The 72,089-nt window shown below is 40.0% G+C and overlaps 4 protein-coding genes across 4 annotated transcripts; 1 reads left to right on the plus strand and 3 right to left on the minus strand.

Annotated features, from left to right (window-relative positions):
• Positions 1-10,176: 10,176 nt before the first annotated feature.
• LOC110926467 lies at positions 10,177-54,601 on the plus strand. The gene is made up of 4 exons (XM_022170229.2): positions 10,177-10,213; positions 50,224-50,285; positions 50,378-53,789; positions 54,311-54,601. Exons 1-3 carry the CDS (start codon positions 10,177-10,179, stop codon positions 53,765-53,767), a joined length of 3,489 nt encoding a protein of 1,162 aa, XP_022025921.2. The 3' UTR covers positions 53,768-53,789; positions 54,311-54,601.
• A 2,927-nt stretch (positions 54,602-57,528) lies between these two features.
• LOC110926164 (WAT1-related protein At3g28050) lies at positions 57,529-58,643 on the minus strand. The gene is made up of 3 exons (XM_022169919.2): positions 58,168-58,643; positions 57,924-58,075; positions 57,529-57,849 (listed from the first exon to the last, which is right to left on the minus strand). Exons 1-3 carry the CDS (start codon positions 58,315-58,317, stop codon positions 57,693-57,695), a joined length of 459 nt encoding a protein of 152 aa, XP_022025611.1. The 5' UTR covers positions 58,318-58,643; the 3' UTR covers positions 57,529-57,692.
• Positions 58,644-61,953: 3,310 nt separating this feature from the next.
• On the minus strand, positions 61,954-62,858 carry LOC110924137 (WAT1-related protein At3g28050-like). Its single transcript, XM_022168174.2, has 3 exons — positions 62,383-62,858; positions 62,139-62,290; positions 61,954-62,065 (listed from the first exon to the last, which is right to left on the minus strand). Exons 1-3 carry the CDS (start codon positions 62,530-62,532, stop codon positions 61,954-61,956), a joined length of 414 nt encoding a protein of 137 aa, XP_022023866.1. The 5' UTR covers positions 62,533-62,858.
• A 2,717-nt stretch (positions 62,859-65,575) lies between these two features.
• Positions 65,576-69,631, minus strand: LOC110926163 (WAT1-related protein At3g28050). Its single transcript, XM_022169918.2, has 7 exons — positions 69,351-69,631; positions 69,064-69,129; positions 68,853-68,966; positions 68,011-68,242; positions 66,197-66,355; positions 65,953-66,104; positions 65,576-65,878 (listed from the first exon to the last, which is right to left on the minus strand). The coding sequence occupies exons 1-7, from the start codon at positions 69,548-69,550 to the stop codon at positions 65,722-65,724; spliced, it is 1,080 nt and encodes a 359-aa protein (XP_022025610.1). The 5' UTR covers positions 69,551-69,631; the 3' UTR covers positions 65,576-65,721.
• Between the last annotated feature and the right edge of the window lie 2,458 nt (positions 69,632-72,089).

The following is a 72,089-nucleotide window of genomic DNA, read 5'->3' on the forward strand; positions in this document are numbered from 1 at the left end:
GATAGTAAAGGAAAGTATTTTCCGTCGGCGGTTAAGCCCTTTTCCGTCAATCACTAACGTCACATCCATGCACACGGATCGTGAGTGTGATCGACAGCTGGGGAGATGCCACGTGGAAAGTGGGTTTGTGTGGATCCTTCTCCAAGTTAGTGCTATCATCGTGACCTAGACGAGCGTCCAGGATTATGTCACGTCACCTTTGAGTTGTAACCGAATGGTTGTGCACGATGAGCGTTTGGAAAGCCTTCTAGAAGGTTTACAGCTGTAACCCTTTATGCCCTTGCCACGTGTCTATTTTGTTGCAACAGAAAAAATACTTTTGTTCAAGTCTTGATTCCAGGCGCGTGGAGATGTTCAGGATCTTATCTTCGAGCCTAACTATACCCTTGCGCGAGCCCGTGCAGGGGTGTTAGTTGAATGTTAGTTTTGCCTTTTCTCCGGCGCATAGCTATCGATGATTGTTTTCTTTCATATCTTTGTTTAGAACCGCTGCGCATCCGCGCAGGGTTCTGTTTAAAGGTGTTCTTGGAATAGGACTATGGTATGGTCTCGTGATCTTGCGCGAGGTTTCCTAAACCATATTCCTCTGTCTTTGAACTGTTTCTTCCCAAATCCTGTTTAGGACTACTGCGCAGCCGCGCAAGGTCTTTATTCAAGGTGTTTATGAGATGAGGTTGTGGTATGGTCTTATGTGCCTGCGCAAGGTTTTTAGGACCATACCCCTTCACATAGCCATATACGTGTGTAAATCAATGGTCAGGATTTGTTCACTCAGTTCACAAATACACTAATGTTCACTGCGAACAATAGTGTATTTGCGAACTGAGTGAATAAATCCTGACCATTGATTTACACACGTGTATGGCTATGATTTCATCATCAAATCATAAATACACTAGTGTATTTCATCATCAAATCCTGTGAACACTAATGTATTTGCGAACTGAGTGAACAAATCCTGACCATTGATTTACACACGTGTATGGCTAGGATTAGTTCGCTCAATTCGCAAATACACTGGTGTTCGCTCTTAAACCTAATTATATATATATATATATATATATATTAATTTTAATATGATAAAAAGATACAATAATAATAAATAACACATAAGATACTTTTATTTATCCGGTAAATGCAATATAATGAGGAAGTCAAATGTGGAACGAATTTCTTAGCGAGAGGATAAAGGTTAATCATCAATTATTAATTATAAGATAATAGTACTTTACTTGTAATTCTAATAAAATCAAATCTAATCTTTATTCTTATTATATAATACTTGATATTAATATTGTTATTATTATTAAACTAAATGATAGAATGTCACATGTCATCAATTGGAACCCTTTATTATAAGTTTGATAAGATTTTGTCAATGCTTATGTATGTTATTTAATTATTATATAAAAAATCATAGATGAAACATAAAAAGGTAAACTGCAATTTTACCCTCTGACATTGGCGAAGCTTGAGGGGTCGATTTTTCCCAATTCTGGGGGGGGGGCGAAAACGTATATACCTAAAAAATTCTATACGAAGGTACTGTACATAACACAACGCATCGAAAAGTTCGGGGGGGGGGGAGGGTGCCCCCTCCCGCCCAAGGAAACTGCGCCCATGCCCCCTGGAGATATTGTCGCAACCCCCGTCCCCTAACTACCCGGGAATGGGCGGCCGTGGCCAGTTTCAGTGGTATCGGTGTTTATCAGTTTGGCAGCGGAATTTACATCAGGACCGTAGTTAGGAAATATTTTATCAGAGTAAAATACCACACTATTATAATATTAAACATATGGGAGGATCCCAAGTTTCCAGTACACAAATTTTCATAGGGATAAACCCTATTTTATTTAAATAAAAACATCTCTTTATTTAGGTAACTTTTATAGCCACTTTTCCAAGCCTTCAGTGCTGTCCAGCTGCTTCTATTTGGCTTTCACATTTTGTTACCTGAAACACGTTTAAAAACATTTTGTTAGTGGGAAATACTGGTGAGTGAATCCCAGTTTAATCAAGACAGGTAAAACCATTTACAGCATTGAGGGCGGTCGCGCAATTACATTTGTTTACCATCCTACCTTAATTACCACCCACGGTACTGTCAACCCGACTTGTGGTCATGTTACTACTCACAGTGTAGTAACAAATTTTGTATACAAAACCCTAACATACCGACGATAATTGTAGAATACAAATACTCAATCACTGTTTAATATAATGTAATTCATTTGAGATTTTGTAAAAACAGTTTGCAAAAAGGAGATTACTCACATTGCTATCTTAGTGTTTTCCTTTGTGATTTCCTGGTGATTATCTATTAATTACACAATGCACACGCGTTAGTATTATAACCCAATATTTACATTAGTAATACCCTCCCCGAGACAGAATTCCAACGACTACGTCGGGCAGAACCTCGACAGCCGTTACGAAATCATAGATCAATCGGGCAGCGTATCTAATACGTAACCTGGGGTTATGATACTTACAACAAGGCAGAACTTCGTTATTTAGGGGGGTATAATGCCCGGAGATTATTCTTATACTACAAAAATTTAGAGAGAGAATTCGTTTCTGAACATCGGAAACTGAAGGCCGATGCTCCTAATTTATAGGAGCTGATTTCAAGTTCCTCGCGGCCCGCGAAGCCGAAGGCTTAGCCTTCGCGGCCCGCGACGTAGAGTATATAAGGTTTAGCTTGGCCCGGTCATTGGACTAGACTCGACACGATCTCGACACGTGGCAGCCCAGGGTGTCGCCCTGACCTTGAGCTGTCGCGCCCCGCGTAGCCAGAAGACATAGTCTTCGCGGCCCGCGAGCGCCTATATTTTCTTGTTTTTATTTTATTTTTAATTATATAAGAGTATTTTTGGGTCATTATTCGTATACGGGGTGTTGGAAATAATTTGTGGAGGATTGCTATATCCTCCCCACCTTGTTTTAGAACTCGTCCTCGAGGTCTACTGAAATAGGTGCGGGTATTTCCTTTGCATCTCTGATTCAAGCTCCCAAGTATATTCTGGTCCTCTCTTTGAATCCCATTTTACTTTGACCAGAACTAATCTCTTGTGTTTGAGATTCTTGACCTTTCTGTTTTCAATCTGTAGAGGCTTCTCTACAAACTTAAGCTTTTCATTTACCTCTATGTCATTAAGAGGCACTACTAGTGATTCATCAGCTAAGCATTTCTTGAGATTAGATACATGAAATACATCATGTATTCCTGCCATCTCTTCTGGTAGTTGTAGCTGATAGGCTACAGGTCCTATTCTTCTAATAATCTCAAAAGGTCCAATGTACCTGGTGTAACACCCGTGTTTCGAAAGTCAAAGTACAAGTCAAAGTCAAAGTCAAAGGAAGAAAATATTGCTAATTGCGATCTGTCACTCCTTGCTTAATTACTGATTTGTACTTCTTGACTTGTAATCGAATCTTTTATTTTTATCGCTTTAGTTGTATTATGTGTAGTAAATGCTAATAATCGAGGTTTAATCGCATGTTTTATCGCTTTATCGCTAATCGCATCGCAATCGCATTCGCAACTCGAATTATGCGTTCTGGATATTGTTTTAAGTGTGTGTGCTATTTATGTGTTACTTGTGCATGTTTACTTATGTTTTGTGGGGATTATTCGAAAATGCAATCGCAACTCTATCACAATCGCAGTCTAATCGCAAACGCTAAACGCAAGGTTATTTAGGATGATTGTATGTTAGATATACTATTTGTGTGGTTATTATTAATCTATCGCATCGCTCAATCAATACTCGCTTAAACGCATCGCAACGCTCAACACGCGAAATGAAACGCCAAAAACCAACTCGCCAGAGCTACTCGATCGAATGACCATTTGATCGAATGGTCATCCGAACGGATGACAATCCGATCGGATGGCCATCCGATCGGAGTGACATCCGATCCGCACACCAACTCCTCTTTCCCTTTTTGGCAACCTATAAATACCCCTTGTCACATCACATCAGTGATGTGATAGCTCTCTCATTCGACCAGCACGCTCAGGCCCTCTTTTCTCTCGATTTCTCGCAATTCTTGTAAATTTCTACCTCAAATCTTGTACTTCTATGATCTATACGCACTTCTTCATCATTTTCACCTTTGAATCTTAGCTTTTAACCGTGAAATCAGCGGATTTGAGGTGTTATAGGGTGATGTCATCATGGAGTTCTTATGAACTTCAAGTTTTGGCCTCATTCCACCAAGAACAACTCAGATCTGAAGGATTTCCACATGATCTAACATGATCTAACATGGTTTTCACATAGATCTAAACATTATCAAAGTTAAAAGGATTGAAAGATGCTTTTCCAACCTTCTTTCAACTCTTTTACACTCAATGCACTCAAAACCGATAGAATCGGAGTTCATCCAGGCCTTCTACTCTTCTCTAGTGATGTGTCGGTTTGAGATCTGATTCCTATCAACGAGACAATCGATTTCGGGTTGAACATGAAACCACCCGTCATGAACAGTTAACTGATCGGATTGGGGTGATTCCCGTTCGTTCGGATAACCTGGGTCTGAATTTAGTTCCCGTTGTTTAACACGATGTCATACTGTCTCATGCAAGCCGCAAAACTATCAAACTTTTCAAAATAATCAAGTTTTAAGACGGTCAAATCGTTGGGACGGATTGCCATCCGATTGGATTGCCATCCGATCAAAAGACAATCCGATCGGATTGCACTTGGACTCCAACACTTAAACTTTTTATAATTTTCAAGGTTCATCAGTTTCTACTGGATTGCCATCCGATCGAAAGACCATCCGAACGAATGACGATCCTGCTGTGAACTTGTTCTCTGCGAAATACCTCGCCGAGACGGATCGCCATCCGATCGAACTGCCGTTCGATCGAATGACTTGAAAGGTAGAGATACTTCTCTGATTTGAAAATGCTACAACGAATTCTTCAAAGCCATCATACACAAACACATCCATCCCAAACGAATGTCAATCCGACCGAATGGCCATCCGATCGGATGACCATCTGAACGGATTGACATCCGATCGAATGACCAGACGATCGGATTGCCATCCGATCGGATTACCATTCGTCACTTAGTTCTTTTCGCACTGTTTAACGCGCCGTTCTTCGCTTATGCTATCGTTAACTGTTCAGGCTAATCTCTTAGCGCTCCCTTCAATCCAAGAGAGTGTTTATTTACTAAACACGATTTGTGAGTATACTCGATCCCTTTTTGCTTTACGCACTTTTTGGTGTTACATACGTTACTTATTCAAATCACAATCGACACACAACGCAAACACTATTTACACGCTGACCGTTAATGCATGCTACGTGTTATTCGATGAATGCTTGTATGTTATGTTTACACAGTGATTGTTGCCTGACACCTTAGCAACGATAGTACTATAGTTTGGACTCAGCACCTGTCGTAGACAGGGGTTGTTAAGGGCTTTACTTCACGTGTCCCAGTGGGGATATGTGGTGCGCATTCTACAACTCACAGTCACGTCTGTGCATATTTCATTGTCGATAACCTACTAGCTTTCAATTTGCTACATGTTACATGCTGGTTATGCCTAAACGATTTCAAACTCTATTATATTATTAAATTTGTATGCTCACCTTTACACTATGTGTATTGACCTCTATTTTAACATATGTGACAGGTGTATGAATGCTTAGGATGCTGTGCTCTTGCTTTTGTGGAATCGAGTAGGAGAGTCTAGAAACAAAGACAATTTATTTATTTTGAGTTGTCGGAACAATGATTTGCCTAGAGAAATCTATGTCTGTGATAATTGTTTTACTTGACGGATTATGGTATGGGACATAATATTAACTATCCGGTAATTTAGTTGTTATGGAATTTCTCTTGGACAATCGCTCAGTGCCACGCCCCGACATTTCCGTCATCGGTTGGGGTGTGATAGATTGGTATCAGAGCCATAACTATAGGGAATTAGGCAAAGACTCGACCTAGTCCGGGTCGATGTCTTAGAAACGAACTAGTCTATAGTCTAAGTACCAACATACCAACTTGTGCATACCCGGTAGGGGTATTGTACGAGCCTACTTCCTATTTCTCGATCGACTCGCAATCATGCTATACTATCACACTGCCTTTCCTAAGGCAATCGCACTGCACTATTTTCGAAAATGAACAGGTGATTAGATCGAGACTAGGTGTGAAAACCGCAAACTCTTGATTAAATCACTTGTTTGACCCGCATTTTTACTATAAACAAGGGAATTTGCGTTGAATCAGGAGTGAAATCCGTACTTCGACGCAGATTTTCCTCTCTATCTCGTGATTCTATCACACAAACAGGAATAGAGTTGCTAAGTCAGAGGTGAAACCCGAACCTTGATGACTTGTTCCGCTCTCTATTTTGGTTTTACAAAACTCTCACAAAGTCTCGATGGATTCCAACGACTCGAGTTGCGTGAATAACCGATGGGATGCGTGCCATTCACCGTATGTCGGTAATAGAGCACAGTCTATTAGGCCAAGACGTATACTTGTAGTCCTTGAGAATAGTCGAATCACTTTGGGTAGTCGACGTCTATCAGCCTAAGACAATATATCTTCGATTTCAAGTTCGCAATTGCTGATTTTATGTGTTTCAATTCTAAGCCCACAACTGAAGACTCTGATATTTGTCGTTTTTATGTGGAATTTTATGTGGTTTATGTGGTTTTACCTGTTTAGATGTTTCGATTTTTGGTGATTTATACGGTTTTCGCTATTCGCTTTGAGCGACACACACGACACGCACTGCGCATCTATCTCAAAACGTTAACAAATCGTTCGCTATGCTACTCGCTGTGTACTCGCTAATCGCAATCGCTATTCTCAAACGCGCGAACTTGAATGATAGGTGAATATGTAAGACAAATGTAGGTGAATACGTGCAAAATATAGTGTGGATTCTGTGGTATACGTGCTTCTGTGCTCTATGTGCGTATATGTTTCTATGGATTATGTGCCTGCGTGAATATGTGCTTGATGTGTTCCTGTGCTTTAGTAGCTTTTGGAGAATTCGCTAGACTATGCTAGGATTAATCGAAATTGTGTTTGAATCCTATGGAGATGTCTGTTGCAAATAATGTCGTCATTTGGATCGTTTCTCGCCACAATCATGAAGACAAACGCATCGCTGCTCTCGTTGCTAAGCAGATGGAGAAAGTCATACCGCAAATTGTTAGCGAGCTGAATAAAAACGCTAGCAAGTCCTCAGAAGAGTCCAGGACAGATTCGCCTAAAGCTAATTTTAGCTTCAAGCTGCGGACCCAAAGAATTCACCGGGGAAGATGGACCTACTGCCATGTTTCAATGGTTTGATTCTATCGAAATCACCCTGTGCCAAAGCGGTTGTCCTGATAATCTCCGCACTGTTAACGCCACCGGCGTTTTCCAGTCCAGGGCTCTGGACTGGTGGACTGCCGAAAGAAACAAGCGTGGAAATGATGCAGCTTACGGGCTCACATGGGACGAGTTGAAGGACCTCATGATGAAAGAGTTTTGCCCTCCCCCACGAGCTTCAAAAGTTGGAGGACGAGTTCTGGCACATCAAACAAAAGGATGGCGATAACGCTGGTTTAACTGCTCGCTTAAAGCAGCTAAGCATAATCTGTCCAGGCCAAGTTACTACCCTCGAAATCACCATCAAGAAGTATATCCGTGCTCTACCGGATTGCGTGGCTAATTTCGTTCAAGCTGCGAAGACGACAACTATTGAGGAAACCTTCTTACTCGCTCCCGAGATCAACGACAAGTGAGTTAAGGCTGGTTACTTTGATAAGGCCTCCAAGAATCTCCACCAAGTTATCGCTGCTCCCACCACTGAAACCGCCGCCGCACTGCAGTCTTCGAAGTCCTCCAACCGCAAGAGAAAGAACAACAACAACAACAGTAGCAAGAATCGCGATGTCACAGCTGCCGCTCCTCTCCAAGCCGTACCTGCTCAACCGCAACCCCAACACCGCCAGGTAGCGGCACCGCTCACCAACGCACCGCTGGCTAAGCGTGTGTATACTGGTCCTCATCCGGCTTGCCCTACCTGTACTTATCATCATCCTGTGGGGATTGCTTGCAGATACTGTGTGCACTGCAATATGTACGGCCACTTCACTGCCAACTGCCATACTGGTCCACGTCAAGCTCCAGCTCCAGCTCAAGGTCAAGCTCCTGCTCAACAAGCTCTACTTCCTGCTCCTCAAGGCCAACAAGCGGATCCTGCACCCGCGATCCACGCTAGAGCTTGCTTTGCGTGTGGTGATCCCAACCACTTCGCAAACATGTGCCCAAATCAAGTGGTGAAGCAAGAGCCACAACAGCAGCAGCCCCAACAACTGCCTCAGCAGCAACAGCAGCCAGCAGCCCGCCGACGTGCTTTCAACATCAACGCCCGCCAGGCTCAAGCAGACAACAATGTGGTTAATGGTATGTTCCTTGTGAATGGTATATATGCTTCGTGTTTATTTGATACTGGAGTCGATAACTGTTTTGTATCGTTTGAATTCGAAAAGCTCCTTAATCGTAAGCGCGCCCATCTCCCCTCGACGTTCGATGTTGAAGTTGCCACTGGAAGAACCGTCGCTGTCAATTCTGTTCTTCGTGATTGTACTCTCGAACTCAACAATCACATCTTCCCTATCGACCTTATTCCAATGAAGCTTGGAAGTTTTGATGTCATAGTAGGCATGGATTTTCTTCGTGAAAATCGTGCTGAAGTATTTGCTTCGATAAGATGATTCGCTTCTCGCTCGCTAATGGTGATCAATTGTGTGTTTACGGTGAAGTCGCATCGAAGAAACTTCAACTCATGTCATATGTCCAGGCTAGCAAGTATCTCCGCAAGGAATACCAAGCTTTCTTGGCGCACATTGTAGTAGCGGAGAAAAAGGAAGTTAAGGAGATAGACAAGGTGCCTGTGGTTCATGATTTTCCTCTTGTCTTTCCTGATGATCTACCTGGTTTACCCCCAAGTCGTGATATTGATTTTCGTAACGACCTCATTCCTGGAGCAAATCCTGTTGCTAATTCTCCTTATCGCCTCGTCCGTCCAAAATGCGCGAACTCTCGAGTCAACTCCAGGAATTACTTAACAAAGGATTCATTCGCCCTAGTGTCTCTCCTTGGGGCGCGCCAGCTCTTTTAGTCAAAAAGGACGGGTCATTCCGGATGTGCATCGACTATAGGGAGTTGAATAAGCTGACTATCAAGAATCGCTATCCTTTGCCCCGAATCGATGATTTCTTTGATCAGTTACAAGGTGCTACGTGTTTCTCAAAGATCGATCTACGCTCAGGCTATCACCAGTTACGTATTCGGTATTCAGGAGGAAGATATACCAAAAACCGCTTTCCGAACCCGATACGGCCATTATGAATTCGTCGTAATGCCCTTTGGTTTAACCAACGCACCCGCGGTTTTCATGGATTTGATGAATCGCGTGTGAAAACCATTTCTTGACCGCTTTGTCATCGTATTTATCGATGATATCCTTATCTACTCGAAGTCGAAAACTGAACACTTGCAGTATCTACGTTTGGTTCTCGAGTAACTCCAAGGGAATCGACTCTATGCCAAGTTCTCTAAGTGTGAATTCTGGCTGGAGGAGGTTCAATTCCTCGGTCACATCATCAATAGTCAAGGTATACACGTTGACCCGCGCGAAGATCGAAGCTGTTAAGAGTTGGGTTACTCCAAAATCACCATCCGATGTTCGTTCGTTCCTCGGATTGGCGGGCTATTACTGTCGATTCATCGATGACTTCTCGAAAATCGTTGTCCCGCTTACTTCTCTGACGCATAAAGACAAGCCTTTTGTTTGGGGAACTGAACAAGAGACTGCCTTTCAAACTCTCAAGCTTATGCTCTGCAATGCTCCCGTCCTCGCTTTACCTGACGGAAACGATGACTTTGTTGTCTATTGCGATGCCTCGAACCTTGGTCTTGGTTATGTTCTCATGCAACGGGACAAGGTTATCGCCTACGCATCCCGTCAGCTCAAGATCCACGAGAAGAACTATACAACCCACGATCTCGAGCTTGGTGCAGTTGTTTTTGCGTTGAAAATTTGGCGACACTACCTTTACGGTACCAAGTATACGGTCTTCACCGACCATAAGAGCTTACAACATATCCTCAGCCAAAAAGAACTGAATATGCGCCAACGTCGATGGGTGGAAGTGTGGAACTTCTCAACGATTACGACTGTGAGATCCGTTATCATCCTGGCAAAGCAAATGTCGTTGTCGACGCTCTAAGCCGACGAAGCTATTTGCATAGCGTTCGTAAGGTTCACGCCCAGCATCATCTCGAAACTCTTATCCGCGACGCTCAGCATGCTTGTTTCACCGAACGCACCTTGAAGAAGGAAAGGATTCTTAATGATGGCGCCCAGCTAGAGAATAAATCAAATGGGATATTCCATTATCTAGACCGAATTTGGATTCCCAAGCGTACCAACCTACGACAAATTCTGCTGGACGAAGCCTACAAGTCTCGATATTCTATTCATCCCGGTGCCGATAAAATGTACCAGGACCTGCGCTACAAGTACTGGTGGTCGGGCATGAAGAAAGATATCGCTCTCTACGTTTCGAAGTGCCTGTCTTGCTCGAAAGTCAAGGCCGAGCACCAAAGACCCTCTGGCTTACTCGTCCAACCCGAGATCCCTATGTGTAAATGGGAGAGTATAGCTATGGACTTTATAACGAAACTCCCGCGCACGCCATCAGGTCACGACAGCATCTGGGTTGTCGTTGACCGTTTGACTAAATCGGCTCATTTTCTGCCGATACGAGAAGATTTTAAGGTAGAAAAATTAGCCCGAATCTACACCGACGAGATCATTTGTCGACATGGGACGCCTCGTGACATCATTTCTAACCGTGCTGGTCGGTTTACCTCGCGTCTTTGGGAAACATTTTAATCTGCTCTCGGCACTACGCTTAATCTAAGTACCGCTTTCCATCCCCCAAACTGACGGTTAGACTGAAAGAACGATTCGTACCCTTGAAGACATGCTTCGCTCGTGTGTCATAGATTTCGGTGGTAATTGGGACGCGCACTTACCTTTAGTCGAATTCTCATACAATAACAGTTATCATTCTAGCATTCAAATGGCACCATTTGAGGCATTATACGGAAGAAAATGTCGATCGCCTATTGTGTGGCATGAGATTGGAGATGCGCAAATAACCGGTCCTGAGCTGCTGCAAGAAACGACTGACAAAATCCTCCAAATTCGAGACAACTCGCTGAAAGCTCAGAGTCGTCAGAAAAGTTACGCCGATAGACGTCGCAAGCCCCTTGAATTTGACGTTGGCGATCATGTACTCCTAAAGGTTTCACCTTGGAAAGGTGTGATCAGATTCGGCAAGAAAGGAAAGCTCGCGCCTAGATATGTTGGACACTTTAAGATTCTGGAAAGGATCGGTAAAGTGGCCTACAGACTCGAACTACCAGAGGAACTTAGCAACGTCCACCCGACTTTCCATGTTTCGAACCTCAGAAAGTGTCTGCCCGAGCAGGATTTACAAGTGCCACTTGAGGATTCACAAGCAGACGAAACATTACACTTCATGGAGAAGCCTGCCGAGATCATGGACCAAGAAACCAAGAAGCTCAGGCGCTCACGCAATCCCATTGTGAAGGTTCGCTGGGAACGCAAACGCGGCGCAGAGTTCACCTGGGAACTCGAAAGTGACATGAAGGCGAAGTACCTGTAGTTGTTTGTTACAGCTAAGGGCTAATTTCGGGACGAAATTCCCTTAAGACGGGGAGGCTGTAACACCCCGTGTTTCGAAAGTCAAAGTACAAGTCAAAGTCAAAGTCAAAGGAAGAAAAGATTGCTAATTGTGATCTGTCACTCCTTGCTTAATTACTGATTTGTACTTCTTGACTTGTAATCGAATCTTTTATTTTATCGCTTTAGTTGTATTATGTGGAGTAAATGCTAATAATCGAGGTTTAATCGCATGTTTTATCGCTTTTCGCTAATCGCATCGCAATTGCATTCGCAACTCGAATTATGCGTTCTGGATATTGTTTTACGTGTGTGTGCTATTTATGTGTTACTTGTGCATGTTTACTTATGTTTTGTGGGGATTATTCGAAAACGCAATCGCAACTCTATCACAATCGCAGTCTAATCGCAAACGCTAAACGCAAGGTTATTTAGGATGATTGTATGTTAGATATAGTATTTGTGTGGTTATTATTAATCTATCGCATCGCTCAATCGATAATCGGTTAAACGCATCGCAACGCTCAACACGCGAAACGAAACGCCAAAAACCAATTCGCTGGAGCCACTCGATCGAATGACCATTCGATCGAATGGTTATCCGAACGGATGACCATCCGATCGGATGGCCATCCGATCGGAGTGACATCCGATCCGCATACCAGCTCCTCTTTCCCTTTTTGGCAACCTATAAATACCACCTGTCACATCACATCAATGATGTGACAGCTCTCTCATTCGACCAGCACGCTCAGGCCCTCTTTTCTCTCGATTTCTCGCGATTCTTGTAAGTTTCTACTTCAAAACTTGTACTTCTATGATCTATACGCACTTCTTCATCATTTTCACCTTTGAATCTTAGCTTTTAACCGTGAAATCAGCGGATTTGAGGTGTTCTAGGGTGATGTCATCATGGAGTTCTTATGAACTTCAAGTTTTGGCCTCATTCCACCAAGAACAACTCAGATCTGAAGGATTTCCACATGATCTAACATGGTTTTCACATAGATCTAAACATTATCAAAGTTAAAAGGATTGAAAGATGCTTTTCCAATCTTCTTTCAACTCTTTTACACTTAATGCACTCAAAACCGATAGAATCGGAGTTCATCCAGGCCTTCTACTCTTCTCTAGTGATGTGTCGGTTTGAGATCTAATTCCTATCAACGAGACAACCGATTTCGGGTTGAACATGAAACAACCCGTCACGAACAGTTAACTGATTAGATTAGGGTGATTCCCGTTCGATCGGATAACCTGGGTCTGAATGGAGTTCCCGTTGTTTAACACGTTGTCATACCATCTCAAGCAAGCCGCAAAACTGTTAAACTTTTCAAAATAATCAAGTTTCAAGATGGTCAAATCGTTGGGACAGATTGCCGTCCAATCGGATTGCCATCCGATCGGATTGCCATCCGATCGAAAGACAATCCGATCGGATTGCATTTGGACTCCAACACTTAAACTTTTTATAATTTTCAAGGTTCATCAGTTTCTAACGGATTGCCATCCGATCGGAAGACCATCCGAACGAATGATAATCCTGCTGTGAACTTGTTCTTTGAGAAATACCTAAGCCGGATGGATCGTCATCCGATCGATCTGTCATTCGAACGAACGACTTGAAAGGTAGAGATACTTCTCCCTTCAATCCAAGAGAGTGTTTATTTACTAAACAAGATCTGTGAGTATACTCGATCTCTTTTTATCTTTACGTACTTTCGGGTGTTACATACGTTACTTATTCAAATCACAATCGACACACAACGCAAACACTATTTACACGCTGACCGTTAATGCATGTTACGTGTTATTCGATGAATGCTTGTATGTTATGTTTACATAGTGATTATTGCCTGACACCTTAGCAACGATAGTACTATAGTTTGGACTCAGCACCTGCCGTGGACAGGGGTTGTTAAGGGCTTTACTTCACGTGTCCCAGTGCGGATATGTGTTGCGCATTCTATAACTCGCAGTCACGTTTGTGCATATTTCATTGTCGATAATCTACTAGCTTTCACTTTTCTACATGTTACATGCTGGTTATGTGTAAACGATTTCGAACTCTATTATATTATTAAACTTGTATGCTCACCTTTACACTATGTGTATAAACTCTATTTTAATGTATGTGATAGGTGTATGAATGCTTAGGATGCTGTGCTCTTGCTTTTGTGGAATCGAGTAGGAGAGTCTAGAAACAAAGACAATTTATTTATTTTGAGTTGTCGGAACAATGATTTGCCTAGAGAAATCTATGTCTGTAATAATTGTTTTACTTGATGGGTTATGGTATGGGACATAATATTAACTATCCGGTAATTTAGTTGTTATGGAATTTCTCTTGGACAATCTGTTTCGCTCAGTGCCACGCCTCGATGTTTCCGTCATCGGTTGGGGTGTGACACCTAGGGCTTAGCTTTCCCCTTTTGATGAATCTTACCACTCCTTTCCAAGGAGAAAATTTTAATAACACCTTGTCTCCTACTTGAAATTCCAACGGTTTTCGCCTGTTATCAGCATAACTCTTTTGTCGATCACATGCTGTTTTTAGTCGTTCCTTGACTTGAACAATCTTGTCGGTTGTTTCTTGCACTATCTCAGGTCCGGATAGTTGCTTTTCTGCAATTTCTGCCCAACAGACTGGAGTTCGGCACTTTCGTCCATAAAGTGCTTTAAATGGTGCAACATTGATACTAGTGTGATAACTGTTATTGTAAGAAAATTCTATTAATGGTAAATGATCGTCCCAGTTACCTCCAAAATCAATTACACAAGCTCTAAGCGTATCTTCCATTGTCTGAATTGTCCTTTCACTTTGTCCGTCCGTTTGAGGATGATAAGCAGTGCTTAGATTTAACTTGGTTCCCATTGCTTTTTGGAAACTTGTCCAAAAATGAGAGGTAAAACGACTATCTCTATCAGAAACAATTGATAAAGGAATTCCATGCAATGAAACAATTTCATTTACATAGAACTTAGCTAATTGTTCCATACTAAAAGTTTCCTCCATACGTAACAGGACGCATTTGGGTCCCACTCTATGGCGACTTACGAGAACTTGTGATGGATGAAGCGCACAAATCTCGCTACTCGGTACACCCTGGTTCGGACAAGATGTACCACGATATTAAAACTACGTATTGGTGGCCTAGCATGAAGGCCCACATAGCAACTTACGTCAGCAAGTGTTTGACTTGTGCGCGAGTCAAGACGGAATATCAGAAACCCTCAGGCCTACTCCAACAACCAGAGATACCACAATGGAAATGGGAGCAAATTTCCATGGATTTCGTTACTGGCCTACCTAGATCACAACGCGGAAACGATACTATCTGGGTGATCGTGGATCGACTCACAAAATCCGCACACTTTTTGACAATTAAGGAGACGGATAAATTCTCCACTTTAGCGGAAATATACCTCAAGGAAGTTGTTTCGAGGCACGGGGTGCCCACCTCTATCATCTCTGATCGAGATGCACGTTTTACTTCGGAACTGTGGCAAGCAATGCACAAGTCTTTTGGCTCACGATTAGATATGAGCACAGCGTATCACCCACAGACGGACGGGCAGTCCGAGCGCACTATTCAGACCCTAGAAGACATGCTTCGTGCTTGTGTGATCGACTTTGGCAACAGCTGGGAAAGGCATCTGCCACTCGTGGAATTCTCGTATAATAACAGCTACCACACCAGCATTAAAGCTGCTCCGTTTGAGGCATTGTACGGACGTAAATGCCGGTCACCTCTCTGTTGGGCAGAGGTGGGGGATAGTCAAATCACTGGTCCGGAACATGTGGTAGACACTACTGAGCGGATTGCTCAAATACGACAACGCATGGCGGCCGCTCGAGACCGTCAGAAGGCCTACGCCGATAAGGGCAGGAAACCACTTGAGCTCCAGGTTGGGGAGCGGGTATTACTCAAAGTTTCACCCTGGAAGGGTGTGGTTCGTTTTGGTAAACGAGGCAAACTCAACCCACGATACGTTGGACCTTTCGAAATCATTGAGAAAATAGGCAAGGTGGCCTACAGACTGAACTTACCAGCAGAACTCGGTGCAGTTCACAATGTTTTCCATGTGTCGAATCTGAAGAAGTGTCTGTCAGATGAGACCCACGTAGTTCCTCTGAAGGAACTCACGATCGACGAACAGTTGAAATTCGTCGAAGAACCAGTCGAAATCACGGACCGGGATGTTAAGGTCCTCAAGAGCACTAGAATACCTCTCGTTCGAGTTCGTTGGAACTCACGTCGCGGCCCAGAGTTCACCTGGGAGCGCGAAGATCGGATGAAACAAAAGTATCCCCAACTGTTTGCAAACGATACAACCACTACTGAGGCTGAAGCTACGGAATTTCGGGACGAAATTCCAGATCAACGGGGGGAGGATGTGACACCCCAGGAAAACCGGGAAAACCATACAACTTGACTAGCTTCCTCAGTGAGTGCCATCAAATTTCGGGACGAAATTTCTTTCAACTTGGGGATGATGTGACAACTCGAAATTTAGAACCTTTCGTTGTGTCTTGATGTAACATGCTTGTACGTTATGTGATTAGTTGACATGTTTGGTGCAATGATATATGTGAACATCTTATGTGAACTACATGTTATATTATGTGTATGCGTGTATGTGTATGAACCGAAACAACAAGGACCCGACTCGAGACCATGTGGTCTCGAGTGAACATAACCGATTTGGGCCTTTGGGCCGTGACCTCCTTAACCGGCTAGTAAGCCCTTTAGGGTGCACCTTGTGGAACTAGTATATATAGCATACTCCTTGCCAACCTTGTCACTCTTTGGGCAACCACACTCACACTCCTACACACACACTCTCACTAGAACCCTAAGAACACAAACACACATCATTTTCGGATCCAATCGGTTAGCACTAGGATTTTCGGCTCAAGCTTGGAAATCGACACTTGGAGTTCACCTTTCCTACCTCTTAACCGGTTAGTGATTCTTATTGTGTTTGTGCTTGGATTGATGATTATGACATTATGGTTGTTTGCTAAGTTGTTGCACATGAAATGATTGTTTATGATAAAAATGTTACTTGAAAGAAAATAGCTACTTGTTGAACAAAGGATGATGATATTATGTGCATGATTGTGATAAATCGGTTAACATATATTATATGGTGAGTTGTGATATTTTGTGTCTAAATGAAGTTTGAACCACTAGTAATCGATGTTCATAAAACCGGTTTGCACTTGGCATGTAATCGGATTAGTATAAAAACCGAGCTTGTGGTGTTATGCTAAATGTTTTGATGCTTGTTCATAATTTTGGTAGAATAAGGGTTGAATGTGTTATGAATATGTTTTGAATGTTTGAAGAACATGAAGAACTACTTGAATATGTTTTGAATGTGGTTTGAATATTTGAAACCTGCATTGTTTGATCCATTTTGGGTAAATATTAGACAACAAAACATGTTTAGTGGATAGTACATAATTCTGCATGAATTCTATTGGATAGTACAATCTGTGCAGAATCAGCAACTGTTGGGGAGTCGAGACCCCTGGTTGCGACTCGAAACCTCCACGTTGCGACACCAGTTGCGAGTCGAGAACACCTGGTTACGACTCGCAACCATAACATGACAAGCCGAGACCACAGGTTGCGACACAGGTTACGAGTCCCGTTGCGACTCGAGACCTTAGCATGATCAGCCGAAACCATGGTTGCGACATAAGTTGTGACTCGCAACCACCTATGATCAGCACAAACAGCATGACTCGAAACCATGCTTGCGAGTCCGGTTGCGACTCGAGACTACGCTTAGTGGGCTTGCTTAGTTATGGGCCTAAGTTAGTGGGGCCGGGCTTATGGACTTCTGTATTACTGTTGACACGTTGTTTTGGGCCTGTAATCACGAGCCCAACTGTTAGGGCCTCACACTTAGACTCTGGATTGTATGTGATTGTTAACTGTGAAAATTGTTGTGAACTATCGATGAACTGCCATACTAGAACTTGTATGCCATGACTACTACTTGTACGTGCACTGCTTGATTTGAATCTGATTATAAGTGGTATCTATGTTAGGACGTAATTGACTACTTGCGACTTGATTGACCTTTCTGTGTTACTACCGAGCAAATCAAGGTGAGTTCACACCCTCTACAAAGCATGGGATTCCCTGGGTTGGGAACGGGGTTAAGGAACGTGGATTCCTCGTCCTCCTTGGGTAGGACAGCTATGGTTCAGGAATGTGATTCCTCGTCCGGATGGACGGATAACTCGTACTAGACTAAAACTCTATCACGAAGTCCCTCCTTTTTGTATCGACTTAATCGCCAGGCCAATGGCGAGCGGGTCATTAGTTAGATAGTGCTATTTAGGTCTGACAAACCTCACACCGTGCCGCAGAGGACGGGCGTGAACTAATGGATCTGGGGCACGTCAATGATGATAGACATTGATGGTTTTCAGGGCACATAAACATGACTACAGTCAGCAGTCGATACGGTAACGAGTCTAGTGTACGCATGGGGTAGCCCCCACGGCCGAAATGCCTGATAACTAACATGGGGTAGCCCCCACGGCTGGAATGCCGGAGTAACTGGGAATGAACAAGTCACGTTTTTAAACTATGGGGTAACCCCCCACGGCAGGATGCCAGTTAAAGGAAACTGTTTTCGAAACAACTAAAACGAACACCCAACTGTGAACTCACTCAACTAGTTGTTGACTCGTTACTACATGCTTTGCAGAACCATAGGTACTCAGCTGGAGCCTGCATGGAGGAGAGTCGTTGTGGGACACAGATTGCTGCGTGCCATGTTCTATTTGAAAACATTTGAACTTATGTTATAACTTTAAACTTATGCTTCCGCTTGCAACTTAAACCTTGTTTGTTTGAAACACCAATCGTATTGGTTAAACTTTTATAACTGTTTATATGCTTGTTCGGTATGATTGGTGGCTGGATCCTGGTCAGTCACGCCTCCAAGCGGTAGTACTCCGCAGGTGGGATTTTGGGGGTGTGACATATGGAATCTCCAAATTCCATATGTTCCTTGTTCTAATTCCTTAATCATTCCTTTCAACTTTTCAGTATCATCCTTGATTACTGATTCTTGTGCTTTCCTGATCTGTTCGTTTAAATCTATCTGTAGATTTAATTTAAGAGAACACACTCTTTTTGGCTTTTCGTGATACTTTCGACTTAAAGCATCAACAACTACATTTGCCTTTCCTGCATGACACTGGATATTAGAATCATAATCACTAAGTATTTCCATCCAGCGTCCTTGTCTCATGTTCAACACCTTTTGCCCGAAAACATATCTTAAACTCTTATGATCGGTGAAAATAGCAAACTTACTACCGTAAAGGTAATGTCTCCAAATTTTAAGGGCAAAAATTATGGCTCGTAATTCCAAATCATGAGTTGAATAATTCTCTTCATGATTTTTAAGTTGTCTAGATGCATAGGCTATAACCTTTTGACGTTGCATCAACACACATCCATAACCTAACTTAGAAGTGTCACAATAGACTACAAAGTCTTCAGTTCCTTCTGGTAACGCTAGTATGGGTGCGTTGGTTAATCTTTGCTTAAGAATTCTAAAGGCTTCTTCTTGTTTTGGTCCCCATTCAAACTTAACAGATTTACAGGTTAACTTAGTTAAGGGAATGGCTATTCTAGAAAAATCTCGAATAAGTCTTCTATAATAACCGGCTAATCCTAGGAAACTTCTAACCTCGGTTGGTGATTCAGGGGTTTTCCATTTGGTAATTGCCTCAATCTTTGTGGGATCCACATGAATTCCTTCATGATTGACTAAATGCCCAAGAAATTGTACTTCCTCTAACCAAAACTCACATTTCGAAAACTTTGCATAAAGCTTTTGTTTTCTCAATAAACTTAGGAGTGCATGCAGATGTGCTGCATGTTCCTCTTTACTCTTAGAGTAAATGAGAATATCATCTATAAAAACAATTATGAATTTATCCAAATATGGCTTACATATTCGGTTCATCATGTCCATAAATGCGGCGGGGGCATTGGTTAAACTAAATGGCATGACAGTGAATTCATAATGGCCATACCTTGTTCTAAAAGCGGTCTTAGGAATGTCCTCTTCCTGTACCTTTAATTGATGATATCCTGAATGTAAATCAATCTTAGAGAAAAATCGAGCTCCTTGCAACTGATCAAACAAATCATCGATTCTCGGTAATGGGTACCAATTTTTAATCGTGACTTTGTTCAATTCACGGTAATCAATGCACATACGCATCGACCCGTCTTTCTTTTTGACGAACAATATCGGTGCTCCCCATGGCGATGAACTTGGCTCTATGAATCCTTTCTCCAACAATTCGTCTAACTGCTTCTTCAGTTCTTGCATTTCTGCGGGTGCCAATCAGTAAGGGGCTTTGGAGATTGGTGTTGTCCCTGGTAGCAGATGGATTCTAAATTCAACTTCCCTGTCTGGCGGTAGTCCAGGTAATTCTTCTGGAAACACATCTGGAAACTGAGATACTACTGGAATATCTTTCAGTTCTTTTCCTTTAGTGTTAATGATTATGGAAATCAGATACACTGATGATCCATTTCTTACATAACTAGCTGTTTTCATTACAGAGATGAATTTTGTGGATCTAGACGGCTTATCTCCTTTAATTGTGATCTTTTCACCTCTTGGTGAATTTACTTGGATTGACTTTTGATCACATAGAATACTAGCTTTATTGGCTATTAACCAATCCATTCCTAATACAACATCAAATCCTGCCAGATTCATTGGATAAAGGTTTGCAATAAACTTTTGATTTAAAAATTCTATTCTTGCTCCCTGCAAGATTTCGGTAATCTTAATGGTTTCCCCATTGTTGTCTCTACTAGACATTCTTGTGGGAGTTTAGTTAATGGTTGATTGAGAAGTTTGCAAAATGAAGTATTAATAAAACTTTGTTTCGCACCAGAGTCAAATAATACTTTAGCAAAAATATCATTAACTAAAAACGTACCGGAAATCACGTCCGGAATCATCTTGGCTTCTTCTGCAGTCAGAACAAATGCTCTAGCATTTTTGGTATTCTTGTTGTTCATGGCTGGAGCTAGTTTCGGACAGTGTGGCTTGATGTGACCTTTTTCTCCACAGTTGAAGCACACTCCATTACTAGGTTTCTTCCTACAATCCTCTTCCTTGTGTCCTGGTATCTTGCAGAAGTTGCAGTATGTGGAGCATTTTCCTGAATTCTTCTTCTTGCAGGCCTTACAGTAAGGTGCAGAGGTAGAACCTATATTTTTCCCACGATTAGAATTTCCATAACGAAATTCCTGGGTAAGCCTTTGAGCTAGGTTCCTCCTCTGGTCCTCTTCTCGTGTACGCACTAATTCATCAGTCAAGGTATTTTCTAATTCTACAACTTCTTCTATAGTTTGAGGTCTAGTTGCCTTGACTACATGCTTGATTTCGCTGATTAATCCCCAGATGTAACGGGAGATTAATACAGGTTCGAGTGATGCAAGGATTGGCACTATTCTAGCATATTTAAAGAAAGTAGTAGTTAACACTTACTATCTACTCCAGTCATTCTAAGGTTTAAGAACTTATTTGCTATCTGTTCTTTTTCATTGGGATGGCAGAATTTTCTTTCCACCATGTTCTTAAATTCCTCCCATTCCATATTGTAAACCCTGTCACTTCCCCTAGACTGGAGGATAGTGTTCCACCATTCTAAAGCTGAGTTCTTAAACAGATTGGAAGCAAACATTATCTTATCCTCTTCCGCACACTTGCTTATTTTTAAGACTGCCTCAGTCTTTTCTATCCAGCGTAAAGCTGCAATGGGTCATTCATTGCCTGAGAATTCTATTGGTTTACAAGACCAGAATCCTTTATAAGAACAACCATAAGACATGGTTCTTCTTCTTTTGGGAATGGGCACTTGAAGTATGGGTCCATTGTTTACGCTGTGTTCTGGTTCGGTAGGTCGTTTACTGCCATTATTACTTTTATTATTATCTGCTTCCTTAACCGTTTTGATGATATATGGCATTGCATCTATAATCCCTTGTGCCACTATGTGTTGGATGGCACTGTTATCCACTTGGTTTCCATTATTATTGTTATTCTGGTTATCGTTATTCTGGTTTTCCTGGTTCACTTCGTTGTCCATTTGAATTTTAAACAATCATATTAATATCACAAGACAATATCCAATACAAACAATCACATCACAAGCATATTGATCCAAAATCGTCGTCATTGCGACCTTTACTCTATTTTATATATTATGCGTCAAGTACAAACTAGAACTGAAATTTAAAATTACAATACTAATATATATCCGTAGCTATAGATATATATATATATATATGTTCAAACATACACACATATTATATATTATTATTATTATTACTACTACTACTACTGATAGGGGTTCATCCAAAAATCCATATTACGCTCGTCATATTTCCAGACGACTCGTTCCCCTATTTGTCTCATCCTCTCACTTCCTTCTAAAATCTCCTCACCAAAGGTTCGGAGTTCTTGCACATTCTCTGTGCTCATGGGTGGTGCAGGTGCTGGTATTGGGTTTGGGAACTGGGGCATGGGTACTTCGTAAGGGTAAGGATTTTCTAGAATTTCCCTGATATATTGATCGTTATCATAATAGGGGTCTAGAGGGTCCAGGTCTAGGTAGGCTGCTAGGTTTGGCATGGGTTCATCTGGTATTGGGTAGCGTTGTTGGTAATCCCTATGGTCGTCAAACCAGGGGTCATAGTCTGGGTCTGAGGGATGGGGTGTTGGTATTCTAGGTATTTCGGCTGGGTCAAAAGCAGGTGCTGGGATTTGGTTTTCTGGGTTGGCTTCAATTTCCATTGGTTGTGTGGGAAACAGTGGTAATGGCTGGGGTGCTATGAGTTGTTCCAGATTTGGATCGGCAGCTGTGGTTGCTAGTATATGGAAATTTGCTAGACTCCTATTGAGCATATCCTGAGTGTGAGCATTCGTTTCTCTATTCACAGCTACTACAACACGCTGCTGCTGAAGTTTTCTCATTCTTTTTCTACGTTCATGGGCTCCTCAGCTGAACCATCCTTTCTTCTTAGGAGGGAATGGGTCTTCAGATTGTGCTTTGAATACGAAAATCCTGTCTTCATTGTCAGCCGAATACCCTGAGAGGGTAGGCCGTGAAGAGGTGGCTTCGTCCCTAGGCAAGCTGGACATCTGACGGTAAGCGTCTGAAGGTCCTTGGTCGCTCGTATTGTAAAATAACAAATTGTCAAATAACACACAATAATAATATACAGATATGCACGTATCCATGTAAATTATTTCCTAACATATTGAATAATATTTTGGTGTCAGCAGAGCACTTCGGTGGCTGAATCAGTTGTTGTAGCTGTCACACCCCAACCGATGGCGGAATCATCAGGGCATGACACTGAGCGAAATAGATTGTCCAGAAGTTTCCATAACAATTATCATCACTATTCAGTTTAAACAACACGTCCCATACCGTGTCCTAAATAACAAACAAATTATTACAGATAACAACTAGTCAAATATTACGTTCCGACAACTCAGATTTAATTAAAACAAATAAATATTGTTCAAATGCTCCTAAAGACCCAGCCTGACAAGATCTAAAGACAACTATGCTCTAGTTGCTTTTCCCTGACAGACAACTATTTGTTGGGGGCCTCTAGAGCTTTATTCTAGCTTCGCTTTCCTAACAAGCAAACATCTTAAACACCTGTCACATATGTTAAAATAAAGTCAATACATATAATGTAAAGGTGAGCATACAAGTTTGATAATAGCATATAGAGTTCGAATAGTTTACGCATAACCAGCACGTACACAGAGGAAAACAAAGCATGTTAATTATCGACATGGACCTATCGATACCAGTGACTGCGGGTTGACCGTCCGAGACGGTTCGCAATACATGATTACCACCGTAATCCATGCAAGTAATTGTCCTTAACAACCCCCGTGTGAAAGGGTGCTGAGTCCAAACTATAGTACTACGTCGTTAAGGCAGGTAGACAACATTCCACGTGTAAACACAATCAACAAGCATTCATTTAGTCACGTAATACATGCATATTGGTTAGCGTTCAAATAGTTTGAGTAGTGTGATCGTTTGTGTTTTGATATAAGTAGCGTACGTAACACCCAAAAGTGCTAAAAGCAAAAAGGGATCGAGTATACTCACAGCGATTGATTGATGGATTGAAGGGAGCGCTTGAGAATAAGGTTAGCCTGAACAGTTCGATAGCATAACGATGAATACACGTAGAATGGAAACAAGTGTAAGTGGGTCGAACAGCAGGTTCGGTCGAACGGGTGGTTCGTTCGGCTGGACAATCCGTTTGGGCAGTCCGTTCGGCTGGACAATCCGATGAGTAATGTTATCAAACAGCTCGTTCGATCGAACATCACCTCGTTCAATACTATACTTCATGAGATTGTCAAAATGTGGGGCTGTATGCTAGCCGATCGGCTGGCCTGGCCGATCGGCTGGCGTGTCCGATCGGTTGGGCTGTTCGTTCGAACAGCCTAACCGTTCGGCCAGCATCCTGACCTGGTCGGCCTGTTCGTCTAACAGTTGGTTGTTCTGATTATTTGACGTTATATTGAGGTAGTTTGACAACGAGCTGAACCATGGAACCTTCGTTCTTACTTGTTTCCTCTACTCGGATAGGAATCACCCAAGTCCGGCCGGTAAACTGTTCGGAACGGTAGTTTAATGTTTAACACGAAATCGGTGAACCTCGTTGATAGAATCCGAATATTGAACCACTCATCCACTAGAATGTTTGGTGAGTTGACTCAAGCTCCGTTTCTACCGGTTTGAAGGCATTGAGTGTAAAAGAGTTGAAAGAAAGTTGGAAATCCTTCTTTCAAGCCTTCACCTCATGTAAATGTTTAGATCTTTGATAGATCTTAGCTTGTTTATGTGGAAATCGGTTAGATCCGAGCTATTCATGGTGGATTGAGGCCAAAACATGATGTTCTTGAAGAACACCATGATGACATCATCCAAGAATGCTTAGATCTTGATGATTTCACGGTTAGAAATCAAGATTTGAAAGATAGAAAGGTGTAGGAGCATGTTTTGATCAAGAAAATATACGATTTAGGATGAAAACTTACCGGAATTGGAAGAAATCTGAGAAAAGGTGAGGAGCACGAGCTGGTCGGTCAGAGAGTTTCCAAAAGTGGAAAGAATGACAATGACAGCTCTATTTATCGGCTCCAAAAGAGGAAAGGGCTGGCCGATCGGCCAGGCATCCCGATCGGACAGCCTGCTCGATCGAACAGTCTGTCCGATCGGCTGGGTTGTTCGATCGACTGACAGCCTGATCGATCCACAGCCTGGTTCGAGTGTTCGGTGCGACGATTTTCGATATTTCGGTTTCGATTGAAGACGATACGAGTACGGGAGAGTTTCCTATTCAAATTACTTTCAGTCCCAACTACTATATCTAACACACAATCACCTATATTTCATCCTATCCTTACGATACCATTCGTCGTAATTCGATTTCGATTGCATTCGATTTGAGTTTCGAGTTTTGATTCGAGTTTCGATTGATTTGATTGATCACCCCACAAAACATAAAGTAAACACGCACAGGTAACACATAAGGCACACACACACGTATAACAACAACCAAGTTCGTGTAATTCGAGATTCGAGTTCGATGGTAGTTAGATCGGTTTGATTACTGATTGATTAACTTTATCGCATTGTTACTTCCTACTATTCACAGTCGTAAATCGGGTTGCGTCGATCAAACATTCGATTACTTCGATTCTTTCTTGATTACTTACAGTAGCTCTGATACCACCTTCTGCCGCAACCCCCGTCCCCTAACTACCCGGGAACGGGCGGCCACGGCCAGTTTCAGTGGTATCGGTGTTTATCAGTTTGGCAGCGGAATTTACATCAGGGCCGTAGTTAGGAAATATTTTATCAGAGTAAAATACCACACTTTTATAATATTAAACATATGGGAGGATCCCAAGTTTCCAGTACACACATTTTCATAGGGATAAACCCTATTTTATTTAAATAAAAACATCTCTTTATTTAGGTAACTTTTATAGCCACTTTTCCAAGCCTTCAGTGCTGTCCAGCTGGCTTCTATTTGGCTTTCACATTTTGTTACCTGAAATGCGTTTAAAAACATTTTGTCAGTGGGAAATACTGGTGAGTGAATCCCGGTTTAATCAAGACAGGTAAAACCGTTTACAGCATTGAGGGCGGTCGCGCAATTACATTTGTTTAGCATTCTACCTTAATTACCACCCACGGTACTGTCAACCCGACTTGTGGTCATGTTACTACTCACAGTGTAGTAACAAATTTTGTATACAAAACCCCAACATACCGACGATAATTGTAGAATACAAATACTCAATCACTGTTTAATATAATGTAAATCATTTGAGATTTTGTAAAAACAGTTTGCAAAAAGGAGATTACTCACATTGCTATCTTAGGGTTTTCCTTTGTGATTTCCTACTGATTATCTATTAATTACACAATGTACACGCGTTAGTATTATAACCCAATATTTACATTAGTAATACCCTCCCCGAGACAGAATTTCAACGACTACGTCGGGCAGAACCTCGACAACCGTTACGGATTCCTAAATCAATCGTGCAGCGTACCTAATACGTAACCCGGGGTTATGATACTTACAACGAGGCAGAACTTCGTTATTTAGGGGGGTATAATGCCCGGAGATTATGCTTATACTACAGAAATTTAGAGAGAGAATTCGTTTTTGAACATCGGAAACTGAAGGCCGATGCTCCCAATTTATAGGAGCTGATTTCAAGTTCCTCGCGGCCCGCGTAAGCCGAAGGCTTAGCCTTCGCGGCCCGCGATGTAGAGTATATAGGGTTTAGCTTGGCCCGGTCATTGGACTGACCACACCCTTCCAAGGTGATACGTTTAGGAGTACGTAGTCGCCAACGTCAAATTCAAGGGGCTTGCGTCTTCTATCGACGTAACTTTTCTGTCTATCCCTGGCCTTTGCCAAGTGGTCTCGAATCTGGAGGATTTTGTCAGTCGTTTCTTGTAGTAACTCGGGACCGGTTAATTGCGAATGACCGATCTCGTGCCATACAATAGGCGAACGACATCTTCTTCCATATAAAGCTTCGAATGGTGCCATTTATATGCTGGCATGATAGCTGTTGTTGTACGAGAATTCGACTAACGGTAGGTATTTGTTCCAACTACCACCGAAGTCTATGACACACGCTCGGGGCATGTCCTCAAGAGTACGGATCGTTCTCTCAGTCTGTCCGTCGGTTTGAGGATGAAATGCAGTACTTAGGTTAAGCGACGTACCAAGGGCCGCTTGAAACGTTTCCCACAATCGCGAAGTAAACCGAGCATCACGGTCTGAAATGATGTCACGAGGCATACCATGATTACAAATGATCTTGTCGGTGTAGATTCGGCTAGTCGTTCTACCTTGTAGTCTTCTCGTATTGGCAAAAAGTGGGCTGATTTGGTCAGACGATCAACTATAACCCAAATGCTGTCGTGACCTGATGGCGTGGGCGGAAGTTTGGTTATGAAATCCATAGCTATACTCTCCCACTTCCATATGGGGATTGGAGGTTGTTCGAGTAAGCCGGGAGGTCGTTGGTGTTCAGCCTTAACTCTCGCACAAGTCAGGCAACTTCCAACATAAAGAGCGATATCCCTTTTCATACCCGGCCACCAGTACTTGTAACGAAGATCCTGGTACATTTTATCGGCACCGGGATGAATAGAATACCGGGATTTGTGGGCTTCGTTCATGATAATCTTTCGCAAATCGGTCTGCTTAGGGCTCCAAATTCGGTCCAGATAATAGAAAATCCCATCTGCTTTGCTTACAAGCTGAGCTCCATCGTGATAGATTCTCTCTTTCTTCAAAGTGCGTTCGTTAAAACAAGCATGTTGGGCTTCGCGGATGAGAGCTTCGAGGTTATGCTGGGCTTGGGCATTGCGAATACTGAGCAAATAACTCCGTCTGCTAAGTGCGTCGGCTACAACATTTGCCTTGCCTGGGTGATAACGGATCTCACAGTCGTAGTCGTTAAGAAGTTCTACCCATCGGCGTTGACGCATGTTAAGTTCTTTCTGATTAAAGATGTATTGTAAACTCCTGTGATCGGTGAAGATTGTACACTTGGTACCATATAGGTAGTGTCGCCAAATCTTCAATGCAAAAACAACTGCGCCTAGCTCGAGATCGTGGGTTGTATAGTTCTTCTCGTGGATTTTGAGCTGACGAGATGCGTAAGCTATAACCTTGTCCCGTTGCATGAGAACACAACCAAGACCAAGGTTGGAAGCATCACAATAGACAATGAAATCGTTGTTTTCGTCTGGCAATGTGAGAACATAAGCATTGCAGAGCTTGCGCTTAAGGGTTTGAAAGGCAGATTCTTATTCAGTTCCCCAAAAAAAAGACCTGTCTTTATGAGTAAGAGCGGTAAGCGGCACAGCGATCTTAGAAAATCCTTCGATAAATCGTCGATAATAGCCCGCTAGTCCGAGAAAAGAACGAACTTCAGACGGGTTCCTTGGCGTAATCCAGCTCTTAACTGCTTCAATCTTCGCGGGATCGACATGAATACCCTGACTATTCACGATGTGACCCAGAAATTGAACCTCCTCCAACCAGAATTCGCACTTGGAGAACTTGGCGTAGAGTTGGTTCCCCTGGAGTAACTCGAGAACCAAACGTAGATGTTGCGCGTGTTCGGCTTTCGACTTGGAATAAATCAAGACATCGTCGATGAACACGATGACGAAACGGTCAAGGTAAGGTTTACACACGCGATTCATCAGATCCATAAAAACCGCGGGTGCGTTGGTTAGACCAAAATGCATAACAACGAACTCATAGTGGCCGTAGCGAGTGCGAAAGGCGGTTTTGGGTATATCTTCCTCTTGTATGCGTAACTGACGATAACCTGAACGTAAATCGATCTTCGAGAAACACGATGCACCTTGCAGCTGATCAAACAAATCATCGATTCGAGGTAGGGGATAACGGTTCTTGATGGTCAGCTTATTCAATTCTCGATAGTCGATGCACATCCTGAACGACCCATCCTTCTTTTTGACGAAAAGGACTGGTGCGCCCCAAGGAGAGGTACTCGGGCGAATAAAGCCTCTTTCAAGTAACTCCTGGAGTTGGTTTGAGAGTTCCCTCATTTCGGATGGCGCGAGTCGATAAAGGGCTTTGGAAACAGGGTTAGCTCCAGGAATGAGGTCGATACGAAAGTCGATATCACGACTGGGCGGCAGTCCGGGAAGATCATCAGGGAACACCTGAGGAAATTCACGAACCACTGGAACGTCTTTGACTTCAACCTTCGTTTTCTTTTCTTTCTCCGCTACTACAATGTTGGCCAAGAAAGCGTTGTATTCCTTGCGGAGATACTTGCTAGCTTGGACGCATGACATGAGCTTGAAACCTTTTGAAGCTGTTTCACCGTACACACATAATAAATCACCATTCACGAGCGAGAATCGAATCATCTTTTCAAAACACACAACTTCAGCATGGTTTTCGCGAAGAAAGTCCACGCCTACTATGACGTCAAAACTTCCGAGTTGCATCGGAATGAGATCAATTGGGAAGATGTGATTGTTGAGCTCGAGGGTACAATCACGAAGAACAGAGTTAACGGCGACGGTTCTTCCAGTAGCAACTTCGACTTCGAATGATGAGGGGGGATAAGAGCGTTTACGACTAAGGAGCTTCTCGAATTCAAACGACACAAAGCAGTTATCGACTCCAGTATCAAACAAACATGATGCATAAATACCATTCACAAGGAACGTACCATTAACCACGTTGTCAGCCTGGGCTTGACGGGCGTTGATGTTGAAGGTTCTGGCACGGGCTGCTACTGTTGGGGTTCTTGTTTCACAACCCGGTTCGGGCACATGTTTACGAAGTGGTTAGGGTCACCACATGCAAAGCAGACTCGAGCATTGACCGTGAGTGCTTGAGCTGCAGGTTGGCCTTGAGGGGCTGGAAGTAAAGCTTGATGAGCGGCGGCTTGAACTGGGGCTTGACGGGGACCATAGCGACAGTTCGCAGTGAAATGCCCGTAGAGGTTGCAGTGGGCGCAGAAACGACAGGCGATTCCCACCGGATGATGATATGAGCATGTCGGGCAGAGCGGGTGGGGACCTGTGTAAGCGCGCTTGGCTGGCGGCGCATTGACCACTGGAGCTTGTCGGTGGTGAGACTGCTGCTGAGTCTGTACGGCTTGCAGAGGGGCAGCAGTCGTTGTCACAGCACAGTTCTTGTTGCTGGAGCTGTTGTTGTTGTGCTTCTTCTTTCTTCTTGATGACTTGGAGGGTTGAGCAGTGGTGGTGTCGACGGTCGATGTGGCGGTGGCTTGGTGCAGAGACTTGGTATGCTTATCCCAAAAACCAGACTTTACCCGCTTGTCATTGATCTCAGCGGCAAGCAGGTAGGTCTCTTCGATCGATGATGGCTTGGCAGCATGAACGAAATCGGCAACACAATCGGGTAGGGCTCGAATATACTTCTTGATGGCCATGTCTGACGTCTTGACTTAATCGGGACAAATGATGCTGAGTTGTTTAAAGCGTGCAGTCAAGGCAGCGTTATCTCCATCCTTCTGCTTAATGTTCCAAAACTCGTCCTCCAGCTTTTGGCGTTCATGGGGAGGGCAGAATTCGTCCATCATGATGGCTTTCAGCTCCTTCCATGTCAGCTCATAAGCTGCATCATTCCCGTGTTTGTTTCGTTCGGCCGTCCACCAGTCTAGAGCTCGGGACTGGGAGACGCCTGTAGCATTGAGGGTGCGGAGATTTTCTAGACAGCCGCTTTGGCGCAGAGTGACTTCGATAGAATCGAACCGTTGAAACATAGCTGTTGGGCCATCTTCTCCGGTGAATTCCTTTGGTCCGCGTGCCTTGAACTGTTTAAAGCTGAACCTAGTCTTGTTGGTATCCTTAGGAGCATCGATTCGCGACTCCTCAGACGATTTGCTGGCTTTTTCAAAGACATCGCTCACAGCTTTTGCCACACTCTTGGCAATGATAGTAGCGAGACGCCTGTCTCTCTTCTCTTGGCGAGTAAGTGGGGTTCGGTGTCCAGATGACGACATGGTCTGCAATAGACATCGTCGTAGGTCTCAGACACAACAATCGAATCTTACCTCACATGTCTACTACTTACTAAAGCTTAGAATCACGTCGAATCACGCATCACATAATCACATAAACACATTCACAGATTCACATAATCACAGAAGCACAGAAGCACAGAAGCACATAGAGCACAGAATCACGGAAGCACATAAGCACAGACACATTTAATCACAGAGGTAGTCAGAATACAGAAACCTATCATTCAAAGCTTGCGAGTCGTTCGTATATAGCGATCGCGTATAGTATATAGAATAGTATCGTATAATCGCATAGCATGTCGAGTATAGTATAGTATAGCGTATATCGCAGCATAGTATTGTCTAGATTCGTAACGACTTGTTACCGTTTTGAGGTAGAAGAGCAATGCGAATTGTGTGTGTTCGATCGAAGTGATAGCAAAAATCGAACAAATACCAAAATTTAAACACGTAAACAGGTAATTACACATAAAACACATAAAATCAAAGAATCATCAGAGTCTGTGGTTGCGGGCTCAGAATCGAAACACATAAAAATCGGGAAATAGATTGTCTGCGGCTACTAGACATCGACTACCCAAAGCGATTCGACTATTCGCAGTAGACTTGTCGTTACTTTTCGACTTTCGGGATCGCGTTTCTGCCTCGATTCTTGGGCATTCAACGCGTATTCCCTAGGTCATACTTGTGAGTTCAGGTCGTTGGAGTCCGTCGAGGCTTTGGTGAGATGAGCAAAAGTGGGGATAAGTTGCCAAGATTCGGGTTTCACCCCTGGCTTAGCAATTTCTTCCTTGTTTTAGTAAAATTTGAGGAGATTATTCATCAAAATATGGATTCCACTCCTGATTTGGTATAATTCTCCTTGTTCGTTATTGAAAATAATGGGGAAAACGTCGATAAATTGATAAAATCGGCATTGCCCATGTAATTTAGTCGGGAGTTTGCGGTTTTCACACCTAATCCTGACTAAATCGCTTGATTCTATTTAAAAATTTGAGTGCAGTGATAGTGTAGAATAGCAGAATCTAGCACATAAGCTTGGTCTGTTGGTTCCTAACTATAGTCTAGGTCTCTAAGACAACGACCCGGACTAGGTCGTGTCCTGCCTAATTCCCTATAGTTATGGCTCTAATACCAATCTGTCACACCCCAACCGATGGCGGAATCATCGGGGCATGGCACTGAGCGAAACAGATTGTCCAGAAGTTTTCATAACAATTATCATCACTATTCAGTTTAAAAAACACGTCCCATGCCGTGTCCCAAATAACAAACAAATTATTACAGATAACAACTAGTCAAATATTCCGTTTCGACAACTCAGATATAATTAAAACAAATAAATATTGTTCAAATGCTCCTAAAGACCCAGCCTGACAAGATCTACAGACAACTATGCTCTAGTTGCTTTTCCCTGACAGACAACTATTTGTTGGGGGCCTCTAGAGCTTTATTCTAGCCTCGCTTTCCTAGCAAGCAAACATCTTAAACACCTGTCACATACGTTAAAATAAAGTCAATACATATAATGTAAAGGTGAGCATACAAGTTTGATAATAGCATATAGAGTTCGAATAGTTTACGCATAACCAGCACGTACACAGAGGAAAACGAAGCATGTTAATTATCGACATGGACCTATCGATACCAGTGACTGCGGGTTGACCGTCCGAGACGGTTCGCAATACATGATTACCACCATAATCCATGAAAGTAATTGTCCTTAACAACCCCCGTGTGAACGGGTGCTGAGTCCAAACTATAGTACTACGTCGTTAAGGCAGGTAAACAACATTCCACGTGTAAACACAATCAACAAGCATTCATTTAGTCACGTAATACATGCATATTGGTTAGCGTTCAAATAGTTTGAGTAGTGTGATCGTTTGTGTTTTGATATAAGTAGCGTATGTAACACCCAAAAGTGCTAAAAGCAAAAAGGGATCGAGTATACTCACAACGATTGATTGATGGATTGAAGGGAACGCTTGAGAATAGGGTTAGCCTGAACAGTTCGATAGCATAACGATGAATACACGTAGAATGGAAACAAGTGTAAGTGGGTCGAACAGCCTGGTCGATCGAACAGCAGGTTCGGTCGAACGGGTGGTTCGTTCGGCTGGACAATCCGTTCGGGCAGTCCGTTCGGTCGGCCGGTAGGCTCGATCGGCTGGACTGTTCGAGTGGATTGTTTCTTCCTTTGAGTAAGATGTGTTTGTGTATGATGGTTTGACCTTTTGAAGTTTTCGTTGTAGTATTTGAGAACACTGAAGTGTTCTTACCTTTCAGGTCGATCGATCGAACAGTCTGTTCGATCGGCCGGCTTAACCGAACGGTTAGGAACTTCAGTAGTAGTCCTCAACAGGATGTCACTCGATCGAACAGCATACTCGATCGAACAGCATGCTCGGTCGGGTGGCATACCAATACGTCGAACGAATTGAAAATCGATTAAGGATTGAAGCATAGTATCTCATGATCCGATGAGTAATGTTATCAAACAGCTCGTTCGATCGAACATCACCTCGTTCAATACTATACTTCATGAGATTGTCAAAATGTGGGGCCATATGCTAGCCGATCGGCTGGCCTGGTCGATCGGCTGGCGTGTCCGATCGGTTGGGTTGTTCGTTCAAACAGCCTAACCGTTCGGCCAGCATCCTGACCTGGTCGGCCTGTTCGTCTAACACTTGGCTGTTCTGATTATTTGACGTTATATTGAGATAGTTTGACAACGAGCTGAACCATGGAACCTTCGTTCTTACTTGTTTCCCCTGCTCGGACAGGAATCACCCAAGTCCGGCCGGTAAACTGTTCGGAACGGTAGTTTAATGTTTAACCCGAAATCGGTGAACCTCGTTGATAGAATCCGAATCTTGAATCACTCATCCACTAGAATGTTTGGTGAGTTGACTCAAGCTCCGTTTCTACCGGTTTGAAGGCATTGAGTGTAAAAGAGTTGAAAGAAAGTTGGAAATCCTTCTTTCAATCCTTCACCTCATGTAAATGTTTAGATCTTTGATAGATCTTAGCTTGTTTATGTGGAAATCGGTTAGATCCGAACTATTCATGGTGGATTGAGGCCAAAACATGATGTTCTTGAAGAACACCATGATGACATCATCCAAGAATGCTTAGATCTTGATGATTTCACGGTTAGAAATCAAGATTTGAAAGATAGAAAGGTGTAGGAGCATGTTTTGATCAAGAAAATATACGATTTAGGATGAAAACTTACCGGAATTGGAAGAAATCTGAGAAAAGGTGAGGAGCACGAGCTGGTCGGTCAGAGAGTTTCCAAAAGTGGAAAGAATGACAATGACAGCTCTATTTATCGGCTCCAAAAGAGGAAAGGGCTGGCCGATCGGCCAGGCATCCCGATCGGACAGCCTGCTCGATCGGACAGTCTGTCCGATCGGCTGGGCTGTTCGATCGACTGACAGCCTGATCGATCCACAGCCTGGTTCGAGTGTTCGGTGCGACGATTTTCGATATTTCGGTTTCGATTGAAGATGATATGAGTACGGGAGAGTTTCCTATTCAAATTACTTTCAGTCCCAACTACTATATCTAACATACAATCACCTATATTTCATCCTATCCTTACGTTACCATTCGTCGTAATTCGATTTCGATTGCATTCGATTTGAGTTTCGAGTTTTGATTCGAGTTTCGATTGATTTGATTGATCACCCCACAAAACATAAAGTAAACACGCACAGGTAACACATAAGGCACACACACACGTATAACAACAACCAAGTTCGTGTAATTCGAGATTCGAGTTCGATGGTAGTTAGATCGGTTTGATTACTGATTGATTAACTTTATAGCATTGTTACTTCCTACTATTCACAGTCGTAAATCGGGTTGCGTCGATCAAACATTCGATTACTTCGATTCTTTCTTGATTACAACACTTACTCCACATAATACAATAAAACATAAAATAGACTAATTATTGTCAAAGAAGTCAAAGTTGACTGGGACTTTGACTTTAACCGTGACATTCGAAAACACGGGGTGTTACAGTAGCTCTGATACCACCTTCTGCCGCAACCCCCGTCCCCTAACTACCCGGGAACGGGCGGCCGCGGCCAGTTTCAGTGGTATCGGTGTTTATCAGTTTGGCAGCGGAATTTACATCAGGACCGTAGTTAGGAAATATTTTATCAGAGTAAAATACCACACTTTTATAATATTAAACATATGGGAGGATCCCAAGTTTCCAGTACACACATTTTCAGAGGGATAAACCCTATTTTATATAAATAAAAACATCTCTTTATTTAGGTAACTTTTATAGCCACTTTTCCAAGCCTTCAGTGCTGTCCAGCTGGCTTCTATTTGGCTTTCACATTTTGTTACCTGAAATGCGTTTAAAAACATTTTGTCAATGGGAAATACTGGTGAGTGAATCCCGGTTTAATCAAGACAGGTAAAACCGTTTACAGCATTGAGGGCGGTCGCGCAATTACATTTGTTTAGCATTCTACCTTAATTACCACCCACGGTACTGTCAACCCGACTTGTGGTCATGTTACTACTCACAGTGTAGTAACAAATTTTGTCACACCCCCAAAATCCACACGCGGAGTACCACCGCTTGGAGGCGTGACATGACCAGGATCAAGCCACCAATCATATTGAACATATCATTTAAATATTAAAAGTAATCATTACAACCCGTCACAATATAACTGGTGTTCAATAAAAACATAATTTAAGTAGCGGAAGCATAATATGAAAACCCAATGTAATCAACAAGTTCAATTGTTTAAATGTTTAACATGGCATCCTCGATCCATGCTCCACAACGACCTGCTCCTCCCTGTGCAAGCTCCATATGTACCTAAGGTCCTGCAAGGCATGCAGCAGAGAGTCAACAACTAGTTGAGCGAGTTCACAGTTAATAGTTCAGTAATCGTAATAGTATAGTAAGCCTTGTGTTCGTTCATTAAGTCAGGTATCGTATTAGTTCGTATCGCGGCCCTCTAGGCATGTATGCGAAGATTAGGGGAAGTTTCCCAAGTATTCTAGACTAGGTATATTTGTATCGCGGCCACCCGACATGTGTGCGAAGTTTAGTGTATAGTTCGCGGCCTTCCTAGGCATGTGTGCGAAGATTAGTCATATTATCGCGGCCAACCCCGGCGTGTGTGCGAAGATCAGTTCTATAAGTATCACTAGTCTAGTCGTATCTTATCAATAACCCTTCCTCACCCGAGGACCATGTAACTAAGTTCCATAAGCTAGGTAAGTACAAGTAAATAATCCAAACCCATTCCCACCCTGGGAACCCCATGCCTTGGCTGTGTGAACTCACCTTGGTTTGCTCGGTATGCTAAGTATGTGCTCAAAGTAAATCAATCACGTCCTAAAGTATGCACGTATACAATAATCAGTTTATGTCCAAGTTGTCCACGCATAGGTATAATCACAGAGGTACTAAGCATGTATCCAATATCATATAAGTCAGGCATATCACTTAACAGCAGTTAATCAATCCAGTTAACTTCTAACAGAGTTAAATCAGGTTACTGTGCAAATTATCCAAATCGGCGAAACACAGATTGGCGAAACACATTCTGTTTTGTCGTGATCTCCTTTGGCGAAACACATTCTGTTTCCTCGTTCACCCCTTTGGCGAAACAAAGTTCATTTTCGTCAATTACCCTTGGCGAAACACCCCATCTGTTTCGCCAACAATTCCGTTTTGTGAGCCAGCTTCAGTTACGTCAATTAACATCAGTTACAAACTTTACACAGAAACCCTAATCATTCTAGCAGCCGTCATGCTATCCTCGATCATCATCAATCACAGATCATTATACACGGATCATAGAGAAATCATTCAACAATAATTATCAAATCAATAACATAATCATCACGGTTCTTAACGTCTAGCATGAACCCTAGTTTAAGTGTACCACAAATCGATTAGCATAACACATCACCTCAACGAACCCTATTAACATGCTATCATGCATTCGGATAACACAAGCAACATTCAAATATGGCTGTTCCCAAGCATCATACAATCTAGTTCATCATCAACAAACAAGCTGCATCTCAATATATAGAAGTTGTAACCGATTAAATCATACGTTACGAATCCAGAATCATCACACGCATATACTCATATTTGATCCAGAAATCAAGCATAAACACAACATGTATGAAGAAATCAAAGAACAAAGAAACCGATTAAACGAACACGCACTAACCGAGATATCCGGGTTGATAGTTTAATCGCTAAAGGCCTGGGGAAAAATACACACAGTTGCCGTCACACTTGAGAGGAAATTTTAGGGTTCCATGTTTGCAAAAGTGTGACAAATTGAGCTGTTCCGTAAAACTTATACGCGTTTAAGTGTTTTGGGCCCTTACTGGGCTTGGCGGAACTGACGGGCCGGCGAAACAGCCTGTTTCGTTGAGATGGAAATGACGAAACAGACTTCTGTTTCGTCGGGTTTGGTTTTGGCGAAACAACTCTGTTTCGTCGAGATCCTTTCATGTGTTTAACAGTTAAGGTTTTTCAACAGATTTCATGTTATACAATCAAACACATAATCATGCAAACACAATACGTTTTATTATAACACGAAGTGTACAATTACAAGTCAAACAAGTCAAACAACTAAACGGTCAAAGTCAACGGGCATTAAATGCAAAAGTGAAAGTCGGAAACTCGAGTTGTCACAAATTTTGTATACAAAACCCCAACATACCGACGATAATTGTAGAATACAAATACTCAATCACTGTTTAATATAATGTAAATCATTTGAGATTTTGTAAAAACAGTTTGCAAAAAGGAGATTACTCACATTGCTATCGTAGGGTTTTCCTTTGTGATTTCCTACTGATTATCTATTAATTACACAATGTACACGCGTTAGTATTATAACCCAATATTTACATTAGTAATACCCTCCCCGAGACAGAATTCCAACGACTACGTCGGGCAGAACCTCGACAACCGTTACGGAATCCTAGATCAATCGTGCAGCGTATCTAATACGTAACCCGGGGTTATGATACTTACAACGAGGCAGAACTTCGTTATTTAGGGGGTATAATGCCCGGAGATTATGCTTATACTACAGAAATTTAGAGAGAGAATTCGTTTTTGAACATCGGAAACTGAAGGCCGATGCTCCCAATTTATAGGAGCTGATTTCAAGTTCCTCGCGGCCCGCGTAAGCCGAAGGCTTAGCCTTCGCGGCCCGCGATGTAGAGTATATAGGGTTTAGCTTGGCCCGGTCATTGGACTAGACTCGACACGATCTCGACACGTGGCAGGCCAGGGTGTCGCCCTGACTTTCAGCTGTCGCGCCCTGCGTAGCCAGAAGACATGGTCTTCGCGGCCCGCGAGCTCCTATATTTTCTTGTTTTTATTTTATTCTTAATTATATAAGACTATTTTGGGTCATTATTCGTATACGGGGTGTTGGAAATAATTTTTGGAGGGTTGCTATAGATATAGCCCATTGGCACCTGTTGGTGCAGTCATCTGTCGTCTTCGTCTTATGTCGAGTCTCGGTCTCGTTGCGGATCTGATCAAGTATGATGTCATCATGTTTAATGATGACATCACACTTGTGACATCATCATAATATGATCATTATTAAAGGAACAACAAAACGACAAGATGCAATATGATTAAATGGTTAATAATTGTGGCAGTTTGTTACTATTGGACCATTTGAGGGTCCAATGAGAGCCCACCAAAAGATGGCCCCATGAGGTGATAGTATTTGAAGAATCCAAGAGTTTGAAGACTACCGTTTGAAGTGTAAGCATTCTTGACCGTTTGAAGACAAGCCCACCGTTTGAAGCCTAAAGTTTGAAAGTCTCCGTTTGAAACATGTGGCTGTTTAAACTGTGTCGTTTGAATTGTTAACCGTTTGAGATGTTTCAAACGGATAGGATATACTATAAATAGGATGTTGTCAAGTTCATTTGTAACGGTCAGGCAAAACAATACCGAGGTGCTGCCGGTATTTCCTCTCGCTGTAATCATTGTCAATCGAATATAAAAGAGGATTAAAATGTATTTCAAGCTGTGTACACGTCCGTTTCTTAGTTTCCGCCTCTGAAACGTACGAGAGCTCTTCCGAACGACTCATTCGGGTCGAAAACGATCTTACAGCACCCATACCCCCTACCACAAAATTTTTGCTGTCTAACCCCCAACAAATGCGAAACGCTGCAATCTTATCCCCTGACACTCAACTCTGTCAAGTCAACGTTTGTTTGACTATTAATAATGTAGAAAAGTCGCTTTTGCCCCTATCTTATTAAAATTATATAAAAAATCAAGAATCAACCAAATTCATTACCAATATTTACAAATCCATTACATCAAGTTCATCATCATCAGTTCATTCTTCATTCCAATATTTACAAACCATTCCCATATTCATACTCTCAAAACAAATAACTCAAATCTACTAGCAAATGAAAAACAAATTGATATGTATCAAAAGCTATTACCGGTGGAAATTCAATATCTCAAAAACAAGAGACCTTTCAGATATGTATAAACCTCTCTCTCTAAAACCACTGCCACTATCAACTCCACCAGTCACCACCACCTTCCCCCTTTTGACCACCAACACCGTTAACTGCACCACCAACTCCTTCCCCCTTCTGACCACCGCCGCCGTCAACTCACCACCAACTCCTACCCCCGTCTGACCACCGCCACCATCAACTCCACCACCATCTCATTCTCCTCTTCTGACCACCGCCACCATCAACTCAGCCACCACCTCTGATGCGTGCTAGTGTGTATATAATTTAGATGTATATTTAAGCCCTTTTTACACTTTTAGCCAAGTTTTAAATTTATAAAACACGATATTCACTAACACTAAACACACATATGGGCAAGTGCACCCATCGTGGACGTAGTATAGTGTTGGTAAGATACCGAGGTCGTCCAAGGACACAAGAGCTTTTAATACCGGTTTATCCTCAACGTCTAATCAAATCAAAAAGTGAGAAAAATGTTTTAAACTAAGAAAGATAAAAACTAACTAAATGCTGAAAAATAAAATAAAATAAAAACAGATAGACAAGATGAATCACTTGGATCCGACACGTGTATTAGTATAACCTTTGATTATTTTTGCACTTTTGCACTTGTTTAAGAGATTATCTTAGTTATTGTAGTAGGCCCCTCTTTTGAAGGCGACGTTACCCTCAACCCAGTAGTTTGAGTCAGCAAGGATACAATCCTAAAGGGTCGGATTATTGAAAGATAATGAATTAAGTTATTAATGCGAATTGTGGTAGGCCCCGCTTTCGGCGGTGACGTTACCCTCGGCTAAGTAGTCTGAGTCAGCAGGGATACAGTCCTAAATAGCCGGGTTATAGTATTAATAATAGTTAACTTATGAGGGGGTCAAAGAGTTTGGATCCCCGCCATCCAATACCTATGGGCATTGAAGGAGATCCTACTAAATTTGACCCAGGTCCCAAGCAGAACCTCTAAACGCTGAACAAGGGCAAGACCCTTACCAAACCGTTCCCTTAACCCCCGACCAGGTAGCCAACATACCTCCATATAGACCGTGGAGATATGAATGGTGAAAATCTTTTATTTTATATAGACAGTAAAATAATGCCAAGACACCACAGACAAACGATAAGGAAAGATCACCTTCAACATAAGCAACTAGTTATTAAAGTCATTAATACAAAACCAGATAAAAAGTGCAAAAGATTGAAAATAAAAAGTATTATACTAAACACTTGTCTTCACCAAGTGATGTAAGAGACTTAGGCAAACATGGCCTTGATTGTCAAGAACTCTTACGATCAATCTTGAATCCCGAGACGACTCACACACTCTACGATGGACAATGGATGATGGTGGTGGATGATGGTGTTATGGTGGTGGTGGGTGGTGGATGAAGTGTGAGAGAGGTGGTGTGCCAAGGAATGAGTTGAAATGAAGCCAAGCACTCCTATTTATAGGCTGAACAGAAGCCTGGGCACGGCCCCGTGTCCGCTGGACACGGCCCCGTGCCCGTCTGACACTCTCTCTCTTCATTAATTGTAATTCTCAATTACAATAAATGCACCTGCAGCACTCTGACCACGCCCCCGTGTCCGCTGGGCACGGCCCGGTGGTGGGCAATAGAAGCTTCTACCACTTTGTCTTTTGTGCCAGGGCTGACCATCCTGGACACTGCCCCGTGCTCGCTGAGTACGGCCCCGTGTTGAGCTGGACACGCCCCGTGTCCGCTGGACACAGCCCCGTGTTCAGCTGGGCACAGCCCCATGCTCAGCTTTCTTCTTGTTTTTGCTTTGGGAGATGCTGTCGAGGAGTCGGGCATGCCACGTTTCTTCCTTTTCTTTGTATTTATGTTGGATTTAGCTGCATTTTTGCTTCTTTTGTTCATTTAAGCTCTTTTAACCCTGAAAATACAAAAGGAAGACAAAAGCACACTTTTTCCAACATTGGTACTTAAAAAGGGTTAGTTTTATGCCTCATTTGATGTAATTTATATGTTGCATTTTACTCACATCAAATACCCCCACACTTGAATCTTTGCTTGTCCTCAAGCAAAACTCTTTAATATGTGGCTTACACTCCCAAATGGAATGGGTAGAAGAGAAGGTTTTGGGCTTGTCTTTGAGTGTCGGGAATCCAAGATCTTTATTGGGTTTTATTTTTATACTATTTACAATCCTATTCGTTATGATTTATTTATAACGTTTCATAAGATAAATTACTTATTTGGGCATAACATGCCTCTTTAAAATTTCATTTATATACAAGTTCACATACCTCACAGGGGATCACTCAACACTCGGCCGAAGGTGTATTTTTAGTGAATCGCTCGAGAGCGACATGGAACTTACTCCTACCATAAGCTTGCCAAGCAATCAATCCTCCTCCTTTTTAACTATATACCTTTGTAAATATCAAGAGGACTTTTTGGGGGAAGGGTTAGGCTTGGGTTAAAGGTAGGTGGTTGGGTTAGTGGTTAGTAGAAAAGGGCGAAAAGCGTAAAAAGCGTCGGTTTTCGTAAGACTTTTTTGTTTGTTTTTTTTTTGTAACTTTTTATTTTGATGAAGCACTTATTCAAACAAAGTTCTTTTTGATAGACTTGTTTGTTTATTTGTTTTGGCTTCATTATCATCATCATTTTTTTCTCTTTTTTTTTAAGTCATAAGAAAAACCGCGCTTTGTTACTAAAATAAAGGGTTTAAAATGAAAAAGGGGTTTTGGTGGGAAAAAGGGTGTTTGTTTTGGGTTAAGAAATGAAAAGGTTTAGGCTCAAAGGGGTTAACTAGGGGGATTTTGGTTAGGTGATAAAAAAAAAGAAAAATAATGGTGTTGAAATAAAAAGGGTTAGTCCTAATGCCTCCATCATTTACTTACTCGGGTTTAAGTTGGTAAGGACCGGGAATGTATCGTCGTGGCAAGTTCTAGAGTTGTAAGAAACCAAGCGGCTATTCACACAAGAAACGAAAAATGAGCATTTAATCTAAAGATGTGTATTTATATGCTCAATAAAGGCTCAAAACTCACTTATTGTGGGAATGGGTTTATAATGTGATGAAGTATATATAATTGAATTTTAACTAGATTTGTCATGCCTTTTCATAATTTTCTTATGTTGGTTCTTTTTATCACGACGTTATCGGTTGTAAATTTATAAAAATATAACCTTTTTAGAACTTGTTTTTCCCAAATTAAACCAAGACAAGTAAAAAAATGAAAAGTTTTTGAAAAAAATTGGGGTGATTAGCGGTTCCAATAGAGTTTTGTGTAAGGCTTGTTATTAGGACTTGCAAAATTCAAGGTTTTAGCATCCCCCCACACTTAAATTACACATTGTCCTCAATGTGTCCCAAAAAGAGGTTTTTTGGTTGATTAAAATGTGTAAAAGTGGGTTAAAAACAAGATTTTATGGTACTGGGTAGCTGAACACGGGGTGGTGTTAGCTGAGCACGGCCCTGTGTCCAGACTGCCAGTACCAAAAGTAAACAGAAGGCTGGGCACGGGGGCGTGTTCAATGAGCACGGCCCCGTGTCCAGGTACCTGAACTGGGTATTTCTGCAGAGTTTTGGGCACTGGGGCGTGTTGGGTGAGCACGGCCCCGTGCTGAACTTGCTGTAATGAAGAAAAATCGTCGGAAGGCTCTGTTTTTATGTATGGGGTGTTGGTTCAAGCTTCCCTTAGCATCCTTCACCATCCCGAGTGTGTTTTATTCCTGAAAATTAAAAACTAAACTAGAAAACATAAAAGTTAATCTAAACTAAACTACGGATAGTTCCGCGGAATGCCTCCGTGGTACGCCACGTTTATAAGGGTCCTTGGCTAGACCCTCCTTATCGGGTGGTTCTGGCTCATCTTTAATTAGGGGGTCATTATTGCCAAAAGGATATTTCATTGAGCGCTCAAGATCTATGCTCCTTTTGAATGCCCCTAACTGAAGAGGTAGATTGTTGAATTTCCGGTTTTTCAAAGCTTTATGAATTTGTGCAAAAGGTTTTCCCAAGACTAAAGGAGCGTCATCGAGGATGACAAAGTCGGTTGGGATTACCATTTGATTTGTTTGAACCAAAACATCTTCAACTACACCGATTGATTTTATCACTTTTCGATCGGATAGAAAAATGGGTATTTGAAGTGGAGTAAAGTTACTAATACTTAATTTTTCAAAAATGTAGTTAGGCATTATGTTAACACAAAGATCTTTATCAATGGTGATATTGCTAATAAATGAATTTTGAAAAAAACATGGAACCGGTGTAATGTTAATTTCAAAAGGGTCTTCTTTTATTAGCGAGGTTTGATCATTAGTTAACTTAACACTTACTAATTCTTTGATTTTAGCACTAGTGTTTAGCTCTTTTAAAAACTTGGCATGAGGGGTTACTAAACAATGATTTTCGAAAGTAGGTGACAAGAGATTAATTTCTTCAAAATTAGACTCTTCTTGTAATTTAACGTTATCGGACTCACCTTTTTCGTTGTTTAACTCATGTGTCGGTTTTTCACTTTCTTGTTCTTCCATTTTTACATTTTCAACTATCTCTACGTTATTATTACAATTTAATTCTTCTCTTGCGCGGGACTCCTCTTCCCTTGCGCGAGATTCTTTCATGTAACGTTCGATAGTTTTAATGTGTTCTAATATCCTATTGGTCACTTCGGTGAGAGAAAAAGAATTTGGATCCTCAAAGCTTGAATCCGGTTGTTCGATCCTTGGCTCCTCATAATACTCATATGAAGTAGATGGTTCACACCATTGTTCTTCATTGTAAGTATATGATGGATAAGGGTCGAAACTTTGTTCTTCATAGTACTCATATGAGGTGGGTTGTTCGCGCCATGGTTCCTCATAATAAGAGTATGAAGGTGGTGGCTCATATCTTGAATCTTCAAAGTATGAGTATGAAGGCTCATAACTTGGTTCATCAAAATATGAGTATGAGGGAGGAGGTTCATACCTTTGGTCTTCATAGGATGTATATGAAGTTGACGGCTCGTACCTGGGCTCCTCATAGTAGTTGTATGAATTGGATGGTTGATATGAGTTATTATATTGAACCGGGCGTGTGTTACGACAATTAGTGCAATAATTACCCCTATAATCATCCTCATCATAGGTGTAGTTGTAGCCTCTTGAGTATTGATCCATAAGAATCACTCAACAGACCACAACTGAGTCTCGGCACAAGAAAACAAAAATAAAGACGGAAACAGAAGCTGGACACGGCCCCGTGTTGGGTGAACACGGCCCCGTGGTCAGGGTCTGTATCTGGGCGTTTTAATTAAAGTTACTGGTCACGTTGAGCACGGGGGCGTGTTCAGCGAGCACGGCCCCGTGGTCAGACTCTGTATCTGGGTATCTAACTAAAAATATGCAGCACGGGGGCGTGTTCAGCGAGCACGGCCCCGTGTTCAGGCTACTGTAAATGCAAACTAAACTAAAATGCAGAAAAATGTACGCGCGTTTTTGAAAAAGTTTTGAAAAACTGATTAGGCCGTCGATTTTAAGCTTTCTTAAAATCCTTGTGTCCCCGGCAACGGCGCCAAAAACTTGATGCGTGCTAGTGTGTATATAATTTAGATGTATATTTAAGCCCTTTTTACACTTTTAGCCAAATTTTAAATTTATAAAACACGATATTCACTAACACTAAACACACATATGGGCAAGTGCACCCATCGTGGACGTAGTATAGTGTTGGTAAGATACCGAGGTCGTCCAAGGATACAAGAGCTTTTAATACCGGTTTATCCTCAACGTCTAATCAAATCAAAAAGTGAGAAAAATGTTTTAAACTAAGAAAGATAAAAACTAACTAAATGCTGAAAAATAAAATAAAATAAAAACAGATAGACAAGATGAATCACTTGGATCCGACACGTGTATTAGTATAACCTTTGATTATTTTTGCACTTTTGCACTTGTTTAAGAGATTATCTTAGTTATTGTAGTAGACCCCTCTTTTGAAGGCGACGTTACCCTCAACCCAGTAGTTTGAGTCAGCAAGGATACAATCCTAAAGGGTCGGATTATTGAAAGATAATGAATTAAGTTATTAATGCGAATTGTGGTAGGCCCCGCTTTCGGCGGTGACGTTACCCTCGGCTAAGTAGTCTGAGTCAGCAGGGATACAGTCCTAAATAGCCGGGTTATAGTATTAATAGTAGTTAACTTATGAGGGGGTCAAAGAGTTTGGATCCCCGCCATCCAATACCTATGGGCATTGAAGGAGATCCTACTAAATTTGACCCAGGTCCCAAGCAGGACCTCTAAACGCTGAACAAGGGCAAGACCCTTACCAAACCGTTCCCTTAACCCCCGACCAGGTAGCCAACATACATCCATATAGACCGTGGAGATATGAATGGTGAAAATCTTTTATTTTATATAGACAGTAAAATAATGCCAAGACACCACGAACAAACGATAAGGAAAGATCACCTTCAACATAAGCAACTAGTTATTAAAGTCATTAATACAAAACCAAATAAAAAGTGCAAAAGATTGAAAATAAAAAGTATTATACTAAACACTTGTCTTCACCAAGTGATGTAAGAGACTTAGGCAAACATGGCCTTGATTGTCAAGAACTCTTACGATCAATCTTGAATCCCGAGACGACTCACACACTCTACGATGGACAATGGATGATGGTGGTGGATGATGGTGTTATGGTGGTGGTGGGTGGTGGATGAAGTGTGAGAGAGGTGGTGTGCCAAGGGATGAGTTGAAATGAAGCCAAGCACTCCTATTTATAGGCTGAACAGAAGCCTGGGCACGGCCCCGTGTCCGCTGGACACGGCCCCGTGCCCGTCTGACACTCTCTCTCTCTTCATTAATTGTAATTCGCAATTACAATAAATGCACCTGCAGCACTCTGACCACGCCCCCGTGTCCGCTGGGCACGACCCGGTGGTGGGCAATAGAAGCTTCTACCACTTTGTCTTTTGTGCCAGGGCTGACCATCCTGGACACTGCCCCGTGCTCGCTGAGCACTGCCCCGTGTTGAGCTGGACACGCCCCGTGTCCGCTGGACACAGCCCCGTGTTCAGCTGGGCACAGCCCCATGCTCAGCTTTCTTCTTGTTTTTGCTTTGGGAGATGCTGTCGAGGAGTGGGGCATGCCACGTTTCTTCCTTTTCTTTGTATTTATGTTGGATTTAGCTGCATTTTTGCTTCTTTTGTTCATTTAAGCTCTTTTAACCCTGAAAATACAAAAGGAAGACAAAAGCACACTTTTTCCAACATTGGTACTTAAAAAGGGTTAGTTTTATGCCTCATTTGATGTAATTTATATGTTGCATTTTACTCACATCAACCTCCTTCATATTTCAAACCCTAACCCTAGCCGCCTACGATGGCGAATGTGTACCTGTTCCTGTTCCAAACCCTACGTGGTCGTAGTTTGTAGAGAGAGCAAATGATGGGGTTTTTATAGAGAGAAACATATCTGATTTAAGGGTAAGAACAATCTCCCCAACTTGATCCATGAAGAAATTTGAAGTCATAATTGATGGTTTTTCCTCACCCTCATATTGGGTATTTGCTGGAGAATCATCAACATCACTTGAACAATCTGTGCTTCTCTGCATGTCACAAGGTTTTGTTTGATTATAGAAATAATGGGAATTTGTGAAATGGAGGGTTTTTATCCAGATTTCTTGAATCTATGAGCTAGAAGAAGAAGAAGAAGAAGATTGGAGATGTTATTATTTGAATAATGGAGCTGTTGTTTGTTGACAGGGGGGATTGCGGATTTACAGATTTCTTGAATCTGTGAGCTAGAAATAGAAGAAGAAGAAGATTGAAGATGTTATTGTTTGAATAAGAAGATTAAAGATGATTCTAGATGGTTAATTAATAATAATAATAATAATAATAATAATAATAATAATAATAATAATAATAATAATAATAATAATAATAATAATAAATATGGGAGATTACAAAAACACCTTTACCTATAACAGTCAAGCAACTGTTGACCGTTAAGAGGGTCCAATATTGCAGCGTTTCGTATTTGTTGGGGGGTTAGACAACAAAAATTTCGTAGTAGGGGGTAAGGATGCCAATGAACTATATCTCCAAAGGGTAAAATTGCAGTTTACTCAACATAAAATCTTTCTCATGAAGATTTTTTATTTGTATTTTTGAAAAAGAATGACGTTAAGATAAGATAAGATAACTAAACATGTTTTTGAGATGGTAATTGGTGCTCTTTATGTAGTCAATATGTGTGGTATTGATAAATGATAATGTGTACTTTTAAAGAAACCAACTTACTATAATGAATCAAATATATTAATTAACTTTATTTTTGTTTATTTCGATTTGACAGTTTTCTAATTATATATCAATAATTAGCTTGATAAGAATTTTGAAGGCATATTTCATTACAAAAGGTAGACAAATTCACGACTTTAATGGTTAATAACTTATATTCACGACTTTAATGGTTAATGTTTGATACTACAACGAAACTGAGTTAGAATAAATCAGATCAAATTAACTAAGTATAGTCTTTACGTGTGTGTGAATAAGTACGCATTTAAAAGTGAAAATATAACTAATAATAAAGTTATAAAAGTCAGACAAACGTGTATGAGATAGATACTTCAAATGCTTGAATCCTCTATTTACAACACCTCTTGTTGCTATGTCCGGATCCCGGAGGATCTCTAAGCACCACATTGGCACGACTGTTAGTATGCTTTCCCACCTTATTGCCTCGAGCATGCGAAACCACTCTCTTTTATACAAGTGATTTCCTAACTACTAGTACGACCAAAATGCACTGTTTTGACTTTAAGCGATTGTCTCACTATGCTCAAACGTCACCATCCCCTTTCCCATAACTCAAGAGTTGACTCTAGAAACAACTGTTTTCCGTTAAACTCTCTTTCAATAGTATAGACTCATAAATAACCATTACCTTCATCTATATCGTTTGGTCAGCTTTACCACCTACTCAGTAACTAACAAAATTAAAACTCAACTATATAAAAAGTGTGAACTTTCTATTTTGTTACGAAATTTGTAGGTTTTATTTAGAGTTTTATTATATTACATTACATTACATTTTAGTTTAAAGTTTAATTTAATTTAATATTATTATTATAATATAATAATTATTATTATTGAATACCTAAATTTATTACCCTTTTATTAAAATTAAAAATAAATAAAAAACATAGTTTAGAGCTCGTGACGAGGGGCTTCGCCGTTGAAGCTAGCAAAACACAAACCCATCTCTCTCTCTTTCGACTTTCATCTTTCCCCTTCCTTCATTCCGTCTCTCTCGCTCTTCTTCAATCTCCCCCAAATCCTCCAACAAATCTCACTTATCCTCCCTTCGATTCACTCTCCCCTCACACACACAGATCTATATCTCTATCCTCTTATCCAATTCTTCTTCCCCAATTCCTCTCACTAAAAGCCCTAATTCCAATTCACCCCCCTCCCCACATATCCATCTGCTCATTTAACCTAATCTCTACTGACGTTTTTGTTCTTCGATAGCCGATCTGGAGGCCTTCAGGTGCGTACTGTCTTCATGATCGATCATTTCATCCACCTAGGGTTTAGAATTTAGGAAAGGGGATCGGAAAATTGGATACTTTAATTGATTGTTCAAGTTGCACCTAGGTTTTGATTGTCATCATGGAAGACAGCTGTTATGTATTGGCGGTTGGAAGATGAGCTGTGGCACGTGTGGCCTTGTTTCACTGTATGTATGTTTCTAAGTTATCATGTTTGGTGTACCTATTTGATTGTTATTGTAAATTAGAAGGATGTTTGAATGCTATTATTGCTTTGATTTGGTTTATATGGGAATTTGTTGTTACAGTTTGGTTTATATGCATTAGTTTTTTATATGCTATGTTAATTAATATGTTTTTTTCTTGATTTGAGTTTACTGGATAGCTAGGTTAATGCATAACATGAGATTTTGTTATAGTTTTGTGGTTGTGTTTGAACTGTATTAGCTCTTTGGATCATCCACTGATTTAGTTAGAGATAGTTTTTGGTAACTTTGCTGTTTGTTTTCAGTGGTGGCTTTATTTGACTATTGATTTCGCGAAGTTAGGTGGAACCGTTGATAGTCAGGTTATGCTTTCTTGGTGAATTGTTTTTCACATCTTGCATAATATGTGTGATTGTGTGCGCGTGTGTGAATCTAAAGTAAACTTCTTTTTCTGGTGGCACAGTTGAATCTCAGAATCTAGTTAAAAGCAATATATTGTTATTGTGTAGATGCTTACATGCTTTATGAATTTATGTTTTTTCTATGTATGTGTTGAGTTATTTTTTTATTGGTTTATGTTTCAGCACCTAAGTTTAGCCTCGTCAACTATATATATTGCCTGTATTGTTGTTAATATTGTCGACTGATAATCTAGTTATCTCAGTTTTTTTATTCTTCATCTAGGTTAGTTAACATGAGTACATGACCTCCTCCACTGGTTTACTATGGTTTATTTTTTGCAGGTTGATTGAATAATTAGTGTTGGTGACTGGGCTTTGTATAAGCCACCCTTCGATTCTCTTCCGTTTGTTGGAAGAATTTGTAAATTAATCAAAGGAAAGGAGAATATTTAAGTCTGTGTGGCTTGGCTTTACTGACCTGCAGAAATAAAGTTTAAAGAAGGCGCTTTACTGAAAGCGGAAATAACCGAGGTTTTTACTCTTTCCACAAGGATGATATACATGTTGCATCATTACTCTATGCTTGTAAAGTCACATCTTTTCATAAATTTTTTATTTGTGTGCAGTTTTAGTGTATGATTGTGAGAGTGAGTGTTTATGGTGGTTAACTGACAAGAGATATACTAAAGTAAGTATAAATGTTCAATTTTTGTCTAGCTTTATATTACCTTATCTGTTAAAATATATTTTGATTGGATATGTAGTTTTTAATCGACACAGGAACTACAAGAAGAAGTAGGCCAGTCATTAGATAAGACGTTGATAGAAATGCATGGAGCTGTGCAGACTGGAGGCCGATCTCCAAAACCCTTGAATGGTCCAAACGTGTCAGCTCAACTAAAAGGTAGTTCAGATAATGTACAAAACGTTTCATCACATGCAAAGAGTAAGAAGAGAGAGCATGGTGCTCACAATTCAGAATCTGCGAAACGTGACCGTTCATCTAAAGTTGATGATGCGGATTCTGGTCAAGCTAGACCAGAACATATATTAAAAACCGAAATCGCCAAAATCACTGATAAAGGAGGAATGGTAGATCTTGGTGGAGTTGAAAAACTAATACAGCTCATGCGACCCGAGAATACCGAGAAGAAACTAGACTTGACTTGCAGAACAATGCTTGTTGATGTAATATCGGCTACTGACAGATTTGATTGTTTAAGTCGATTCGTTCTTTTAAAAGGCTTGGTAGTTTTAGACGAGTGGCTTCAAGAAATCCACAAGGGAAAGATTGGTGATGGGAGTCCGAAAGAGAACGATAAGTCCGTTGAGGAATTTCTTTTTTCTTTACTTTGTGCACTTGATAAGTTGCCCGTGAATCTTCATGCTTTACAGACGTGTAATGTTGGGAAGTCGGTGAATCATTTACGTAGCCATAAAAATTCTGAAATTCAGAAGAAAGCCATGAGTCTAGTCAGCACATGGAAGAGGCGTGTAGAAGCTGAAATGAATATTATCGAAACAAAGTCTAATACAATGTCTAATACAATTCGAGGTGGCTCTTTGCCAAACAAGCAAATGATTTCAGAAGTTCCGCATATCGGTGGCGCAAGACGTATAGCTGGCAGTTCTTCTGACGTGGGTCCCAAAAGTTCTGCTTCACAACCTCCGTCAAAAGCCCCACAACCAAAACAAAGTTCAGGCGAGGCTAATCAAGCTATCACCAAATCACCAACGTCTCCGGGGTCCATAAAACTGTCTCCGTCATCAGCTAAAGAAGGAAGAAGTTGTAGCTCAAGTCAATCTCCAAACAATAGTCAATCTTGTTCTAGTGATCATGGGAAGACTGGAGCTTCAAGTGCAACTAAAAACTCCGGAAACGGTTTTCATGGATCGTCAATCCCGGGGTTGCAAAAGGAAGCTGGAAAAACTGCCTATTTGAGTAGGAGTTTTGCGTCTGAAAAGGGATCGCCAACTAGACATTCAACAGAAAGAGTACCTGATGCGTCGGTTGTAGATAACGGAAACAGCTCGAGTCTGATTGTGCGGTTACCAAACACGAGTCGAAGTCCCACACAAACCGCCGGTTTGGAAACACCTGAAGATTCCTCAACAGGTAAGGGCTCTCTTCCAGTACCTTCCAAGAAACAAGAGCAAAAAGTAAATGTACCGAATTCAAACCCAAATGTCGGTAATGATTTGTCTCGCGCGAAAGAGGGGTCGGCTGTACCTGATGAAGAACATGGTAAAAAAGATGCGTCCGGTTCGTCAGGTAAGCTATACGAGCCTTCATATAGTTCTATTAATGCGTTGGTGGAGAGCTGTGCGAAAATATCAGAAGCTAGCGCGGCTCCGTCGATCGGTGATGTTGGCGGAATAAATCTTCTTGCCAGCGTGGCGGCTGGTGAAATGTCGAGATCTGATGCGTCACCCGCGTGTTCCGCGGATTGTAGCTCACCGGTACCCCAAGATCGTGGTCATAGTGAAGGTAATAATATCAATGTGGCTAATGGGGAAAATAATAATACAGGGTCGGTGAGTATGATGGAAGAAGCTACAAATACGAAACCTAACAGCCGAAGTCCATTAGAAGAAGACAAGTGTCCCGACGATAAACCAATTAGAAACACTGTGGGCCCGCTAGATGCAGCTGCTACAACTGTAAAACCCGAGACTTCACAGGTCAAAGAAGAAACGGTGGCGACCGCGGCTTCTTTGTCATCTTCAGATATGCACGAGGATGATAAAAAATTGATACACAAACGGTTAACCGATCAACCCATGACCACCACTTCTTGTGGTGATATTGATCTAACACCGAAGTCTGAAGAGACTGATGACAAGAAGGCCGTTGAAAATAAGGAAACAGACAATAAAGCCTCTGTGGCTGCAATGCAAGAAGTAAAAATGTGTAAAGCAGAGGCCAACTGTGCTGAAGATCGTACAGTAAAGTTGGACTTTGATCTGAATGAAGTTCTTCCTAGTGATGACGGGATACAATATGATGTTGAAAAGGCTGCTATTCATGCACCCAACCCGTTACCTTCTAATAATAAAAGTTGGTCTGGTTTGATTACTGTAACTGCTGCAGCAAAAGGACCGTTTTACCCTTCTGAGAGCCTCTCAAGAGGTAAGCCCGAGCTTGGCTGGAAAGGGTCTGCTGCCACCAGTGCATTCCGTCCAGCAGAACCACGTAAGGTAGACACTTCAGTTTCAGTTCCAGATGGTCGTACCAATAAACCGGCCCGCGCTCTCTTTGACTTTGACTTAAATGTCGGAGTCGAAGATGCCAGTCAACCCAATGCTTCATCGGGACTGGATCTCGATTTGAATGCATGTGACGAGAGTCCCGAGGTTGCCCATTTGTCTGTCGGTACAAGCAGTAGACCTTCTAGGTCAGACCTACCTGGCGGGCTAAATTCGTCAAGGGGCTTTGACCTGAACGGGCCGGGTATGGAAGAAACCGGGGGCGAATCGGTTGCGTTTTCTAAAAACGGTATGCAGTTTATATCCGGTGTGCCTAATGTCAGAATGAATAATATGGATATGGGGAACTTTTCAACTTGGTTTCCGCCAAACAATTCGTACCCAGCTATTACAATCCCGTCTCAAAGAATGCTGACACCTGTGACTTCCAGCACATCGCTTAATCCCGAAATGTTCCGGGGCCCCTTTTTATCATCATCTCCCGCAGTTGCTTTTTCTAATACCGTGCCATATCAATATTCAGCTTTCCCGTTCGAGACCAATTTCTCGTTACCTTCGATTTCGAACACATTTTCTTCGGTTTCAAATGCGTATGTTGATTCTACATCATCTGGTGGTGGGCAGCTTTGTTTCCCGGCGATTCCCTCGGTGGGACCCAACGGTGTGGTGTCGATGCCGTACAGGCCTTACTATATGGGTCTACCTGGCGGTGGTTCAGGTAATGTTGGTCCTGATGGTAGAAAGTGGGGAGGTCAAGGATTAGATCTGAATGCGGGTCCTGGTGACGATAAGCTGGCGACCACTTTGCGGCAGTTACCTCTTGGTGGTGGTGGTGGTGATGAGCAGTTGAGGATGTTTCATCAGATGGCAGCCGGTGGCGGCAGTGCGTCAAAGAGGAAAGAGCCGGATGGCAGTTGGGACGGTGATAATAGGATTAGCTACAAACATCCACATCGGCAGTAGTAAGGCGTTCTTGCAATGCCAGGTGAGTCTTTTTTCCTTTTTTTTGAGCAATATGCCATTTTAGTCCCCGAGGCTTCGCCAGTTTTGCGACTTTCGTCCAAAGGTTCGTTTTTTCGCATCTGGATCCAAAAGGTTTGAAATCTTGCCATTTTCACCCGGTTCATCAACTCTATCTATTTTTCTCCGTTAAGTCAGGGGTATTTTCGTCTCTTTTGTTAACTTGAAGGGCAATTCGATCTTTTGAATACTTGTACATTATGCCAAATGCTTGTACATTAAGTGAAAAAGACTGAATTGCCCTTTAAGTTGACATGAAAGACGAAAATACCCCTGAATTAACGAAGAAAATTGGATGGAGTTAAGAAGCTGAATGAAAATGGCAAGATTTCAAACCTTTTAAATCCATATGCGGAATAACAAACCTTTGGACGAAAGTCGCCAAATTTGCCAAACCTCAGGGACGAAAATGACATTTTACGTTTTTTTTGTTTGGTCGATTGTTTTGGTGTTTTTTTTTTCATGTATCTGATATTGTTTTTGCAGGAAATCGATCTGTCTGGAACTACTCCCCCTCAGAGGTGTGACCGAGCAAAGTGTGGGTTTCCTGCAACCAGTGTTGTTAATGACGAACGTTGATGGTTGTAATGAATGCATAGGGTGGAGTTGTGTTTTTAACAGAGTGTGGTTGGTCTGTGTTGGTGTTTTAACTTGGTGGAAAAGCATTTGCCCACCTGAAACAAAACAAAACAAAACCTGGGAATTGGTTTCAACCCATGTATGTAGAGTTCCACTTCTGGGTTTAGTTTATTAATTTTTATTATTATTATTCACTTCTTGTCGAGTAACATTCATTCTGTCTAAACCACTGGCCCCGTCGGATTGTAACTATGGCTCGCTTTCTTTGTTCAGGTAAGGCACAAAGGCCCGCTTTGTTCTAATGGCTAGACCGATTTCAAAGTTTCAGTAATTTAATCGTTGTTAGAAACTTGATAACGTCATAATTAACTTAAAAGAACTTAAAAAAGTAAGGTTGATGAAATTTATAGACGAGGCTAACTTAGCATCATAACCGCCATCACAGTCGTCGTCGCTACTGCTTCACCACCGGTGGCACCACAGTGATAGCACAGCACATCACTCATACCATGATTTATGCCAAAGCAGTAACTCAGGGTTTTGGAAATCGACAAACCAAACCGGCTAGCTTAAATGGCTTGGTTGGGTTATCTGGTTTTAGTAGTTTGAACTGGAATTTGCTATTATTAATATTATTTTTTTTATCAATTAATTTATATAAAAAAATTCTAGTGAAAAGTTTGGTTTGAATATAATGCACATACCTAATTGTTTATTGAAAATGCTAAAATAAATAAACAAAAAGGAATTAAGTGTCAAATTGTTTGCCGGACTGATAAATCGTCAAAATAGAATCATAAATCAAACTGCATAAAACTCAAAACTTGCTGACTTGCTTCAATTTGAACGATTTAATTGTTCCTTAGTCTTAAATAGTGCATGCACACAATGCGTTTTGATCCCAATATCCAATGTGATGTGCAATGCCCGCACATCATTTATGCTAGACGTTCGTTATTGCTAAATATTAATTTATTGATTATATTTTTGATTGTTAACTTTTAAAAATTAACATATAGGATTTACGCTTTGGTCATATTTGTTAAATCGATGGTCTAATTTATTCAAATACTTAAACTAATTGCTTTTTCCATGGTTAGATTTAATCAAAAGATGATATGATTTGTTCAAACAAATTTGGAAAACTCCGACCCATTGCAAATAAGGACAAAGATAATGATATAGTAATTGAGAATGATGTGCAAACTTGAAGTGTTAGTTAGATTTATACATGTAAAATGCTACAAACAAAACTTGATTTATCCATAACACTACTTGTGACACAATAACTACTAAAATTGTTACACATGTTCTGGGATAAGAGATTATGAAGTCGTAGATTTAAGGTTAAAGACTTTTAGGTGGAGTGTATGAGTTTGTTCTGTTCCCTTGCTTATGCACTTAGTTCTCAGTGTTTTTTTTGGGTCCTTGCATGTTATCGCTTGTTGTGTCAATATGATGTAGTATTTGCCCATATTATACGTTTTCTGAAATGTCTTACTAGCGTACACACTTTGTAATCGCTCGTTGTGTTTCTATATGATATGTACAAAGTTTTTAGCTTCCTACGTCTAGTTATGACTTTGGAGCTGGGGTCTCATTGGAAACAATGTCTCTTCTCCTTGAAATAGAGATAAATGTTTGCCTATATCCACCCTCCCTAGACCCTACAAATAGTTTTGCTATAAATGGGATTCTATTGTATGTTGTAGTTTGTATAAACAAAACTCTTTTCAGTTTATCTATTGAAACATGTGTGTATTTTAATATTTAATTAGTATTTTAATAAAATAGAACTTTCTAATATGCTATATATAAATATAGTTATTAAATTCAATTATTACATAATTCATAATTTAACAAATTTAATATAACATGACGTAATTAATTTTAACCCTTTAAGTGTAGTTAAAAAAAACTAAACTGATCTTAAATAATCAAACAAACGTATCTAATAGAATTCTTCCACCAAGAAAAGTAGAGTTGGTGGAGAGTGAGATGAGGGCGGATCTTAACTATATCTCATGATGTAAATTAAAGAGCCTAATCTCAAATGAGACCTCAACTCAAACATAATGCATATAATAATACTACTAAGGCCATGTGTAGTCATAAAGCTCCTTTGTGGGCGTTATACGACACGTGTCGTGCCAAGTTACACATGAGCTTTACGGGGCGTTATATCACTAGAGCCCGTATTCCTAAAGCCCCTACCTCATCATTACTCAATTAATTAATAATCCCTTCAATTATACATACATATGTATATATATGTGTGTGTGTGAGTGGGGGTAAAAAATTGCAAATCCTTCACGCCGTTATGGACATAGCGCTGCATCCAAGATTTGGTCCCATAGCGCCGCCTGTCGTGGTGTGGCGGGCGCTATGGGGCGCTATAGCCCAAAAAAACCCTCACATAGTGCCCCACTACACTCGACCTAAGAGGGAGAAAAAAAGAAGAAAGAAGACAACAATGTGTTATAAACCCCAAGAAATTTCCTATCACCTACATCTAGGAAGAAAAACAAAACAAAATAAAACAAAAAGTTGTTACAAATCAAGACATCAAGACCAAGTTTATATAAATCTATAGCCCTTCTAGCCCTATAAAATGTAATGTTATAAATATAAAGGGATGCTTAAGAACTATTAAATAATCAAGAATTAGATTACTTATTTTTTAACCCTTGGGTCACAGACCACAGTTGAGTGAGACATCTCTGTCTATTATAACTCTTTATGAACCGTGACTTTCATTTTCTTCCATTCCATGATCAAATATTATAAAGTGAGTGATTATTTTAGTTCATATCTATTTTACAATTCTCGTTTGAATGCTCTCTTTCTCTCTCTTATATATAGTTTCATGATTCTCGTTTCAAATTTTAAGAGTTTTTAAGTATTTGTAAATATTTTATATGTAAATAGTAGTAAATTTGATAGAAATAGTTTTGTTATAAAAAATATAAGCTAAAGTAAACTAGATGAAAACATAAGGTAGGCCATAGAAAGTCATAAAACTCGGACCGGCCCATTGTAGTGACCAACCTTACCCAATGGGCTCCAGCCACAGAATTAAAAAATAAATAAAACGTATGTTTTGAAAAAAAAAACAGTACATTTACAAAAAAAAGGTTGAAGATTTTTTTTCCATCAAAATTTTTACACTTCAATTGTTTTTCAACAGAAGGAAAAAGATATGCAACATGTAGCTTCTAAATCATTTACAATGGTACCATTCAACCTAAACATTATATTACATAGCTTATATAAGTAACACGGTTTTACTTTAACTTCTCTCGACGTCCACATCATCCGCATCCTTGTACTGCAACAACGGCGATTTTGGCATTGAAGACGAATCCAAGTTCATAACTTCATCGTCTTGTGCTTTGCCCCACATCACCGTGTAGAACCCAATCGATATTATGGTTGCTCCAATCACACTAATTTATATATAAAAATATACAAGTTAGTTAATCCACATTAAGTTTAATTAACCAAATGTTGATGATAATACCTTCCAAGATAAAGGTCATCCCCTAGGAACATAACACCCATGGCAACTGCTATAGCAATCGATAACGGTTTAAACATTGCCACAAATAATGGCCCCTTTACGCGCAATGCCCATGTGTGGACACTGATGTTCAAGCATGAACCAAGCACACCCTGCATTACTCAAAAAACCCAAAATAAACCATGTTTAGACACAACTAAACCGATTACAAAACTGTGAAAATCGACTTCATTTGGGTACTCACCGAACACAAAATCGAGGCTAAGGCTATATCGGGCTTGATCCGCCAAGTACTTGAATCTGGTTCAGTAAAAGCCCCAACAATTGCAGCCAAAAGGCTAATTATTAAGTTGTAAAAGAACACCACTGTCAATTCTGCTGGATACTCCTTCATGATTTGCGTCTGCACGTTATATTAAAACTTTAATAGACTTACTTACAACGAGTTGCAAAAACGGGCCAAAGACCCGAGATTTCTGTATATTCCTATTTAGAGATGACAGAGAAACCCGAACCAAAAAATTCATGACAGATAACGAGACATGTATATGGCCCGGCATGAGATTAGTTATAAAAGTGTTCACGAGTTTTTGACTGATATGGTATTAAATAATACACGTCAATTACCGTTATCCGGTCCCATACCCGTTTACCCGTGTCGAAAGAAAACATATTAAATATTATGTTAAACAATAAATCACAAGTCCAATGGTACTTTGAATTTGTCAGAAACATAAAACTTTAAAAGTACAAAGTTGTTAGAAGTGTGTTGATTTTCTTTTTGAACGGCAAATTTGGACCACTGACGGACTACTGGAATATCATCGTGCCACCAGCAGAATCACCCGATCATATCTATCTCCACAAGGCAATATTGCCTATATACAAATTCAGGAGGAAACCCAATAAATCTGGGAAAACCTTCTTTGTGGGAATCGAACTCATGACCTAATGGTCATAAGTCTTATCCCACCCCCAAGATACCACTAGGCTATAATGCCATGGGTAAGTGTGTTGATTTTTAATAGGGGGAGACTATTTGCATACTTGGTTGGTGTGTAGATAATCAGCTTAAAAAGAGTTTTTTTGTCCTATATGCACACCCTGCAGTGTCGAGCTGTGGCCAAAGGGCGGCGTTTTGATCCGGTCAACTAGACAAAGACTGACGGGTCTGTTGACCGGACCAAAACGCCGAGCTTTGGCCGTGTTTTGGTCCTGTCAACCAGACACCTGGTCAGTCTTTTGTCTGGTTATTGCTAAATATTAATTTATTGATTATATTTTTGATTGTTAACTTTTAAAAATTAACATATAGGATTTACGCTTTGGTCATATTTGTTAAATCGATGGTCTAATTTATTCAAATACTTAAACTAATTGCTCTTTCCATGGTTAGATTTAATCAAAAGATGATATGATTTGTTCAAACAAATTTGAAAAACTCCGACCCATTGCAAATAAGGACAAAGATAATGATATAGTAATTGAGAATGATGTGCAAACTTGAAGTGTTAGTTAGATTTATACATGTAAAATGCTACAAACAAAACTTGATTTATCCATAACACTACTTGTGACACAATAACTACTAAAATTGTTATACATGTTCTGGGATAAGAGATCATGAAGTCGTAGATTTAAGGTTAAAGACTTTTAGGTGGAGTGTATGAGTTTGTTCTGCTCCCTTGCTTATGCACTTAGTTCTCAGTGTTTTTTTTGGGTCCTTGCATGTTATCGCTTGTTGTGTCAATATGATGTAGTATTTGCCCATATTATACGTTTTCTGAAATGTCTTACTAGCGTACACACTTTGTAATCGCTCGTTGTGTTTCTATATGATATGTACAAAGTTTTTAGCTTCCTACGTCTAGTTATGACTTTGGAGCTGGGGTCTCATTGGAAACAATGTCTCTTCTCCTTGAAATAGAGATAAATGTTTGCCTATATCCACTCTCCCTAGACCCTACAAATAGTTTTGCTATAAATGGGATTCTATTGTATGTTGTAGTTTGTACAAACAAAACTCTTTTCAGTTTATCTATTGAAACATGTGTGTATTTTAATATTTAATTAGTATTTTAATAAAATAGAACTTTCTAATATGCTATATATAAATATAGTTATTAAATTCAATTATTACATAATTCATAATTTAACAAATTTAATATAACATGACGTAATTAATTTTAACCCTTTAAGTGTAGTTAAAAAAAACTAAACTGATCTTAAATAATCAAACAAACGTATCTAATAGAATTCTTCCACCAAGAAAAGTAGAGTTGGTGGAGAGTGAGATGAGGGCGGATCTTAACTATATCTCATGATGTAAATTAAAGAGCCTAATCTCAAATGAGACCTCAACTCAAACATAATGCATATAATAATACTACTAAGGCCATGTGTAGTCATAAAGCTCCTTTGTGGGCGTTATACGACACGTGTCGTGCCAAGTTACACATGAGCTTTACGGGGCGTTATATCACTAGAGCCCGTATTCCTAAAGCCCATACCTCATCATTACTCAATTAATTAATAATCCCTTCAATTATACATACATATGTATATATATATGTGTGTGAGTGGGGGTAAAAATTTGCAAATCCTTCACGCCGTTATGGACATAGCGCTGCATCCAAGATTTGGTCCCATAGCGCCGCCTGTCGTGGTGTGGCGGGCGCTATGGGGCGCTATAGCCCAAAAAAACCCTCACATAGTGCCCCACTACACTCGACCTAAGAGGGAGAAAAAAAGAAGAAAGAAGATAACAATGGGTTATAAACCCCAAGAAATTACCTATCACCTACATCTAGGAAGAAAAATAAAACAAAATAAAACAAAAAGTTGTTACAAATCAAGACATCAAGACCAAGTTTATATAAATCTATAGCCCTTCTAGCCCTATAAAATGTAATGTTATAAATATAAAGGGATGCTTAAGAACTATTAAATAATCATGAATTAGATTACTTATTTTTTAACCCTTGGGTCACAGACCACAGTTGAGTAAGACATCTCTGTCTATTATAACTCTTTATGAACCGTGACTTTCATTTTCTTCCATTCCATGATCAAATATTATAAAGTGAGTGATTATTTTAGTTCATATCTATTTTACAATTCTCGTTTGAATGCTCTCTTTCTCTCTCTTATATATAGTTTCATGATTCTCGTTTCAAATTTTAAGAGTTTTTAAGTATTTGTAAATATTTTATATGTAAATAGTAGTAAATTTGATAGAAATAGTTTTGTTATAAAAAACTTTAAAGTTATATAAGCTAAAATAAACTAGATGAAAACATAAGGTAGGCCATAGAAAGTCATAAAACTCGGACCGGCCCATTGTAGTGACCAACCTTACCCAATGGGCTCCAGCCACAGAATTAAAAAATAAATAAAACGTATGTTTTGAAAAAAAAAACAGTACATTTACAAAAAAAAGGTTGAAGATTTTTTTTTCCATCAAAATTTTTACACTTCAATTGTTTTTCAACAGAAGGAAAAAGATATGCAACATGTAGCTTCTAAATCATTTACAATGGTACCATTCAACCTAAACATTATATTACATAGCTTATATAAGTAACACGGTTTTACTTTAACTTCTCTCGACGTCCACATCATCCGCATCCTTGTACTGCAACAACGGCGATTTTGGCATCGAAGACGAATCCAAGTTCCAGTGCCGTCTCCGAGAAATCTCGAAACATTTTGGGCCTGGTGCGAGTGAAAATAAATCGGGCCCAACAATAATCATACATAGAAAACCATAATATGGCAAGAATTGTTATAACAATTATCAAAACAAAATTATCATACTAAAATAATCTAAATTTACCTACTTAATCGAACCGTACGGCATATTTAGGAGGCATATTTCTGAAGGAAAAAATGAAAGTTTAAAACAATTGAGACAAACATAACTTCAAAGTTTAACTAGGTTAAATTTTTCAAAGGCCCCCAACAAATACATAACATATAGATTTTTTTTAAACTTTGGGCCCTCAGGATATTTGGGCCTGGGTCCATTGCCCTACTTGCCCCTACCCATCACCGGCCCTTTCAAGTTCATAACTTCATCGTCTTGTGCTTTGCCCCACATTACCGTGTAGAACCCAATCGATATTATGGTTGCTCCAATCACACTAATTTATATATAAAAATATACAAGTTAGTTAATCCACATTAAGTTTAATTAACAAATGTTGATGATAATACCTTCCAAGATAAAGGTCATCCCCTAGGAACATAACACCCATGGCAACTGCTATAGCAATCGATAACGGTTTAAACATTGCCACAAATAATGGCCCCTTTACGCGCAATGCCCATGTGTGGACACTGTTATTCAAGCATGAACCAAGCACACCCTGCATTACTCAAAAAACCCAAAATAAACCATGTTTAGACACAACTAAACCGATTACAAAACTGTGAAAATCGACTTCATTTGGGTACTCACCGAACACAAAATCGAGGCTAAGGCTATATCGGGCATGATCCGCCAAGCACTTGAATCTGGTTCAGTAAAAGCCCCCACAATTGCAGCCAAAAGGCTAACTATTAAGTTGTAAAAGAACACCACTGTCAATTCTGCTGGATACTCCTTCATGATTTGCGTCTGCACGTTATATTAAAACTTTAATAGACTTACTTACAACGAGTTGCAAAAACGGGCCAAAGACCCGAGATTTCTGTATATTCCTATTTAGGGATGACAGAGAAACCCGAACCAAAAAATTCATGACAGATAACGAGACATGTATATGGCCCGGCATGAGATTAGTTATAAAAGTGTTCACGAGTTTTTGACTGATATGGTATTAAATAATACACGTCAATTACCGTTATCCGGTCCCATACCCGTTTACCCGTGTCGAAAGAAAACATATTAAATATTATGTTAAACAATAAATCACAAGTCCAATGGTACTTTGAATTTGTCAGAAACATAAAACTTTAAAAGTACAAAGTTGTTAGAAGTGTGTTGATTTTCTTTTTAACGGCAAATTTGGACCACTGACGGACTACTGGAATATCATCGTGCCACCAGCAGAATCACCCGATCATATCTATCTCCACTAGGCAATATTGCCTATATACAAATTCAGGAGGAAACCCAATAAATCTGGGAAAACCCCCTTTGTGGGAATCGAACTCATGACCTAATGGTCATAAGTCTTATCCCACCCCCAAGATACCACTAGGCTATAATGCCATGGGTAAGTGTGTTGTTTTTTAATAGGGGGAGACTATTTGCATACTTGGTTGGTGTGTAGATAATCAGCTTAAAAAGAGTTTTTTTTGTCCTATATGCACACCCTGCAGTGTCGAGCTGTGGCCAAAGGGCGGCGTTTTGATCCGGTCAACTAGACAAAGACTGACGGGTCTGTTGACCGGACCAAAACGCCGAGCTTTGGCCGTGTTTTGGTCCTGTCAACCAGACACCCGGTCAGTCTTTTGTCTGGTTATTGCTAAATATTAATTTATTGATTATATTTTTGATGGTTAACTTTTAAAAATTAACATATAGGATTTACGCTTTGGTCATATTTGTTAAATCGATGGTCTAATTTATTCAAATACTTAAACTAATTGCTCTTTCCATGGTTAGATTTAATCAAAAGATGATATGATTTGTTCAAACAAATTTGAAAAACTCCGACCCATTGCAAATAAGGACAAAGATAATGATATAGTAATTGAGAATGATGTGCAAACTTGAAGTGTTAGTTAGATTTATACATGTAAAATGCTACAAACAAAACTTGATTTATCCATAACACTACTTGTGACACAATAACTACTAAAATTGTTACACATGTTCTGGGATAAGAGATCATGTAGTCGTAGATTTAAGGTTAAAGACTTTTAGGTGGAGTGTATGAGTTTGTTCTGCTCCCTTGCTTATGCACTTAGTTCTCAGTGTTTTTTTTGGGTCCTTGCATGTTATCGCTTGTTGTGTCAATATGATGTAGTATTTGCCCATATTATACGTTTTCTGAAATGTCTTACTAGCGTACACACTTTGTAATCGCTCGTTGTGTTTCTATATGATATGTACAAAGTTTTTAGCTTCCTACGTCTAGTTATGACTTTGGAGCTGGGGTCTCATTGGAAACAATGTCTCTTCTCCTTGAAATAGAGATAAATGTTTGCCTATATCCACCATCCCTAGACCCTACAAATAGTTTTGCTATAAATGGGATTCTATTGTATGTTGTAGTTTGTATAAACAAAACTCTTTTCAGTTTATTTATTGAAACATGTGTGTATTTTAATATTTAATTAGTATTTTAATAAAATAGAACTTTCTAATATGCTATATATAAATATAGTTATTAAATTCAATTATTACATAATTCATAATTTAACAAATTTAATATAACATGACGTAATTAATTTTAACCCTTTAAGTGTAGTTAAAAAAAACTAAACTGATCTTAAATAATCAAACAAACGTATCTAATAGAATTCTTCCACCAAGAAAAGTAGAGTTGGTGGAGAGTGAGATGAGGGCGGATCTTAACTATATCTCATGATGTAAATTAAAGAGCCTAATCTCAAATGAGACCTCAACTCAAACATAATGCATATAATAATACTACTAAGGCCATGTGTAGTCATAAAGCTCCTTTGTGGGCGTTATACGACACGTGTCGTGCCAAGTTACACATGAGCTTTACGGGGCGTTATATCACTAGAGCCCGTATTCCTAAAGCCCCTACCTCATCATTACTCAATTAATTAATAATCCCTTCAATTATACATACATATGTATATATATATGTGTGTGTGAGTGGGGGTAAATAATTGCAAATCCTTCACGCCGTTATGGACATAGCGCTGCATCCAAGATTTGGTCCCATAGCGCCGCCTGTCGTGGTGTGGCGGGCGCTATGGGGCGCTATAGCCCAAAAAAACCTCACATAGTGCCCCACTACACTCGACCTAAGAGGGAGAAAAAAAGAAGAAAGAAGACAACAATGGGTTATAAACCCCAAGAAATTACCTATCACCTACATCTAGGAAGAAAAACAAAACAAAATAAAACAAAAAGTTGTTACAAATCAAGACATCAAGACCAAGTTTATATAAATCTATAGCCCTTCTAGCCCTAAAATGTAATGTTATAAATATAAAGGGATGCTTAAGAACTATTAAATAATCATGAATTAGATTACTTATTTTTTAACCCTTGGGTCACAGACCACGGTTGAGTGAGACATCTCTGTCTATTATAACTCTTTATGAACCGTGACTTTCATTTTCTTCCATTCCATGATCAAATATTATAAAGTGAGTGATTATTTTAGTTCATATCTATTTTACAATTCTCGTTTGAATGCTCTCTTTCTCTCTCTTATATATAGTATCATGATTCTCGTTTCAAATTTTAAGAGTTTTTAAGTATTTGTAAATATTTTATATGTAAATAGTAGTAAATTTGATAGAAATAGTTTTGTTATAAAAAACCTTAAAGTTATATAAGCTAAAATAAACTAGATGAAAACATAAGGTAGGCCATAGAAAGTCATAAAACTCGGACCGGCCCATTGTAGTGACCAACCTTACCCAATGGGCTCCAGCCACAGAATTAAAAAATAAATAAAACGTATGTTTTGAAAAAAAAAAAAACAGTACATTTACAAAAAAAAGGTTGAAGATTTTTTTTTCCATCAAAATTTTTACACTTCAATTGTTTTTCAACAGAAGGAAAAAGATATGCAACATGTAGCTTCTAAATCATTTACAATGGTACCATTCAACCTAAACATTATATTAGTAACACGGTTTTACTTTAACTTCTCTCGACGTCCACATCATCCGCATCCTTGTACTGCAACAACGGCGATTTTGGCATCGAAGACGAATCCAAGTTCATAACTTCATCGTCTTGTGCTTTGCCCCACATCACCGTGTAGAACCCAATCGATATTATGGTTGCTCCAATCACACTAATTTATATATAAAAATATACAAGTTAGTTAATCCACATTAAGTTTAATTAACCAAATGTTGATGATAATACCTTCCAAGATAAAGGTCATCCCCTAGGAACATAACACCCATGGCAACTGCTATAGCAATCGATAACGGTTTAAACATTGCCACAAATAATGGCCCCTTTACGCGCAATGCCCATGTGTGGACACTGTTGTTCAAGCATGAACCAAGCACACCCTGCATTACTCAAAAACCCCAAAATAAACCATGTTTAGACACAACTAAACCGATTACAAAACTGTGAAAATCGACTTCATTTGGGTACTCACCGAACACAAAATCGAGGCTAAGGCTATATCGGGCTTGATCCGCCAAGCACTTGAATCTGGTTCAGTAAAAGCCCCCACAATTGCAGCCAAAAGGCTAACTATTAAGTTGTAAAAGAACACCACTGTCAATTCTGCTGGATACTCCTTCATGATTTGCGTCTGCACGTTATATTAAAACTTTAATAGACTTACTTACAACGAGTTGCAAAAACGGGCCAAAGACCCGAGATTTCTGTATATTCCTATTTAGGGATGACAGAGAAACCCGAACCAAAAAATTCATGACAGATAACGAGACATGTATATGGCCCGGCATGAGATTAGTTATAAAAGTGTTCACGAGTTTTTGACTGATATGGTATTAAATAATACACGTCAATTACCGTTATCCGGTCCCATACCCGTTTACCCGTGTCGAAAGAAAACATATTAAATATTATGTTAAACAATAAATCACAAGTCCAATGGTACTTTGAATTTGTTAGAAACATAAAACTTTAAAAGTACAAAGTTGTTAGAAGTGTGTTGATTTTCTTTTTGAACGGCAAATTTGGACCACTGACGGACTACTGGAATATCATCGTGCCACCAGCAGAATCACCCGATCATATCTATCTCCACAAGGCAATATTGCCTATATACAAATTCAGGAGGAAACCCAATAAATCTGGGAAAACCCCCTTTGTGGGAATCGAACTCATGACCTAATGGTCATAAGTCTTATCCCACCCCCAAGATACCACTAGGCTATAATGCCATGGGTAAGTGTGTTGATTTTTAATAGGGGGAGACTATTTGCATACTTGGTTGGTGTGTAGATAATCAGCTTAAAAGGAGTTTTTTTGTCCTATATGCACACCCTGCAGTGTCGAGCTGTGGCCAAAGGGCGGCGTTTTGATCCGGTCAACTAGACAAAGACTGACGGGTCTGTTGACCAGACCAAAACGCCGAGCTTTGGCCGTGTTTTGGTCCTGTCAACCAGACACCCGGTCAGTCTTTTGTCTGGTTGACAGGACCAAAACGCAGCCAAAGCTTGGCGTTTTGATCCGTCAACAGACCCGTCAGACACCCGTCAGTCTTTTGTCTGGTTGACCGGACCAAAACGCCGCGCTTTGGCCACAGCTCGACACTGCAGGGTGTGCATATAGGAAAAAAAAGTCCTTTTTGGTGTGCATATAGGCATTTGGGTGTGCCAATAGGTACACCCTTTTAATATTTTTATTTTGAGTAAAATGCCGAAATGGTCCTTGAGTTTAGGCTATATTTGCGATTTCAGTCCAAAAATGAAACCTTTGTATTTGGGTTCTTAAGGTTTTATTTTTATTGCCATTTTCATCCAATTAGCAAACTGGGTTAGAATTTTCTGTTAAGTTCTTCCCCTTTTGTCGTTTTCCTCATTTAAATGAAAGGTATAAGCGTCATTTTATGCCATAATATGTTTTAATTAATTGAGGAAAACGACAAAAGAAAGAGAGAAGTTAACAGAAAATTCTAACCCAGTTTGCTAATTGGATGAATATGACAACAAAAATGAAACCTCAGGACCCAAATACAAAAGGTTTCATTTTTGGACTAAGTGGCAAAAGTGGCCTAAACTCAGCGACCATTTTGGCATTTTACTCTTATATTTTTGGGGTGAGTTTAAGATCAGGTTTCAGATACAAAATAATTTCAGTCGGTAACTTTTAATCATAAGATCCTAAATGGGTAACAAGTACATGATGGGAACAACTAAGAATAAGACTGATATCACCAAAGCTCGTCCTATACCCGACCCATTATCCAGTTAGTTGGGCCAGTTAATGAGTTGTTACCTGCACTATGTACCATAAGGGGACCAGAATGTACTCAGAGGTTAGAAAAAGGCCACCGAGAGCCCAATTGGGTTGTGAAGTACCAAGATTACCCGATGGTGAATTAGACCACTGAGCCCAAATAAGCCTGGGCCCTCTATAAAGTGTCACAACAAATGCACCCGTCACGGAAACAATTGTGCCCACTAATTTTGCACGGCAACTTTTTTTCCAAAAAGATAGTGTCTCCATCCTGCCATAAAAAAAATTAAAAAACTAAAAAATAAAAAACAAAGTGGATCATGATTCCTAACCCACCAACTACACAAAAAGGACACCCAACGGACACTAGATAAGCAATAAGTGACCAAAAAAAGAATAAAAAAAATGATTCACAAAGTTTTTAGTTCAAATTCGGTTTTGTTCTTCTTTCAACTAAGATGTGTGTACTTTAATTTTGAGACAAATATATTCGGAGTAACTTGTCAACGCAAGTTGGCTTGAACAAACTATGAAAAAAACGACATGACAGAAAGGACGTTGTGACATTATAGAAGGTTTGCCCGAATTTTAGACCGAAATTACCCGTTTGGAGTCTCAATTTTGTCGCGTTTTCCCTAAATTTATTCAAATAACACGTGTATTTAATAAATAAATAAATAAATTAATTAATTAATTTCAACTCGATACTGTCAGTTTCAATTTTCATGCAAATTTAATTTTTTGTTTGCTGCCGTTTATTATTCATTCGTAAACTCATCAATTTTTCTTTGGTTTTTCCGCCGTTGTCAAATTTTGTCAAGAAAAAGTTTGGTTTTAGTGACGGTTTTTTATTCATTTATGTTTTTTAGTAGAAAACGAACCTGAAAATAACGGCAAGAATGAAGGTAAAAGCAGGAACAAGATTACTAATTGCCGAAGCCAGTGTTGGCGAACTGTAAATAATTCCAGTATATCCCATAATCTGTGACGTACACCTGATCACCAGAAACCAAATTAATCATTAATCAAATCAACAAAACCTCTAAATTAATTTTTTAGATCATTTTCTTGTAAAAAAATAAAATAAAATACCCGATGATTCCCAGAAGCCCGATTTTGCTAACGATCGATATATTCACCCGCGGAAGCACCCGCGATCTGTTTTACATCACAAAAAAAAAAAAAAAAAAAAAAAAAATTACATTTGGTAACTTGCGGTTTTGTTATTGCCTGACGAATTGCTCACCAAGACAAAATATGTCCTGGTTGACAAGTTAAGACTTCGTTCTCCTCTCAGCCGATGTGGGATTTACAGTAAATCTGTTTTATTTTTTTTGTCACAGAACAAAAAAACAATATTCGAAAAGTGTGAATAATACCTGGAGGAGAAGAAGGGTGCAGGAAGAAGGATAAAGGCGGCGACAGCATACGAATACACGATGAAAACATGGTAACTCATTCCTCGGAGAGTGGCGGCTTTGTACAAGGTGTTGAGTCCAACGTTGGTGCACTCCATGGTGACCATGGCGGCGAACGGTAGGACATCTTTGTAACAGAAGTATCTCCGGTCGCCGGTCATGTTTCAGGGAGTGTGTTATGTTGTGTTGCTAAGAGAAAGTGGTATAATTGGCGTGTGGTTGGTGTTTTTTAATAGACAAGACCAATTATATGTTACGTAAGATATAACAAATGGTTGCTTATGTGACAAATAATTGACAATGAAAGTTTGTAAAGATGCCACTCTATTATCAATCACGCTAACACTTATAAAAATGTATGATTCACGTAACAAAAGCTGATTGGTATATAATACTCTTATCATTTGAGTAAAATTCGAGCTCGCTAGCTACTCAAAATCTGTTTGCTAAACTCAAAACTAGTTGAGCTTAAACGTAGTTTATTTAATAGACGAGCATGAACTCGAGCTTTATATACTGAGTTTGAATTTTATCGTGAGCTCAAACGACTATGTTATTTATGCAAATATAAATTTTTAATATAAAAGATGTATTACTTAACAAATATTGTTATAGGATCAAGATCAAGGGAAAACCTCTCTAAGTTGTGAGGACTTAAAGAACTCGGCCTTCACATCCGAGTTTTGCCCCAATTTTTTTCACACCACTAAATTAAAATGTTTAGAAAGGCTAACGTAAAAAAAATTTGAAGTCATGTTTTTTGGCCCCTTACAGCAGTTGTAGAAAGGTTGATGATATAAGCATGTCATCAATTTTTACAGCATTTATGGTTGTCGTAGTTTTTTTTTCGGAAAAGTTGATTTTTTTTATGATTTTTGGTCATTTTTTTGAAAAAACCTTTCGTAAAGCCGAGTTCTCTAAGTTCTCATAACTCGTATAAGTTTTCATTTTACCCTAACCATACTGTTATATATATAAATGATAAAAGTAACTAAACAATATATAGTATGTTATATTTACTACATATACATTTTGAAGTTCAGGGAATAGTGTCAGGCAGCTTGCCTGGCACTTCCCTATTAGACCAACTCATTTTTAATTTAATTTTATTTCTAGCTTAAAATTACGGTTTCGTACTTTGTTTAAAATTACTTTTTCGCCCCTAATTCAAAATAAAATTATATTTTTGCCCTGTCTCAAAATTTACGCTTTTTCCCTCAGTTCAAAAACCTATTTCTAATTCTATACTCAGTTTAAATTTATTATTATACATAAACATTATAATTTTAGGTATACTAAAAATAATTACATGTGTAAAGAAAAATAATCAATATAAAATAGGCGAACTGGAGTTGTGGATATAGAGTTCAAAATGAGCTAAACGCAAAAGTTGTAGATATAGAGTTTAAAATGAGGTAAACGCAAAATCTATAAAATTGAACATCGAATCATTTTGTTTACACCCATAAATTTAAAAACATCTATATACTTTCTATAAAAGGAGAAATCCCAATGACATAAGAAAAGCTGATGTATCAGCTAGAGAGGCTGTCCAACAAGTCTTTTCTTATGTCATTATTACATCATAAATTCTAATATATAAAATCATTTAAAATACTATTCAAATCTCTGCCCTTCACCTTATAATCAAACCTCTGTTCCAAAAGTAAACCTCTGTCCAAATTCAAAATTCTGGCTCCAGATTCAAAGTTCAAAATTCAAACCATATATTCTAATCCTACAAATAAGATATATGAAGCTGGCTCCACATTCAAATCTCTCTTGCTCATATCTGCGAGCGTATCTCTCTCTCTCTCTCTCTCAAATGCATATTTCTCGTGATTCAGCCGGCTAATCTCCGATTATACTTCTTTGTTCGAATGTTTGTTGATTCTGTTTACATGTTATCGTTCTAGTATCATTGTTCCAACATCGTCGTTTCAATGAAGCTTTCCTTCACACATCAACCTTTCAATATCGATGTTACAGTATCATTGTTGCAACATTGTGAAAAGTTGCATGTGCTACCTTCTTTGATAGGAGAGTTGCATTGTTCGATTTTCGTTAAATCGAAAGTCAGCTTTTCTTATGTGAGTGAGATTTTCTTCTTTTATACAAAGTATAGATTCGTGCAATATCGTGAAAAGTTAGATGTGCTACAACAGTTGAGAGGAGACCTTTGCATTTTAGGTTTGTTTCTTATTTTGATTAACTGTTGATGATGTTGAGAGTTTTTATTGACACTGACATTTTAGAGTATGTTAAGATGCATGTTGAAATTATTAAAATGAACTACTACATAGAAAAATAGAAATTTAATGAAATATTTATAAAGTATTACACGCTAGAGTTAACACTTGCTAGGATTTCGTAGAGTTAACACTTGTTTTTGTTTCTAGACTCTCCTACTTGATTCCCACATAGCAGCATCCTAGCATCTCAAAATCCTGTCACATACGTTAAAATAGAATTCAATACACATAGTGTAAAGGCGAGCATACAAGTTTAATAGTATAATAGATAGCGAAATCGTTTTACGCATAACCAGCATGTAACATGTAGCAAAGTGAAGCTAGTAGGTTATCGACAATGAAATATGCACAGACTTGACTATGAGTTGTAGAATGCGCAATACATATCACCACTGTGACACGTGAAGAAAGGCCCTTAACAACCCCTGTCTACGACAGGTGCTGAGTC

This window comes from Helianthus annuus, chromosome 17 (genome assembly GCF_002127325.2).
Source record: "Helianthus annuus cultivar XRQ/B chromosome 17, HanXRQr2.0-SUNRISE, whole genome shotgun sequence".
Taxonomy (NCBI): domain Eukaryota; kingdom Viridiplantae; phylum Streptophyta; class Magnoliopsida; order Asterales; family Asteraceae; genus Helianthus; species Helianthus annuus.

What these genes read in the sequence shown, in the direction of transcription:
- LOC110926467 (XM_022170229.2), top strand. Translation starts at nt 10,177, where the DNA reads ATGGGTGGAAGTGTGGAACTTCTCAACGATTACGACT. An exon ending in ACTTCTCAACGATTACGACT is followed by an intron (nt 10,214 to 50,223) that starts GTGAGATCCGTT and finishes ATTTGTGTGCAG; the next exon opens with TTTTAGTGTATGATTGTGAG. An exon ending in CTGACAAGAGATATACTAAA is followed by an intron (nt 50,286 to 50,377) that starts GTAAGTATAAAT and finishes TAATCGACACAG; the next exon opens with GAACTACAAGAAGAAGTAGG.
- LOC110926164 (XM_022169919.2), bottom strand. Translation starts at nt 58,317, where the DNA reads ATGAAGGAGTATCCAGCAGAATTGACAGTGGTGTTCTTTTACAACTTA. An exon ending in TAGCCTCGATTTTGTGTTCG is followed by an intron (nt 58,076 to 58,167) that starts GTGAGTACCCAA and finishes TGAGTAATGCAG; the next exon opens with GGTGTGCTTGGTTCATGCTT. An exon ending in GATGACCTTTATCTTGGAAG is followed by an intron (nt 57,850 to 57,923) that starts GTATTATCATCA and finishes TATATAAATTAG; the next exon opens with TGTGATTGGAGCAACCATAA.
- LOC110924137 (XM_022168174.2), bottom strand. Translation starts at nt 62,532, where the DNA reads ATGAAGGAGTATCCAGCAGAATTGACAGTGGTGTTCTTTTACAACTTA. An exon ending in TAGCCTCGATTTTGTGTTCG is followed by an intron (nt 62,291 to 62,382) that starts GTGAGTACCCAA and finishes TGAGTAATGCAG; the next exon opens with GGTGTGCTTGGTTCATGCTT. An exon ending in GATGACCTTTATCTTGGAAG is followed by an intron (nt 62,066 to 62,138) that starts GTATTATCATCA and finishes TATATAAATTAG; the next exon opens with TGTGATTGGAGCAACCATAA.
- LOC110926163 (XM_022169918.2), bottom strand. Translation starts at nt 69,550, where the DNA reads ATGACCGGCGACCGGAGATACTTCTGTTACAAAGATGTCCTACCGTTC. An exon ending in GCACCCTTCTTCTCCTCCAG is followed by an intron (nt 69,130 to 69,350) that starts GTATTATTCACA and finishes GATGTAAAACAG; the next exon opens with ATCGCGGGTGCTTCCGCGGG. An exon ending in ATTCTTGCCGTTATTTTCAG is followed by an intron (nt 68,243 to 68,852) that starts GTTCGTTTTCTA and finishes TTTTTATGGCAG; the next exon opens with GATGGAGACACTATCTTTTT.